The 53,075-nt window shown below is 33.8% G+C and overlaps 4 protein-coding genes and 1 long non-coding RNA gene across 6 annotated transcripts; 1 reads left to right on the top strand and 4 right to left on the bottom strand.

The window, feature by feature from the left end:
* Positions 1-5,310: 5,310 nt before the first annotated feature.
* LOC122582926 (RNA-binding protein PNO1-like) lies at positions 5,311-6,884 on the bottom strand. The gene is made up of 2 exons (XM_043755360.1): positions 6,778-6,884; positions 5,311-6,128 (listed from the first exon to the last, which is right to left on the bottom strand). Exon 2 carries the CDS (start codon positions 6,113-6,115, stop codon positions 5,462-5,464), a length of 654 nt encoding a protein of 217 aa, XP_043611295.1. The 5' UTR covers positions 6,116-6,128; positions 6,778-6,884; the 3' UTR covers positions 5,311-5,461.
* A 13,725-nt stretch (positions 6,885-20,609) lies between these two features.
* On the bottom strand, positions 20,610-25,138 carry LOC122585936 (protein ALTERED PHOSPHATE STARVATION RESPONSE 1-like). Its single transcript, XM_043758051.1, has 4 exons — positions 23,655-25,138; positions 23,288-23,451; positions 22,579-22,802; positions 20,610-21,951 (listed from the first exon to the last, which is right to left on the bottom strand). Exons 1-4 carry the CDS (start codon positions 24,901-24,903, stop codon positions 21,231-21,233), a joined length of 2,358 nt encoding a protein of 785 aa, XP_043613986.1. The 5' UTR covers positions 24,904-25,138; the 3' UTR covers positions 20,610-21,230.
* A 492-nt stretch (positions 25,139-25,630) lies between these two features.
* On the top strand, positions 25,631-27,969 carry LOC122585405. 2 transcript variants are annotated; one of them, XR_006321702.1, is made up of 4 exons: positions 25,631-25,986; positions 26,095-26,166; positions 27,215-27,455; positions 27,555-27,969. It is a non-coding gene; the product is annotated as an uncharacterized LOC122585405 (long non-coding RNA). The 2 variants fall into 2 exon arrangements; XR_006321701.1 differs by having other exon boundaries at positions 27,211-27,455.
* Positions 27,970-43,050: 15,081 nt separating this feature from the next.
* On the bottom strand, positions 43,051-47,494 carry LOC122610320 (protein HIGH CHLOROPHYLL FLUORESCENCE PHENOTYPE 244, chloroplastic). The gene is made up of 8 exons (XM_043783315.1): positions 47,235-47,494; positions 45,403-45,647; positions 45,182-45,280; positions 44,830-45,024; positions 44,159-44,251; positions 43,982-44,077; positions 43,732-43,872; positions 43,051-43,472 (listed from the first exon to the last, which is right to left on the bottom strand). The coding sequence occupies exons 1-8, from the start codon at positions 47,395-47,397 to the stop codon at positions 43,296-43,298; spliced, it is 1,209 nt and encodes a 402-aa protein (XP_043639250.1). The 5' UTR covers positions 47,398-47,494; the 3' UTR covers positions 43,051-43,295.
* Positions 47,495-49,337: 1,843 nt separating this feature from the next.
* Positions 49,338-51,293, bottom strand: LOC122602769 (O-fucosyltransferase 6-like). Its single transcript, XM_043775398.1, has 6 exons — positions 51,190-51,293; positions 50,854-51,037; positions 50,541-50,722; positions 50,357-50,459; positions 49,890-50,221; positions 49,338-49,800 (listed from the first exon to the last, which is right to left on the bottom strand). Exons 1-6 carry the CDS (start codon positions 51,291-51,293, stop codon positions 49,380-49,382), a joined length of 1,326 nt encoding a protein of 441 aa, XP_043631333.1. The 3' UTR covers positions 49,338-49,379.
* Between the last annotated feature and the right edge of the window lie 1,782 nt (positions 51,294-53,075).

Below are 53,075 nucleotides of genomic sequence, written 5' to 3'. Positions count from 1 at the left end.
AATAAGTCATTAGTTCAACTGTTTTATAGTATATATTATATTAAGTTTAAGATTATTCTTTAAAACATGTATGGATGGAGGATCACCTAATATTCCATGTTAAAACTTAAACGTAGTGTGTAAATAATTAAATCAACATAGCATTACGCCATTACTGGATTGTCGAAAATTACCAAAATCGATCATACCCAAATTGAATTAACAAACATGTTGGATCAGTTGGAAAATACTTAGGTTCAGAAAACATAGATTAGAAAATTACCGAGGTTAATATTTCGATCCCAACTACTTACAAAATGGTTTTTAAAGCAATCTTTCTAAAAATAAAACCACTAACATTTCATATTTAATAAAGTCAAAATTTCCTTAAATATGAAAGGCGCCTGATATCCGACCATATTTTTGGTAACCCGATCAGACTATTAATGACAGGGGCCCACTTTTATTCTACCAGATTTGTCATTACAGACAATGGGCCCACACTATTTTGGAGCGATATGGCCAAAATACCAAAAATTTGGATCGGGATAAACCATGCGATATGAAATCATGTATTTATGATTCATATAATAATGATAATTATCAAATTGAATTAGTGAACATTAAATGTATATGTAATTTTTGATAAAAAAAAATTCGTACTTTAAGTGCCCCAATGGTACTCCTTATCAACCTATTATATTTCAGAAAAACAAAACTGATGAACTGTTATTGTTGTCGATAAATGTTAGGATTCAATTATTAAAATGACCATATGCAATCAAGGAAAAAGAAATGGTTAAGCAGTAAGCACTTAAGCAAAGAATCTAGTATTTAATTAGTACGTAGCACATAATGATAGGAAAGGGAATAATGAATGCTGTCCTTTTTTTTTTTTTTTTCAATAATGCGGTGGAATTTGACATCACTTTTGACCATTTTCACTTTTTTGGGGTTTTGCTGCGAGTTCACGAAGTGCTCTGTTCGAGTTTTACAGTGACCGGAGGCTTCATGTGTAACATGTTTTTAGGATTTATCTGCAATTTAGCTTTTAAATTACCAATTTCGACACTTAGAAAAAATGTCATGTGTATACAAATTTACTCATTTTATATATCAGTTATACAGATCGACCATGGAATTTCGTTGTGTTCGTAGAATTCATTAACGCATAGCTTATGATTTCGAAATAATCATGGCCAATGACAATTGTTTAGAACAAAATATTAAATATCCATTGTTGTATAAAATGTTGTTAAGAAGTGAAAAAACTATCTATATCTATAATCTATAATCCTTTATATAGCAAAATGGATTGAGAAATTAAACATTTTTTCATTATTCCAAAAATACCCCTAATTATTTTTTCTAACACTTTTCACATTTTTCTTTTTTTTTAATCCTAACTTAATTATATGTGTATCCATCCTAAAACATATCTTAAATCCTAACCTTAAAACAAACCTCCTCCTTGAGCCTCCGCCCTCTTTCCCTAGCTCTGGCACCACCGCCATCAAACCGCCGTCGTTAACACTATAGCTGTCGCATCGCGCAAGCATACTTCTGGTTTTTAATATATATATTACTGTATTAGAGGGAACATGGATTGTGGATCGGGATCAGGGATCTACACACAAGCCACTTAGATGTCGCTGTAAGCCTGTAAGTATTTGATTGCTAAAAAGCTAACTCGTCTATCATTTTCTAGAAAGAAAAAAAAAAGACCTATTTTTAATAGCATGTATCATGTATAAATGGCGAATCGCCTAATATTCCATTTTATACGCTGTGTGTGAACAATTAAAGAAACTGTAAATAAACATAGTATTACATATTTTATTTGGGATTGAAAAACACCAAAATAGATCAGAATCCAGCATGAATGAGGTATTATTAAAATGACCATATGCAATCAAGAAAATAGGAAAAATGATTAAGCAAAGTATTTGTATTTTATTAGTAGCACATAATGAATGCGTGCTTCTTTTTATTTTTCTAATGCGGTGGAATTTAAGTGAAAATTCGTCATCACTTTTGACCATTTTCCCTTTATCGGGGTTTTGATGTGAGTTTTATAGAAAGACTTTTTCCTTTTTAAGGGTTTTGCTAAAAAACCCTTATTGCTGCACTTAACGTGTATAAAAAATTTATACCTTTTACATCAAAGTTCACCATTAGGGCTGTTGCCTTTAGCATTTTCCTAATTATTTTTATTTTTTAAAACGAACAAGGGCAGTTTAAGTGATTGTTTTTAAAAACTTATTACATTCATAGAAGATGATATTATATATATCAGATAGATGGAAAACCTCATAAAGAACTAATGTTTAGAAAACGGATCATACTTCATGAACTAATCTGCTTTCTCTAACTTAAACTGATAAATAAAGATACTTGTAATATAAATTGGATAATTGGTTAGCATAGTAGAATAGAGCATTTATTACCTTGACAGCCACTTCAGGCCTAACAATGGGATCACCCAAAGTTACGAGTACTTCTTAAGTATCAGGATGAAGTTCGTTAGAGAACAATAAGCTCTATGTGCTAAGCCTGGATTTCAGCTGTCTTGTTCCAGCAAACTTATTTGGCGTATTAACTTGTTGAATCAAAGTAATCCGGAGGATCCTGTTTATCAATTACTTATACGAAACATATTCGTAGGATGCTAAAGGTCAAACCATTATACAAAGTGGTGCAACTGGAGGGTCATGTGGTGCCTGTAACTCCTCAATCTCGGCCATTCTAGTTATTCTATCTAGCCGTTCTCGATGTACACTGACATCTGAAGCTTCTTTAGCTAGCTCAACTGTTTTTAACAAAAATTTAAAAGAACTTTCAGAATTCATTAAAAGAAAAAAACAAGGTGTACTTACCACATATTAAACTAGCAAGTGCTTTAACAACAGATCTTGTATCCACTGTCTTGACATCTAAAATCAGGTAAACACACAAGCCAAATATAATGCCAAATCAGTGTTAACCTTATATTTTGGGATTCTAAGAAATTGATTAGAAGTACTTGCAAAGTAAATTGCTTTAGAAGGTGACCAGCGCGCAACAGGTCAAAGTACCCTCTCTCAAACTTCTTTGAAATTCAAGCTGTTTTTATAGGTGAACAGCAAGGACATTATCATTATTAGAGATTCATACCAAAGTTGTTTAATTTGTTTTCAGGAGTAAAGATAAAAAAATGTCAACTACTTCAACACTTCAGTTTATGGGACCAAGAAAACTCTACAATACCAAAATCTCAGATGAAAGACGAAGTTGATGCAGAAAAGTCACAAATATGTCATAACTCATCACAGAATTCACACTGACTTCTGTTTTTTTATCTATAAAATTCAATAGAAAGCCTTACCTACAGTTCTTCCTTCGAGAACAACTGCAGCATGCCTATTAATGTCTTGCAGGAAAGATCTTTTGTAAGGCTCATACTGTGCTTCAAGTTCATCCTTGCTACTTTCGCTTGCTAGGCCATGACCCTATCAATTACATGAGAACAATTTTCAAATATACAAAAAAAACATACCTTTTAGATGTTTGTGTAACCGGTCAAGGTCAACAAATGGTTTTTGGTGCGGGTTGGATCAACTCAAAACACTTTTAAAATTCATATCCTGATGATCTTCATATTTCTCAATGATTCAGGGGATCTATGCATTATAAATACAATTTGGGGGACTTTCGACAATTCAACCAATTTGACCATTTCCTTTCTAGCCAAGTTCTTTGAATTTAATGGTTTGACACTTTGACCCGTTTGAGAAAATCAAACCATACATAAGTAAATGAGTCAAAATTACTACATAATCCTGAGGTACGTATATCATGCCCAACAAATTAGGATTACGCCTAAGCTATAATCATATATCAAAAATCAGTTTGATTACATGAACCTCATACAGGTCATGTAGCATCGCTGAATAAACCGTAGAAACGCACAATAAACACCTAACCAGGACTACCAAAAATGAACCTCTTTAAAAAATGTAGCATCCTAAACATCCAAGCTACCGGAATTTGCGTATAATCATCCCCTTCATCAGCTTCCATGTCCAAAGTCGGATCTACCTTCCTAATCTGTAAGCAAGAGATATCGAAACAAAACTGAGATTTTTCATTTGCCGTTTGATAGTTATACGATATAAATAAAAACTAGAGCACCTTCTGCGATATCACCACCAAAATGGCATCTTGCTTAAGAAAAAATGCTAGGTCCTCATCTTCAGACTTCAGCAGCCTCTGCAGCAGCAGCAACCATATTTTTGGTACTGTGGATATATTGTGCTTTCCAGTATATTGCTGGTTTTTCAGCAAAAACTTGAGAAAGGTTTCAAGTGAATAAAGAGTCCGATGAATCCAAAAAATCCAAAAAATAGATCCAGATTTCATGTTTATCTGAGAAGGAAAACTCTTAAAGCAACAAATGCATCTATATGCAAAAGCTAATTTATGCAATTGTATATATACAGAAATATAATCAAGATGAAGATACCTGGTGTATCATTTCAAGCATTAAGCTAAATGTCACTCTGTTTGACTGACCATCAGATGATGGTTTGGTATTGGGAGTCATGTCACTTTTTAACCCCAACCGTTGTTTTGCCTTTCTGCCAGGATTCACATTTAGCAGCTTCTAAACTCGAGTGGTAAACGTAAATTTTTCTGTTACATGTTTTCCAACTGTAAACAAAATCACCAACAACAAAAATTAGATGCTAAAGAACCAGTTTTAACTCAGTATTCATATACACCATGCATAAGTGTATAACACATATCATGCAGGCTCGGAAATTGAAAAGATGATTATGTTTCAACTCCTAGACATGAAACCATCTGACAAAGTCTAACCAACCTTTCATGTTGCCCAAAACTCGGTCTCTGACAACGGTTATGAGGTCAATGCATAGAAATTTACTAGCTAAATAAATAGTGGTGCTATAATCTCAAATAAACCACCAACAAAAGAGAGTGAAACAAATATTGATAATGAATGTTAAGAGACAAGAAAGGTACTTTAAAATGCAAACTTCAACTTATTGACTGGTAAAAGCAATTACTTCAGACCAATAAACCCTAACCACTCATAACTTGAATAACATGTAGCATTATGAACAAAGCTGCAAAGGCAAAAACTCTGACTGAAATTCCTGTCACTATCTTGGATATGGAACATCAACAATACCCAGATATTATTACAAAAAAGCTCTGGGGCAGAAACAAGGAACTATTAAACAATGGAGCAAACTAGTACATGAAAACTTCTTGTGTTCTTGAAAGCATATGAGAATGCAAACATAAATCAACTACTCAAGAACAGCTATATCCATATGAATAAATACATGATAATAAAACAGAAGTCAAAAAATCATAAATATAGTAGAGGTTTAATACATTAATTAAATTCAATAATCAAAACTCCCTAACAAACTCAAAACTGATCTCTTCCAATTCGAATTTATCAAAACAAAAGAACTCAAAACCTTTCAGCCAGTCTTGCCGTTACAGATCTGAGTTTAGAATACACCTTGCCAGCAGGGGAACCCAAGATAAGGCTGCACAAGGAATCTCTGGCAATCTTGATATTAGCAAACGATCCCAAAATGTGAATCTTTGTGTCTGCAATAACAATTCTGGTCTTGGTAGAATTCTCAATCGCAAACTTGGTTTTCCCTCCTTTTCCCGAGAGCCTTCCAATGGCTCGCGAAAGATGCTCTCCCCTGAGGGTCTTCACATCCTTGATCTCGAAAGAGTCAACATACAGTTCATCCATTCTCAGCAAGGCAACCGCATCCACCACATCAAAACCAAGCATGAATGCATGTACAAAATCAGCACATTTTTGGAGGTGACTGATATCGGGAGTGTCCCGTCTGGTCATCATTTCAACATTTCGGGTCTTGACATTCATCCGAATGTCGATGTTCATGTTATCGTATATGGGAGTGTATATATCCATCCATGCTTTCTTTAGTGGCGTATACCTATGTTTCGGAACAGAAACTTTACGAAACTGAACTTGCCCATCAGATATCTCATGAGCTGTCAAAGGCTTAAAGTTAGGCTTGACTATAACTTTGACTTCTTTACTAGGACCAGCCTCTTCAACTTCCATAGAAATGGATTGCATCTTCTTCTTGTATCTAAAAAGCAACAAGACACTTTATTACCATCTAAAAGATATGTAGGGTTGTGTTGAAACTAAAGAAAACCGGACAAACAAGCTATGATTTAAAACTTAACACAATGTATTTATAGTTGCCCACCACCACCACCATTGCTGGGAATTGTAGTACGGTACAACGGTTGCGCCATTTAGGGGGGCTTCCCCCCTTCGCGGTAGTCTACCTCGAGCCTCGAGGCATTTATAAAAGGGTTGGAAGCCGGACGCATAAATTTAAGTTTTCAAATTAACATTTCACTATATATGCAATCAAAATTTCTATACTTGTACATAAATCCTATTGTTGAATAGTCGAATGTATATAATATTTTTAATGGATTGGGAAATCTGAATTGTTCCGATAGATACTAATATCATATAATAAATAAATTAGGGGATAAAGCACTAGTTATCAATTTATCATCTACAACCCATGAAAATACAAAGAGAATTAAAGTATAAAGATGGCATGGAATTTCAAGTGTAAGCGAAGGCACAAGATTAGAAGAAGAAAAATATATACTATTATCATTATTATTATTATTATTATTATTATTATTATTATTCCATTCCAGTGATATACAATTTAATTTATAACTAAAATAAATATGAAAAGAGCGATTACTTACCAGAGATATAAACGAACAAGAAGAAGAAGGATGTAGTTGGTGCTTTATGTGTGACTTTGGGCGCGGCAGAAGGAAGTGAAGAATAGGGTTTTGATAAAAAAAAAATGGATCTTGTTATTTACCGATATACCCATTCAATTTCCCCCCTCTAAATTAAATAATCTATATGTATACTTCTATCTTAAGACTGAACAGAGTGTGCGAACCCCACATCGTCCCTCGCCCAAAATCGCCCTAAGTCGTCCAGAACACCGGCCCTGAGGGGCGAACCGGGGGTTCGCTGCTTCTCCTTTGACCGGGCCACAATTCCACACATCTCTCCCACTCTTCTAGGCACACAACGGCTTTTTTTCTTTTTCTGTACACTTCCTATATATATCAAACATCCTTCCATTTTATATATATATATGGTGAAAAGTCATTTTGAGAATTTTTTTTTTTTGCAAGAACTTTTGAAAAATTTTCAAATCAAGCCCAACCGATGATTATTCTTTATATGAAAATTGTTTTTTGATTGTTTTCTGAATAACTTATGTGTAATTTTGAAGTTTATATATATAGGGAAAAGGAAATATAAGGTTAAATTGATGCACAAAGATTCACGAAGCAACTCATGCACAATAATTTTCATGATGCACGGTGATTTTCATTAAAAAGAAGCTTATTAATTTATTTGTTTTACTTTAATACTTGTTTTATTTTACCTAAAACTTATATATATATATATAGTAAAAGATAAAATGAGAACTAAAAAATTGTCGATAACTGCGAGAACTAACTTTTAATTAAAAGGCATAAGGATAGAATGGTCAATTTATAAATGCAATTACATTAATTATCAAATAAATAATAACCCCCTAAATCGTTGCCCCAACCCTTGAATCACTCAAATTATCAACAAATGACTGTTATTAAAAAACTATCCCTTTTTATTTCCATGAAGATGAAGTCCACGATAGAACAAACATGATTTACTTTCATAATTATCATATTAAATTTAAAAATTAATTTATACAAATATTAATTCTAACACTTTTTTCTTGATAATTAGGCTAAAAGTTATACATAAAAATTAATTAATAAATTTCATCTAGTTAATCTTTATACAGTGGCTTTACATTTCTAAATCTACCTATTTACTTAAACAGGTTGGAATTAAACATCAACATGTAAACTAATTATCCTATATAGAGTAAATAAAAATGTATCATATACCACAATTCTACCTATCAGTTAATTAGTTCATAGTGATCATACTTATTGATGTTTTCAGTTGCTTACAAGTATAATTCAAAAAAATAAGATCCCATTAGAATGTACACATTTTTATATCCCATTACCAATTATGATAACTACAAACACATGTGCCCAGCACAAAACATAAACATGTATGCGAATAGTTTTACTACAGAAAACATGTGTACCCATTGCTATAATCATAATGAATTAAGAGATGTCCTAATTTCGAGTGTAGGGTGATTTTTCTTCGCTGCTTCCTTTTTTGATGCTTTTGTCTTCCCTGCCTCCTCTTGAACTTGTTCCATCAAACTATTATTGATATCGCTAACAAACGTTTTAGGCCTTTGTGACTTTGAGACCTCCCGCAACTTGTTTCCTTTTACTTTCCCTTCTCATATTTTCATCATTGATCTGCTTTCTTTCCTTTTAAGCTCGTTGCCTCTTTTTTGTTTGATTGATTGGCCTTCTTCCCGTTTAATTCCTTCATTAATATCTTCACCCAGCCGTAATTCTCATGTACCTGATCACATTGCCACACATATCAAGGGTTAAAAAATTCTCAAATATCCTGGTTAAAATGTGGCCATATGCATATGCAACATACCAAAGACAAACATAAAATGTGTCCATATGTATATACAACATACCAAAGGCAAACATGTGCTGGACATCATAATTTTTCAGGAATACATGTTATCACTTTACCTGAACACATATTTTATAATTTTTACTTGAACATGTGACCAGATTTATTAGGGTAAAAAAATAAAATTAAAAAAACCATATAACACATGTATCATTTCTCATAAACACATACCTGAACACATATTCTATACATTATACTAGAACATGTGACCAAATTTATTAGGTTAAAAAAATAAAGAAAACCGAAAAAAAATAATAATACTCAGAACACATGTTATCACTTTACATTCACATACCCGGACACATACTTTATAAATTTACTTAAATATGTGACTAGATTTATAAGGATACTAAAAAAAAACCTAATTCATAGATAGTTTATTGGATGTACCTTCGGACTGTCACCACCAACGAAAGATACAAGAACCCAATAAAAACCTAATAGAAATATAACACATATACGCCACCAATAAAAAAGAAAAAAAAAACAAGAATTAGGATTAAAACTAAGAGATGGCAATATCGACCCACTTACTTAGTAATAGGTCAACTTGGCTAATTTTTACATCTAATTATTAAGATAGTATTAGTTTCCATATTAGTTAGTTTACAAATTATTAGTTTCCATGTATTAGGTGAATAGACTCTATAAATACAACCTCTTGTAACCCTCATTAATCACAAATCAAATACAATAACCTATAAGTTTTTTCATGGTATCAGAGCCATAATCCGACCACCAAAAATTCCGGCCACAATTCCGGTCACCAAAACCCTAAATTTATATACAATTTGTCCTTCTTTAATTTTCCTCTTTAATCGTCGAATTAGATAACACCTCCACCACCATTAGCTTCGGAATAACAATCCGATAAACCCTACAAAATTTCTCAGCCGTCGGACTACCCACGCGCCTCCACGCGCCGCCACCATACCCGCCGGAATTTTCATTAATTCAGCAATTACTCCCAAATTCCGGCGACGATTCGTCCCTCACCGCCACCACTACTGTTATCCTTGAAGAATTCCGGTCAAAACCCACCAATTTGATTTTACATTCACCGCCGTTGACTGCCGTCGCCGGAACCCTATTTTTTCCGAAATTTTTTTTTTTCCAGAATTCAAACCTTTTTTTTTTAAAAAAAAAACATTACAAAAATCCCATGGCAATGCTTGCTTCCATTACTCAACAAGAGAAAACAACTCACAATTCTCACAAGTTTGCTTTCAAATGATCACCAACGAATTATGGATAATGGAAATCCATGCTTGATGCTTTCTTCACCACACATGGTCTTTTTGGGTACATAAATGGCACAATTCCATGTCCGTCTCCAACAATACAAGAAAAAGACAATGACAAAGACAAAGATGTTGCTTCCACTTCACAACCAAACCCGAATCATCCGATTTGGTTATCTAATGATGCCCATATACGCATGCTCATTATGTCTACTGTGTCTGAAGCATCATTCCAACATGTACAAGGAAATACTTCACGTGAACTATGGTTATCCCTTGCTCGCGCATATGCCCCACAAACCTCGTCTCGGGAATATACCCTTAAATCTCAACTTCTTCGACTTCAGATAAAGGAAGGTGAATCAACGTCTAATTATCTTACTCGAGCACAAGAGTATGCTGATGCCCTTGCAAATATTGGCGAACCAGTGAAAGACAAAGATCTTGTGATGCATGTTATTACAGGTCTTCCTGATGATTACAACAACTTGAAATCAACAATACTTGGTCGGCCAACCCCCTTGGCATTCTCCGAACTGCACGGGCTTCTCTTAGATCTTGACTACATGGTGAAGAAACCTGTGGCCGATTTAACACCCGCTCAAACTTTCTCGACTGCTACATTGCCACAATCTTCGAGCACTAGTGGAAATTCATCTTCGCTTCCCAGTGATACTATGGAGGCCCTTCAACAGCTAGTTGCTCGTCTTGGTTTTCAACTTCAGCCATCATCCAACCAATCGCCACAAGCTTTGTATACAAATAGGTCGAACAATAACCGAGGCAACAATCAAAACAACCGTAGAGGCCGCGGAAATTATCAGAATTCCCAAAATCGCGGTGGAGGTAATCGAAATCTATTTTCTTGGGCAACTAATCAAAACACTATATATGGTACTTGTAACAAGTGTGGAATTAGTCATCTCCCGTCACAATGCCCAAATCGGGACCCCTCTGCAATGCGTAATAGGCAGCCATATGCTAACTTTGCTCAAACGAACTATGCTGCTAATTCTCGCTCTCCTGCATCAACTTCATGGCTTCCTGACTCAGGTTCTAATTTCCATGTTACTCCTAATCTATCTAGTTTTGATACGTTTCAGCCGTACTTTGGAGATGACAATGTTCATGTTGGCAATGGTAACGGTCTTCCTATTTTACATATCGGCTCTTCAACGTTTTATCACCCAATAAAAGACTTTCTTTACGAGATATCCTTCATGTCCCTGAATTTAAACAAAATCTTCTTTCCGTTCAAAAGTTTTGCTTAGACAACAATGTGTTTTTTGAATTTCATGCAACTTTCTTTTCTGTAAAGGACAAAGTCACCCGTTCTACCCTCCTCACTGGTCCAAGTAATGGAGGTCTCTACTCATTTTGTCTACCGAGCTACCAACCTATCCAAAAATCTGTGTTCACCACTGTTCGAGTCTCTCCGGACGTGTGGCATCAAAGACCAGGTCACCCTCATTCAAAATTATTTTCTTCTATTTTATCAAGATTTAATTTACCGCTTTCTATTAATAGTTCTTTAAGTCATTGTACTGCTTGCTCTATTGGCAAGTCTTCCAAACTGCATTTACCATTATCTCGAAATAAAGCTTCAAATATTCTTGATCTTATTTATTCTGATGTTTGGGGTCCTTCACCCGTCCCTTCTTTTGATGGTCATTCTTATTTTTTGTTGTGTGTAGATGCCTTTTCACGTTACATGTGGTTCTTTCCCTTGAAACATAAATCTGATGTTTATCATATATTTACTCAATTTGTTGCTATGGCAGAACGTCAATTTAAAACAAAACTGAAATCAGTCCAAACCGATGGTGGGGGTGAATTTCGCAAATTGTCTCCTTTTTTCTCAAATCTTGGAATCATCCACAGATTCTCTTGTCCTCACACAAGTGAACAAAATGGCCTTGTTGAAAGACGACACCGACATGTCGTTAAAACTGGTCTCAATCTTCTTTCTCAATCCGGTATCCCATCTAAATTCTGGCATTTTGCTTTTGACACTGCAGTCTACCTTATCAATCGCATGCCCTCTTCAAACACATCACGCACCTCTCCCTTCGAGTTTTTGTTCAAACGGACACCCAATTACACTTTTCTTCGTGTTTTTGGTTGTCAATGTTTTCCCCACCTATGACCCTATAATCCACACAAAATGGATTTTCGGTCTACTCCTTGCACATTCTTGGGGTATAGCACCTCCCATCATGGGTATCGGTGTTTTGACCAAGAGTCTGAACGTCTCTATATTGCTCGTCATGTCCGCTTTAATGAACACTTCTTCCCGTTTTGTCAACCCACCTCGCCATCAACACCTACCTCCGAACCAGACGAATACTTCTCGTCTTATCCATCACCTCCACCTCCTACGATCAACCCAGTTTCCAATGAGTCAGCTGCAAATGTTGATTCACCTCCTTCACCTGAGCCCACAACTACGCTCGTTCCTCCTCTCCAACCAGTACAACATTCATCCGAACCCGCACAACTCGTCGATCCTATTCCCTCTTCTAGACCATCATCACCACCCCAACCTACTACACGCGCACGTCCTTCAAATCTTCGCCAAAATCCTCCTAAAACAAAAATTTTTGATCCATCCGCGAATCATACCTCCACATCTCTTTCCGAATATGAACCCGCTACCTTTGCTATTGCTAACAAGAACCCTCTATGGCGCAAAGCCATGGAGGATGAATATTCGGCTCTCATGAGAAACGGCACATGGTCATTAGTGCCACGTGTTCTAGGAAAAAATGTAGTTGATTGCAAGTGGGTATATAAAGTTAAACATGATCAACGGGGAATTATCACTCGCTATAAAGCGAGACTTGTTGCTAAGGGGTTTCACCAGCAGCCAGGCATTGACTATACTGACACCTTTAGCCCTGTTGTCAAAGCTACCACTATCCGGGTTGTTTTATCTATTGCTACAGCTAATCATTGGCCCTTGAGACAGTTAGATGTCCGGAATGCTTTCTTACATGGTGATCTTAAGGAAACAGTGTATCTACAACAACTGCTAGGTTTTGTTGACAAGTCAAAACATGATCATGCGTGTTTATTGCACAAATCATTGTACGGTCTAAAGCAAGCACCGAGAGCATGGTTTCATCGGCTCTCTCAGGCTCTTTATCGCATTGGTTTTAGGGGATCCAAAACCGATCCCTCGCTTTTTATCTATTGTGCTCGTGGTACAGTGCTATATATGCTAGTGTACGTTGCTGATATTATTTTGACAGGTAACAACCCTTTGATGCTTGATAGGGTTGTTCATCAGCTTAGCCGTGCCTTCGTGATTCAAGACATGGGGCATCTGTCCTATTTTCTGGGTGTGGAAATCACACGTACAGATTCAGATTTGTTTCTATCTCAATCCAAATATTTTACAGACCTCTTGGAACGTGCAAATTTGTCCAATGCCAAACCAGTTCCATCTCCACTTTCTATATCTGTCGTTTTGTCTAATGGTGATAGCACTGCTTTCTCAGATCCAGTAAAATACCAGAGTATTGTTGGGGGTCTCCAGTATGCTACTCATTCTAGGCCTGATATTGCATTTGCTGTGAACAAAGTTTGTCAATACATGCATTACCCGACTGAGAATCATTGGTCCGCTATTAAGCGTATTCTTCATTACTTACAAGGGACATCCAATTACGGATTACGCATCTCTAGCAACTCCTCAACTCAGTTACATGCTTATGCAGATGCCTCCTTCAATGATATTAATGCCTACTCTGATGCTGATTGGGCTGGTTGCCCAGATGACCGTCGATCCACGGGGGATTTGCTATATATCTAGGATCTAATCTTGTCTCTTGGTCTGCTAGAAAACAACGCATTGTATCTCGGTCATCCATAGAGGCTGAGGACAAGGCTATGGCTGACACTGCCGCCGAACTTACATGGCTTCAATCTCTACTTCATGAATTGCGCATTCCTATACAGACTACTCCAACATTGTGGTGTGACAATCTAGGCGCTACTTATTTGTCAGCTAATCCCGTCTTTCATGCACGCACAAAGCATGTGGAAATTGATTTTCATTTTGTACGAGAGAAGGTTGCTCAAGGAAATTTGTCAGTAAAGTTCATATCTTCACATGATCAGATTGCGGATGTTTTTACAAAGACCTTATATTCAGATCGGTTCATGTTGTTGCGATCCAAGCTAAGAGTCGCACAACGGCCTTAGCTTGAGGGGGCGTATTAAGATAGTATTAGTTTCCATATTAGTTAGTTTACAAATTATTAGTTTCCATGTATTAGGTTAATAGACTCTATAAATACAACCTCTTGTAACCCTCATTAATCACAAATCAAATACAATAACCTATAAGGTTTTTCACTAATAGGTCAGAATGCCAGATGGGTATAACAAGAAAAGTTGGCTAAAAAGGAAACGAGTAAAATATATCATATGTCGCCCGAAGACCATTTTTATTGCATACAACCTTCTAATCCATTTATCTGGATTGATGTTCATAATGTGAGTACATAGATTACATAATTCGATACACTGATATCCATGGAAAGTAAGATTATGGAATATGTATTTTGGGTCAACCCAACTGAACCCGTATTCCCTCCCCATCTGCCAACTTAACTAACAAACATCAATTAAGAACCATACTTTGTCAAAACTTAAAGTTTTATCTATGTGCTTATTACCCATATTTTGAGTAACAATAACTTCTTGTTTATCCTCATTACATGTAACCACAGAAGCTGTTTTCGCCTTCACATCATCATTGCTAAATTGCCTGAAAGACACACATTCGTATTAAAATTGACATTGATAACAATAATATGCTAGATGCTATACAAAAATATCCAAATTTTTGACCAAAGTTATAGTATGCCCTATATTAACATGTATTTATTTTCCATAATTTACACTTCTGAATCTGAATACAAAACCTTAGATTAGACCCGACATTCTCATTTATGTCGTTAGCATATAATAAAAAGCTACTCGAAATATACCTACAACGCAAAACGACTTGCACATTGACACCTTTATCTTTATCATCTTAATTTCTCAGGAACACATGTGATCACTATACCTGAACACGTACTTTATAATTTATACCTGAACATGTAACCAGATTTATTAGGGTAAAAAAATAAAATAAAAAAACTCATATAACACATGTTATCACTTCTCATAAACACGTACTAAAAAAAAAAATTAAATACACATGTTACCACTTTATATAAACAAATATCGATCACATATTTTATACGAGTAAATTTTACAAGAACATGTAAACATATTTATTAGGATATAAATATAAACAAAAACAGAAAAAATAGTTCATCGGAGTCACCGGTTAAATCAATTGACAAATTCATAGATAGTTTACTGGATTTATGTGTTAAACGATTTCATCATCCTTACTGTCATTCCTTCGGATTGTCACTACCAACAAAAGATACAAAAACCCAATAAGAACCTAATAGAAATATAACACATATCACCAATAAAAAGGTCTAATAAAAAGGAATAAAGGAACAAACAAGAATTAGGGTTAAAAATTACATTTCATTGATTTAGGGTTATTCCTCATAATATAGTATGAAAAACCAATAAATACTATCAATTGATCCCAGAATATTAGTCACGGACACATGCACCACGGATTTTTTGCTTTTTTTGTTGAATTTTTGTTGATTTTTGATATGTATAGAAACTTCATGGATTAGGTTTTAGAAGAAGAGATATTTCGAGCGTGCTTTCTTCATAGATTTGGTCTCTCTCTCTCTCTCTCTATATATATATATATAGAGAGAGAGAGTTTCCTTAATTTGAGAACCATTTTTTTTGTAAGAACCATGAGAACTCTTAACATATATGTTTGTTCAGATGTTTTTTTTGTTCATTCACATGTGAAATGATATAAAAATATATGTTGTAGAAGAAATTTTTTGAAGAAACCTTCAAAAGTAGCCTTTTTGTGAACTTGTGAATGAATTTGTTCACGTTTTCTGTTCATGTGACAAATGACTATAAATAAGGTTTTGAAAAAAAATTTCTTCTGCAACATATATTTTTATAACGTTTCACATGTGAATGAACAAAAAAAACATGTGATCCAATATAAAATTTAGGAGTTCTCAAAGTTCTTACAAAAAAATAGGTTCTCAAAATAAGGGCCCCCTATATATATATATATATATATATATATATATATTATGGATACGGATCCTCAATCACCCTCTTCATCCGATGGTTCAATCGACCTCGACGACGTGATTCTTAGTACCGTTGCTTTGACCGTTACTACTATGATTCAATCCGTGGAAGACGAGGAGGACCAAGCTTCACCTAGAAGAAGATCGGTTCTAGAATGTCGACGTGATGAGGCATATGCGCGTTTAGTTTGCTTTTATTTTGCCGAGCGACCCGTATTTGGCGCGAGGGATTTTAGAAGGCCATCTTTGGGAAAACAACAGGGCAAATCAAGTACAATACGTGTCAATGGAAGTCGATGACTACTTTAGCGATGATGATTAGTTGTTAGTTTTTTATTTTTAGTATTGTATGGAATAATTTTTATATTTATGTGTTGGATTTTATTTTTTATGTTTAGTATTTTTAATTTTAATGGTTAGTATTTTATTTTTCTATTCATAAAAATGTTATTATTTTTTAAATAATATGAAGATTACAAAAAATAAAAAAATCAAATCAAGTCAATCATTAAACCAATCATTGTAAGTGTCACATGACATAAGTCGTCTCCCTCCCTTTCTTCCCACTCCCTTTAGTTTATATATATATATATATATATCATTCCGGTAAAAGCACTCTTAAAATAAGAACGGTGAGAACACTTAAAAACATTATTTTGATGCAGTAAAGGTCCATAAAACTTACATATTGCATAACTGATTATCATTATTTAAGTGTTTAACAACGCATTGATCCGTCAAAATCGAAAAAATCACGTTTTTTTGTTGGATGCATCATTTTGATGAATATGCATCCAAGATGGATGCACAAAGCAAAAAACATGATTTTCTCGATTTTGACAAACCAATGTGTTGTTAAACACTTAAATAATGATAATTAGTTATACACTATGTTAGTTTTATGGACTTTTAATGCATCTAAATGTAGTTTTTAAGTGTTCTCACCGTGTTCTTAAATTAAGACTGTTCTTATTTGATTGTCCACCTATATATATATATATATATATATAGGGAGAAAGGGAATATAAGGTTGTCTGGCACCTAAGGTTAGGTGTGGGACCCCTCACATACTAATATTTTATTATTTTTTCTTTAATGAATAAATGCATGGGCTCCCATGATTTTTATGGATTAAAAAAATAATATGTGAGTGTTCCACACCTAAGCTTAAATACCCGACAGCCTTATATTCCCATCCCCCATATATGTGTGTGTGTGTGTGTGTGTGTGTGTGTTTTAGGTAAAATAAAACAAGTATTAAAGTAAAACAAATAAAACAATAGGTTTCACTTCACTGAAAATCACTGTGCATCATGAAAATCATCGTACATCTAATGCTTTGTGAATCTTCGTGCATCATTTTAACCATGATCTAAGGGTCAAGATGTTGTCCTATTTGTTTTACCTTAATACTTGTTTTACAATACCCAATCTCTATATATATGTATTTATTTATATCAATATCTATATATTTATTAAAAAAGTAGTTAACCGAGCATTTTAATATATATATATTTTATATATGTATTTATTTATATCTATATCTATATATTTATTAAAAAAGTAGCTAATCGAGCATTTTAAAGTTTTCCTCAATCCAAAGTTATGTTAAAACATTGTCACATAGGATTTCATTCATATATTTTTTGACAATATTTATATTATTTATATATAGATAAAAGAATAAATAAATTAAACATTAAATTAAATAAAAACTATACAATTTCCGTATATTATATTAATTCCATAGGCTCCATAAATTTTGCAAATATTTCAAATCCAATCTGGACGATTATTTACACAAATTCAAATAAACTAATACTAAATATAGAAGTTAAATATTTAATATGTGGATTGATTTATGGAAAAGATTTAGAAAATATAAACCTTCTTTTATATGATTCATATTTGGTAGATTTTTTCTACATAAAATTAAACTTATTAGTCCTTATAAGTTATAATGATACGGTTCTCTAGTGGTTTTTACTACAAATCAAAAGTACTTTTTTTTTAATACAATAATGAAATTACTCAATATAATTTATTTAGTTCATGCAAATAAGTTTTTTTTTTTTTTTTATCTTTTTCTTTTGATTTACATGAACTACAGTTCCCAGTTCAAGAATATTTTCATGCTTTATGAGATTTTGTTTTATTTTGTGTATGAATTACTTTATTTATACTTTATTTTTATTATTAGACGATGATGTCTTCTATTTTCTTTTTTTGTTTAGATAATAAGTTTATCATGTATCTGATGAATATGTACACAAGAGGTATTCAATGGGATACTTTTAAAATAACATTTGATTTTTTTCTATAATATTTTGAAAGAATGTGAATGTTCGGTTAACTACTCTTTTAATAAATATATAGATATAAATTAATTTTTATTGATTATGATTATCGATATTAATATTAAAAGCTTTGACAAATCAATTACACAGCCGCGCATCGTGCGGGTAAAAAAACTCTAATTTTATTATACATATATATACACACACACACAGAAGTTTGTTATTGTAAAATAAGTATTAAAGTAAAATAAATATGACAAAATTTTGATCTTTGGATCATGATAAAATTGATGCACGAAGATTCACGAGTCACAAGTATATGGAGGATTCATTTCTTCCGTCACTTCATATTTCAAAAAATCAAAAATATTCTGTCAAATTTCATTCCTTCAAATTCTAATTCCTTTGACAGATTTCATTCCTTCCAAAAACATTCTGTGAGCCAAACGTGCCCTTAGGTTTGGTGAATCTAACGAGAATCTGAACCATGAAATAAGTTTTCCAACAGACTAGCATAAGATAGGATAATAATTGTCATTGATATTTGATCGGATATGCCAAACAAGTATTTGTTTTAGATTACTGTTACTCCTTTCATTTTTAGTATGTAGACTAAACTAGTCGTCTCGCTAGGCCAAGCGGTTGCGACTTTCCTTTTTACTTAATTGTTTTTAGTAGTTTAAATAAGAAATCGTGACAACCCACAACCACTAGAATTACACATATTATTAGACTAGGTTTTGCAAGTGTCACTGTGAACTATCATGTACTTATCACTAGCTATACTACATTCGATCGGGTCCATTGTCTGTTAATTTGTGTTTAGTTTAAGGTAATTACTTGTACAACGTTTTATAGGGTTCAAAACCCACATAGGGGGTTTTCTCATATTTATTGAGTTTCCTCCTGAATTGGTGTATTAGCATATTATTGCCTAGTGAAGATATGATCGAGTGGTACCCTGATGGTACGATTCAGTGGTCCGTCAGTGGTCCAAATTTGTCGTTTAAAAAAAATTTTCAATTAAAAATCGTTTTTGTTTTTCTCATTTAGAAACATAACACATCACCTACTGCTAATAAGTTTGTTTCAAGATATCGATCTTTTAGATGTGTCCTGTCAACTATAATAACTGGCCGCAAGAAAGAAACAAACGAACGTATCTACAAAGAATAAATCATTTAGATGTAAAATATAGTTAAAGTAAAAAAATAGTTTGAAAAATTATGTTGGTTTACTAACCGTTGCACCAATGTCGATAAACAACAACTCAAAACGTCCATATCTATTTGTTTTGATATGAGTTACCAAACCTGGGTTTTTTTAGCTTGAAATTGTGACAATAGGCTGACAATTGGGCAAACGAATCTTCTGGTGACCCCCTCAACAATTCCAATGCATAACACTTGGCTCTTCAGGCTTGAAGAAATGAGATATTAATCTTGAACTGGCAATTCATGTCGATCATAATCTCATGACCCCTATATACTCTTTCTTTCACAAACATCAACTCAGCCAAAAATACATCCAACACCTTTTTGTTTGCCTGGTGGGGATAAAATTGTGTTCTTGAACAAGTATGTTGATCAATGAAAGTCTTACTTGAAACATTTCACAATTCTTTATCTTTTTTGCAATCATACGCCACGTACAGTTCTTATCATGTCTACAATTTGTTTCAAAACGATCTTTGGTCGACCTGTCAATAACTAGCTGATAGCCATCTTCCACACACTTCGTATACAAAACGATCTTCAAATCTTCCTTTGTATCAAAACAATCATTTTTCTTTATACGAATAATTTGTGTATAACAATTGATATAACCTATTTTATACGTATTTATTTTATGCGGTATCATTATTTTTATACTTGAATTGTGATATTTTACAAATTTATTATGCTTGATATGTGATTTATTGAATTATAAATGTATAAGATGAAATATGGCAAGAGTGGGTTCAATGAAAGATTATTTATGAAGAAATGAAGTAGAAAGAAAAAAGCAAGGGCCACAAAGGGCGTCAATCGAATGAACGTTTAGAAATTTTGGGCTTTGTTTAGACTCAAGAGTATTTAATTACGAGCATGCACTCCCAGGTTAATGTTTGTTTTCTTAATCTGAATTCTTCTATTACACTTGAAGTTTGAAGTTCGAACCCTTGTGATGACCATTGATGAAACATGTTTATCGCAACTCATCATTTAGAGCAGATTTCATCAAAACTTCATTAGTAAAACATATACAAAGGAATATCATTTAGCTTCTAACATCAAATGCTCTAATGACTAATAGTTCTACTCTACCAAAAGTCTAAAACACATCAATCTTTCATATCATCTCTAATGTGGAAGGATAATAAGAAAAGTCTCGTTATGTTAGAAACTGTATGACGAATTCTGATGTTAAAACATGCCCGGAGCGTCTTTTTACCCTTAAAAAGGGTGTATTATTGTGTAAAAAAGCCGCAAAAGGGATACGAGTACCTTTCATACTTTTTCTACGTATTCTACCATAAAGAGACTTTTCTCCCGAACCTCACTCCTCACTATATTACTGTTCTTCTATGCTAACCACATACACTTACAAAACTGTTGCTGCACCCATGGCTAATTTTGCTTCTAATCTGATCGACCAATGAGTCTCTCGTCTCGTGTCCTCTTGGTGGAACCCTGTCATCGCTTTACAACTAAATACCAATCAATTTGTTTTCAGAGTCACAAGATACAAACCTGGAATCTAATAAAGGTGGTTCCGGTTTCCATTCCTTGACTTCAATTTTCATTGAACCAAGATGTCCACAGCCATGAGAAACTATTTCTGGCTATTGAGCAAGCTTATCTTCTTGTATCCGTTGCAACAGTTCCTCGTAAGCTTTCAGTGACGTAGCAGTAAACCGTTCCATGGACTCAAAAACGCGTTGTAGACTTGTCTGCAGACTACCATTTTTACTAGTTTCACTCTGAAAAACTGCAGCATGCCCTAGTGACATCCCCTTGTCATCTCCTGATGCCACCACAATCACTTTATCCAATATTTGCAGCTCTTTATGGATCTTCTGTTCTTCTTTATCCAAATTTACTCCCATGTTTTTATCAACCACCATCCGTTGTCTCATTTCTACCTTATCACGTTCCCATAGATGAAGAATTGTCGTGGCAAAATCTCGCATTGAGTCCACCACTTCCTTGTCAGATATTCTTTGCATGGCTTGTGCCCATTGGTTACAGACTATGAATATAGGTGGTGCACCTATTCGCCCGGGAGAGAACGGGACCGGTCCATCAACAGTTTCTTCAGGCTCATACATAAGACACTTCAGAAGCCACTCATTTAATGCTCTCACAAAGCCCTTTTGAGCTCCAAACCAACAAGAAAAACGTATAGCCCAGTTAAGCAGTTCGTGCTCAAGTTGCAGTGTGGTTTCCAGACTTGCATCACTGGAATCTTTGTGAGATGCAATGGCATCAATACGCTTAGCGGCACTGATTGCCTCACACTGACTGTGGTGGCATTCCAACATCGATCTCCACATCACTGTTAACCTAAAAGAGAAAGGATTGTATGACAAATAATATAATTTAGCAAACTAAAGCATGAACTTTTACAGCAGCTAAACGATTTTTCTAAAGATTTGTCGTCATTTCTTTAACGCGGCAATTCTCACTTGCTTATAATTGGTTGACTTGGATTATTTCTTATCTCAAATCAAAAAACTTACCTAAAAAACAGAATGACTTGAAATGGGTCCACCTGGTTAAACTGGTCAAAAGTCCACAGTGAATTTTCCAGTCATACAACTTTAAATTGCTTTATTTAAAGATTCAAATGATTATCAGAAACAGATTAGCTTGGGTAAGCGTATTCAACAATAATCATTTAATCACTCATAGTCCATAATACTAAAAGAAAGCCTAAAAAATGGACAAAAAGTGGTAGCCGATCAGTTGCCCAGCCTTTTCAACCCGTTACCCAACCCACTCATCTAGCCACCGCCCACCTCTAGTTACTTTGCCTGAAGGTGTTAGTTTCAATCTTATAGAATGCTTAAATGAGCACATACAAATTGAAGTTGTACGAAGATACTCAAGGTTTGCACTTATATGAGGCAATACAAACCTACAAGTATATGACACAAGACGGTATAATTAACAGAATAAGGAGTAATATACCCTTCAATGAAGTCATTTAATTGTGGCCACAGTTCTTCATCCCTCAAACTGTTTATTTTCTCCGAGATCTTATCAACAACTTGAATTGCAATTCGTATTTTTGTGGAAAGACTTCTAACAAAAGTTCTTGTTGCATCAATTTTGTGTTGCTCGGCACCTTTCTCATCCAAGCGTGAAAGCCTTCGCTTCTTCTCTACATGCAGTAACCGCATTTTCTCCTCAATCTGTGCCACATAAAAAAACAATTTTACATTATCTAATTCTATTAATAATATCGTCTAAAGAGCAACACAGATTTCTTGTGTGCTCAACACAGATATATAGGAAACACGATTCCATGGGCCCAAACCATACCAACAGCATTCTTAGAGGCATAATATAGTGATTAATACAAATATCCTAAACAGTCCGTCTTTTGTAGCACAAGTTGAAGATCCCCATGAAAGTAGAGGTACAAAATCAAATTTTCATGAGATGCATATGAAGAGCATGGCTGTAATCTATTAGCACACAAAAAACTTTATAGGAATAAAAGGTAATCAACTAGAGTCAAAATGCTAGATGCCAGCAGAACATATGAACAAAATATACACAACAAACAAGTGCTTGAAAGGTAAAATCATCAAAACAACACTCAACAAATCATAATAATGAAATGGGAAATGATAATATATCACAGTATTTGACAGTTGAGCATTGGAATACATACCTTAACTTCATCAAATAATTTCTTCTCCCAGAGATACAGTTTATGTAGAGTTGACGAAAGATTCTTAGATTTGGTCGATAAATCTACATCCATATCTAAATTAGCAGGATCAGCCGATGATTGTGCTAAGGACGGCGTAAACACGTTCAACATCTTGGACGGAACTATTCAAACACAAATTACATAAATTAAAGTCAGCAACATTCAACTACAATTTGAACCGTAAAGGCACATAACTAATGCATTACTAAGTTTCTCAACCATCACATTTGCTTTTTCTTTCTCATATTCAAAAAACATAACTATAATCATCAAATAAAAAGACAACAATTCATTCCATGAACAATTTAATAATCAAGAATTCAACCTTGATAAGCGACGTGTTTGCGATTATGTGGGAGTTTCCCAACCTCAAGGATCTTAGCTAACTCATTCCCAAACTCAGATGCACGGCCAAATTGGCTACAAACTTCCTTCACCACATCCGAATCATCGTCAAACACCAACGACTTCTTTTGACTATCCACAACTTCTTGTTTATCCACCACATGAACCTCATACTCAACCGTTGAATCATTATTTTCTACATTCCCCACAACATTCGGTGTATCATCTTCACCCGTTTTTTCGTCATCCTTGGCATTACCCGAACTAGACTCACCATTATTATTCATATTACTCAAATCAACAAATTTCTCATATCCATGTACTTGTTTAACAACTACTTCTTCTAGTACCTCCTCATTATGTTCATTTGGATCAAATTCGACATCCTCCAAATCCGGAATCCCTTCTTCCTCCCTAACTTCTCTCAAATCCAAACTCGAAGGATAAAAACTCTCATAACTTTCAAAAGGATTCAAATAACCCCACCCCGAGCTCGGCTGCGGCGGTGGAGGCGGAGGCGGAGGAGCGTCCTTCTTCGTCGCCTCCGCCTCCGCCTGTACAGCCGAACCGAAATACTCACCATAATCACTAGAATAACTATAACTATTCTTACTATTATTATTATTAGTATTATTATTTATATAAAACGATGACGTGGAGGCCTCACCATGATATATAGGTTCCGAATTTATCGCTTTCTGTTGGTACACAACAGACGGCGTCGTTTCTTTTCGCATATAATTGATTCTATATCCATTATATTCCACGGGCGGATATCCGTATCCGTATCCTCCCGCGGGAGGATAAATATAATCAGGTTGGAAAAACGGACCAACCTGATTAATATTATCATTATTATTATTATAATGAATATGTGGTGTAATATCGCCGTGATCAGAATGTAGATGAAGTGATTCATTATCAGAATCAGAATCATCAGAAGAAGAATCAGTGTGAAACTGGATATGTGATGACGTGGAATTCGCACGTGAATGTTTAACTCCAGCGTGATGATGTGGTTTCTTAGGTGATGAAGGAGGGAGGGATGCGGCGTGAACAGCGAAAAAATTATGTAAAGAATTGCCAACTGATTTCAAGGAAAGAAAATAAGCAGAATGAGCTTCAGAAAGAATATAACGTTGGTGGATTGCTTCATCTAAATATTTGCATCTTTTTCTGCATAAATCTATTGCTTCTGAATCGTATTCTTTTGATCCCACACAACCCATTGTGAATGAAATTGACTGGAATGATTATTCAATCAGCAGAGCTTATTTTATATGAATGAATAAAATCAATAATTATAGTAATAATAATTAATAGGATTTTTTAGGGGGAATATAGAAAGAATTACTCCGTATTATATTGTTGAGGATTTGGAGAATAGAAAGAAAGATATGCGAGGAATCTTTGGTCAGGTGGGGGGGATAAGCAAAAGTAAGGTGAAAAGAGAGAAAAGACAGAGATAATGGGGGGGTGGGCACTGGGCTGGGCTGTAGGGTGGGGGTGTTTGTTACTGTGTGTCATTAAATAATGTGTGTGTGTGTGAAGAAAAGTGCGTATTTTTTTGTTTCATACTCATAGTGAGGCCATAATTTATGTGGGTTTATATCCAGTCCTTGTAGTAATAGTAAGTGTATATCCAGTCCCTGTAACTTTTGGTTAAACCGTGTAAATTTCCATTTTTTAAAATCTATTTCTAAGTTTACCCTTGTTAAAATTCTATAATTATATAGTATCCATAAAGAATAAGTGTTAAGCATTCATTTGCAAACTCTTTTTTTTGTGAAAACCAAAAAACTAATCCTAGCTATCCATCCATCATGATCTATGGTCTAGATTGAAAGTTGATCTCTACATACAATTTTAAACACGGAGGGGTATATCCGTCATTTTACCACTTGAACAAAACCCCCAAACACATTATGATTTCTCATTCTTTCCTGATCTGAAAATTTTGTAACCTAATATTCTCTCGCTCTCCCTCTTTCTCCGCCCTCCCTTTCTTCTCCGGCCGCCATCTATTATCCGGCCTACTTCGCGATTAATCATGTTTAATTGATTCTTATCTCCGAAAGCCGTTTCTTTTCACGCGAAATCCACCATTTCAATCAAATCAAAACCTAGGGTTTGCTATCAAAATTTTTAGAACCCTAAAAAATCAGCAGAAATTGAATCGAATTGAATGAATCCAAGTTAAGACGACGGTTACATCGGAAGCGAAGACAATAGAGCATAAGAAGATGAAGAAACCACTAATCATCTCCGTGATCGTTTTCGCCTTTCCACTATCTCTATTGCTCAATCTGAAGGTCTATATATATATATGTATATTATATTTCTATTTAGTTGAATACATTTCGTTTAATTTTTCGAATAAAGTAATTGATTACTAATTGTGTGTGTGTGTTTGGATACAGCTAAACATAATAACATGGAGATATCACAATCGGTTATCGTTTGCGTATCGGATTTAGCCTTCAAGTTTGCCGGTACTGCTTCCTTTCGATCTTTTATTCTCTTTCATTAATTTGACGTGTTACTTGCTGAAATGAGTTTGTATAATCTATCATTAGTTATGTGAAATGAAGTTTGTATTTATAGTTAGGAACAAAATTGTTTAGTGTTGTGATTGTAATAACTATATTGATTTGAGATTGATCGGTGATGGATTTAATCACAACTGTTAATGCTTATCGATCATTTCTTTGAAGATCGGAAGTAGTAATACATGAGCAGTATTTAGGGGTTATTGGTTTTGGAAGCTGCAAGAGAAATGAACATGTCAAATAATTGGACTTTGCTCGTTTTGTGGCACATATGTTGGTTGATTTGTAATGAGGTGTTGAAGAAAATGAAATGACTTATGAAAACTAAAAAAAAATATGTGCCAAGTTATCCGTTAAAGTTACTTAATTGTCTTCTTTCTGTAGCAGTACTGTTTTATAGCATTAGCCATTAGGAATGTAGTTTCAGTTCGACTTAAAAAGTATGAACAATTAATCACGGACATGGAGCAACCGTCATGAACACTCTCTGATAGTCTACTCATGACCAGAACTTGTTTCTAAATTTAGTTGTCAGTTTAATTACTGTGTGGCAACAACTACTAAATCATACAATAGTCGGTTTACTCTTTCTCTCAGAATTGTTAGCTTGTCGACTTGGCTGCTGGATATAAAACCTTTTTGTTGTTTTTTTGCTTTTGTATTGTACTCTCTGATGGGATCAACAGAACTCCAAGACTTTTATAATGATTTTAGTGTGTTATGATATCCCTGAATTATGTGTCTACTTTTCTCATCAGCTTAGGCCCGATGAGTTTGTATTCTTAAGTGATTAATATGTTAACCTGGGTAGACAATAATTGATGCATCGTGAGTTTTACCCTATTATGGTTTTCATATGAATGCATATGGTCTTGTGCTTGAGGATCAATTTCCTGCTATGTATATTTTGCGATTAAACCTGTAACTTTATTAGTTAAAGTTTTACTTAAGCTCATTAAAACCTTGTTTTGGTAATCTGTGATTAAGATAGCTGGATTGAATGATGTTTGAGAAATCCTGAAGCTGATGGTGTTTTCAAAAAATGTGTCGTCATCTGCATCTTTAACCAATTTATTACCAGGAATCCAGGATAATTTTAAATACAGGTGGTAAAATGTGTGGGTCAGTAACAGATAATTTCGATAGGCCTGACGCTGGTTGGGTTGGTTCCCTTTTCCCAAATATATTATATAACCACATCATGCTGGCCGAAAGTCTGTGAATAATTTCTGGTATGTCTATCAAATCTCTAGAGCCTTTAGTACATTTTTTGTTTAGTGGAACTCTAAATGCATATTTAGTTTGACTGGAATTACATTTTTTGTTTCCAGCACATAGGAACAAGCATTTGGCTGATTCGTTGAGGCTGTTTACATGCAATCTAAAAGTTTAAGAACCCCAGTCCGAGTAGAAGATTAAGAAAAGTTCTCACAAGGAAAACAGAGCTCCGCCTCCGGTACTTCTCATTGATACATAACATTAACAGGCAACAGCCATAGATCTCTACATTTTGGAATAGTGAATACTCTCTGCTTACATGAATTGCTCGTTCTGAGGCTTGACTTCTTGTTTTCAATGTAAATATGGAAGGCCTTTTAAAATTTCTCTAGTGAATTAGATATGGATTACAGTTTTATTGTGATTGTAATAACTATATTGCGAGGGTGATCGGTGATGGATTTGAAACATCTTGTGTATGGCCACTGTAATAACTATCGAATTGAAAACACAATGTGTTTTGGGTTTTAAGCATCTTGTGTATGGCCACTGTAATAACTATCGAATTGAAAACACAATGTGTTTTGGGTTTGAAGCATCTTGTGTATGGCCACTGTAATAACTATCGAATTGAAAACACAATGTGTTCTGAATTAGAAACACCTTGTGTATTGGGCCTTTGGCCCACTATACCTCCAACAAATATGTGTTTTGTACTTGAAACATCTTGTGTATGGCCATTTATGAATTATCGAAACAAAAACACAAAGTGTTCTGGTTAGAAACACCTTGTGTATAGTGATTGTAGGAACTACCGGAAACCAAAACACAATGTGTTTCTTATTAGACACACCTTGCGAATTGGGCCTTTGGCCAACTTTTGCATTTAATCTCCAACAAATATAAGATAATCTTCATCATATATGCAAAGACTATTGGGCCTTTGGCCCATGTATTTTAACATTTAGTATTTATGGTTTAGATCCTTCCCAGGTCTTTATATGGTATCTTAGGGTTTATGGTTTGAAGTTGTAGGGTTACGCTAACCCTACGGATTCAAACCCTAAAACCTAAGCGTACCGTATAGATCTGTCCCCCTAATGTAGCCTTTAGCATTCTAGGGTTTAGCATTTAGGGTTTAGATCTTTCCAATCGGTTTTTAATGGGTAGTGTAGGGTTTAGGGTTTAAAGCTGTGTTAGGCTAACCCTACGGCTTCAAACCATAAACCCTTAAGCGTACCGTGACTTCCGTCCCCCTAAAGATTGGCCGTTTTATGAATTCTCGAAACCAAAACACAATGTGTTTTCGATTTGAAGCATCTTGTGTTTGGCCATTTATGAATTCTCGAAACCAAAACACAATGTGTTTTGGACTTGAAGCATCTTGTGTTTGGCCATTTATGAATTCTCGAAACCAAAACACAATGTGTTTTGGACTTGAAGCATCTTGTGTTTGGCCATTTATGAATTCTCGAAACCAAAACACGATGTGTTTTGGACTTGAAGCATTTTGTGTTGGGCCATTGCAGGAACTACATGAACCGAAACACTATGTGTTTCGTATTAGAAACACCTTGCGTATTGGGCCTTTGGCCCATTGTAGCATTTTAATCTCCATCAAAATATGCAATCTTTATCAGATACGTAAAGACTATTGGGCCTTTGGCCCATATATGTTAGCCATTAAGGTTTAGATCTTTCCAATCGGCTTTTAATGGGTAGCTTAGGGTTTATGGTTTGAAGCTGTAGGGTTAGCCAGCTTCAAACCATAAACCCTTAAGCGTACCGTGACTTCCGTCCCCCTCCTGTAGCCTTTAGCATGCTAGGGTTTAGCCTTTAGGGTTTAGATCTTTTCAAATGGTTTTTAATAGGTAGCTTAGGGTTTAGGGTTTGAAGCTGTAGGGTTAGCCGCTAACGGGTACGGCTTCAAACCCTAAACCCTTAAGCGTACCGTGACTTCCGTCCCCCTCTTGTAGCCTTTAGCATGCTAGGGTTTAGCCTTTGGGGTTTAGATCTTTCCAATCGGTTTTTAATGGGTAGCTTAGGGTTTAGGGTTTGAAGCTATAGGGTTAGCCGTTAGGCTAACCCTACGGCTTCAAACCATAAACCCTTAAGCGTACCGTGACTTCCGTCCCCCTCTTGTAGCCTTTAGCATGTTAGGGTTTAGCCTTTGGGGTTTAGATCTTTCCAATTGGTTTTTAATGGGTAGCTTAGGGTTTAGGGTTTGAAGCGGCTAACCCTACGAATCGTACAAAATAGATCAAAGGAAGATGAAGATGACGGCGTGGAGATTGTTTGATGTTAATTTCCGACGGCGATGACGCCTTGTAGTTTGTCAAATAGGAATTTCCGGCGGTGGTTTTTTTCATCTAGGGTTTTCATCGCCGGAGAAAACGAGAAGGAAGGAGGAGCAGTGTGTGTTTTTGGGTTTATATATGGCGTGTAAATTTACCTTTTTGCCCCTCCGTGTTGTTTTTTTTTAAATGATCTTGGCCTTACATTAGATCTGATCCAATGGCTTACATTTGTTTTCTGGTTTTCACAAAAACCTTTATTTTCAAATGAATACAACTCAAGAATAAGTAATACAATTAAAACTTGTCAAAAAAATAGAAAAGGTAATTTAATTAACAATGTATCGACTTATACAATGTCCTACAGCCTCATGGGTTTTGCACGTTGGTCATGTCACAAAGTGATATCGTTAAAAGCATCTTATTGAATGTTATGTATCGTTTATTGATGAAATTATTTTGTTGCGTCAATTTTAGGTGGATTCTAATTTGTGTATATATATATATATATTCTTTTCACTATATAATATATATATATATATATGTGTGTGTGTGTAAGATAGAAGGAAAAATGAAGTGATTAGAAAATTTTTTTAAAGGTGTTTTAGTTTGAAACTATTGACGTGATGTGACGTTGATATGAAAAAAATTTAGATAGAACAACTTATCACGTTGTTATTAAAAGCATCTTAGAAGATGTATTGTAAAAGTATTTATTTGATGTTTTCTAAAGGTTAGTATCTTCCAAAATGTGATTAGCAAAAACACATTGAACATCTTTAAGTATTTTTGTTTTCGTGTACAATCTTTATTTTAAACTTTCGAACCGCACTTATACTTTAGAGTTAAGAAAACTATATATCTTTTTTTTAACTTCATTTTTACCCAAAAGGTAAAAGAACCCAATTTTTTTTTAATAGTGTTGAAAAGTAATAATGTATAGCTCATTGGATCATGATTATATATTGTCATAAGGTGTGGATATGATATGATATGATGATGTCCCTTTTTGAACCAATTATTATAGTACGAGTACTATTTTTATAAACTCCACATTATACATATGTAAAAAACAATGCATGTTTATTTATATTGAAGGTTTGATGTAGATGACTTATGACTAGCTACCGAACTTAATGATATTGTCACTTCTTTTTAGTTAAAGAGAGTTAGGTGTCGTCACATGTTTAGGTTTAGTGATTCTGAAAGCAGATGTACATGTTATATGCATATGCATGTACTATGTGTATACATACAACTATACATATGTGCAAGTGTTGTCAAGAAAAGTAAAAGGAAACGACATGATAAGGTAAAGATAGTTGTGATAGCTTTTTCTCTATTGGGTAGTAGATACAAATTAAGACCGATAACTGGAACAAAGTTATACCGATATGTGATAGTTCATTTTTAATCATATCAAATATAAAGTTATAAAACCGAAGCTTACCCCTAATATTTTATGGTGTGTTTGAGCGGATTATTAAGAAGTATTTTCTATTACAAGGTATTGGCAAGGAAATTCTTTAGCGTGAACTTGGTTAAGATAACATAGTCTAGGTCCTTCGTAGTGATATTTGATCTGCACATGTGAATTTTTTTTTTGAAAAAATAGGAGCTATAAAACAAGCATCTTTGATCTTGTTTACAAGGCATTGATCATGGTAGTGTAATGTTCATATGTGATTAGGATCGGCAACATATTTCGGTGATTCTTAACACTAATACGAGACAATCCCACACTTATCTTTATTTTCAAGAAAGGGCAATGAACACAACAATTCATTTAATGAAACCAAGGAAACTTTTCCCGTCATACTCTATACAACAACAAAACCCAATCTCTCCAAGCGGGGTATGGGAGAGGTGAGACATAAATAGTCTTGGTTCAATCCAGGGGTAGAGAGACTACTTCCATAAAAATCTCCAACCAAAAGAGTAAAAGCAAGGGGGTGAAAAGAGTTTAAAAACCATACATGTCGTCCATTAAGTGTAGAGAAAGGTACTAAACATGTCACCTAACATACCTTAGTAATATCCAACAATACATATAAAATAGAGACCCATTTAAACATATTAAACAATAGCATAAAAACATAAATAAAAGCTTGTGTGAGATGAAAGCAAACATGCATACATCTTTACATACATATATTATGTATGTTGTTAGTTTGTAAAAATGTATAAGGATTTGTAAAGATATGATGTGTCATCTCAAAGACGCCTAATAACGTTCTTAGCATTAGAGATATCCTTATTTTTTTCTTTTCTGGGTCATCATCGTGTGTTTTGTTTAATATTAAATAAAAATAACCAAAAGGTATATCCTCTTATTTAAGAAACCTAACACTTCAAAATTTCTTACTTCATTGAAAATGAACTAATTATACAAATCCACCTCCCTTTTCATTCCAATACGAGCAATAGTACCCGTTCAATGCGGCAGTAAAATGGTGGGGTGATAGGTCATAGGAGGTGATAAGTCATAGAGTGTGATAGCCAAATGCCTTAGTCGTACGTGCTCTGTAATCGGATTTAAAAATTCGTCGAAAGTATATCGAATGACATTTCTAATGAAAGAGCATGGAATTTTAAAAACACCCATACAATTTTTATAATTTGTCGATTTACGGTTTTTGAGATAAAAGATTTTAAATATATTAGAGGAATAAAATGATTTATAGGGGGGAGAAAAAAATAAGTGGTTGAGATTTGAGGAGAGCAAAAAAAATGAGTAGTTGAGATTTAAGGGTATTATAGGTATATTAAGTAGAGATGTTTAAATTAGTGAATAAAGAAGGAGGGTAATTTAGGTAGCTCAAATCATCTTTTGAGATTTTAAAAGAGGCCAAAATGCTTTATAAGATAGTATAGAAGTATAGATATACCCAAATAATGTTGGATTTGAAGTGTTCAATTCTAAAGGCAGTAAAAAAAAAACTAGAAAATACCCGTGCATAACTCGGGTTACATTTAATAAAGGTAATTTATAACTTATATTTCAATTGAAAGGGCCCGTTTTTTTCGTCACTTGTATTAAGTTATTAAATGTATAAATAATATATGTATGTATTAAGTAAAAAAATAGGCAATTGACAGTTATTTTTGTTTATTAAGTAAAAAAAGAAACATCAAATTAATTTAATTATTAAGTTCTTAACTATTAATTATTAAGTTCTTAATTATTTTGTTTATTTAGGTTATTATAGTAAGATTAAAATAGGTGGTGTGTTCAATGGTCTTTATTAAATATATTTTGGTTATTACCTTTTTTCTAAGCTGCCTTTTATTGCATGTTTCATACCCCTCCCCCATCTCGGAGCTTGTTTGGGACTGAAAATTTTGGTTGAACAATCTCCGTTGGTGGGATTTTTTTTTTTGTTTCAGATTTTCGTAAATGACACAATTTTTTGAACCCATTTGCAATCTTAAAAGTAATAGTCTTGAGATTACAAAAAAATTGATCGAATGGACATAAATAAATAAAAACTCAATTTACCGGTGACAATACCCGTGAGTTATTCGGGTTACGGTAATCAAAATAAATTTATAAGTCATTCACAAAAAAAAAAAAAAAGGAAATAGACCAAATCGTTTAACATAATACAAGGCCTTTCCCACATCTAAGAAACCATATTTCATTAGAGTTTGTAACTCTTGCAGAGAAAAATTCAATAAAAGGAAACATGAAATTGGCATAGGTTGAAAAATAAATAAATTCTTTTGATTGGTATCACTAGAGGAATTGATCTGAGACATTAGCAAAATCAATTCTTATGTTTGATAGAAAATCAAATAAATAAAATGTATTTTATTTCATTATATTCATTTTAATATAGATTAGAAACAATGTGCCTACAATGTAACTTTTCCCGCCATTTATCACAAGCAGGTCAGCCCATGTATTTAATACAAATATAGCCATACACAAAGCAATAAAGCAGTTCAACAAAGTAACAAACTCATATCTTGTGCAGCAAAGCCATATGCAAAAGAAGTAGTCACCATCGATCACGAAGATGGACCTTTCTCTTGAATGACATTATTAAATAGAAGACAACATCATCCAATAATTTCACATGAGCTCAATAATTTCACGAAACACACAAAAGATACCAACAGATTTGCGGTAACAAAGTAGCCACAAAAACTCTTTTAACCAGCTACATATATACATCAGTTGTAGTATTCGTTAAAAAAAATATTAAGACAACTCACTTTAAGTAAAAAAGATAACTTTTCATCTTAATTATTCCCGTGTCCACGATCTTTTGCTTCTCTGTTCTCACTTTATATATGTATAATCAATGTTTCATAAATGAAACTACCCTTTGGATTATGGTGACATGATGAGAGCATCCGATTTTTTGGTTGAAGGTCTGATACGTTGGTTGAAGATTGACATTTACATTTGATTTGTTGATTGAAGTTATTTTTTTTCAACTTAAGGTATTTTCAGAAAAGTGTAAAAGATATAATAAACATGTATGTGTTTATATAGTGCAAGGTTTGTGAAAATTATTGGGGGGAAATGGATAAATATGAAATTTAAAATCTCATAATTTTCTTATTATTTGTTGTAGCAATATGAAACGTGCGCATGTTAGGAGTAAAATTGGCAAGATTTATCGTTTTATAGTTAACAACATAAATGGTAGTATATATTTGTTTAAGAAAAATGACAGTAGATAAAGGATAAAGGATAAAATTTAATAAGCACATGGTTTATATCTACTAACAAACTTCAAGATAAACTCCACTTTAAAAGGTAGAGTTTATGTGGCTAGGATGACTTAATAATCTAATCGAATGGATCATATTAATAATAAAAGTAACGCACCGGTAACAATAAGTATATATAATATTTTAGTTGAACAAATATTTTTTGTACTAAAGGATATCTAATCTAGCAATTATGTGTATTAACCCATTATTTGAACATATGTGTATTATTGTGACTAAGTCTTGCTCTACACTTGGAGGCTTGTTGTACAATATATACTTGTGTTTAACTATGGGTAATGATCCATATATAGAAAATTTTTACCATACATATTACATAACATTAGTGTTGTAAAACTCGGTCAACTCGGCCGAGAACTCGAGATCGGAATCGGAATCAGGGGTTAAACGGGTTGAGTTGGCTGGAATCGGGTCAAAACTTAGTCAACGGCTTGGTCGCTTGATAAACTCGGTCAAACTCGCTTGAATCGGTCAAAAATCGGGTGGATCGGTCAAGAATCGGTCGGATCGGGTCAAAACTCGGGTCAACTTTGGTCAAAAAAAATTTTGTTTTGTTTTTTTTAAATAAAAAAGAATGTTAAAATGATTTAAGTTTATGATTCTAATGAATGAAATTTGAACTTTAAATTAAAGAATTATATTAAAGTTTTTAAACAATTATGTTTTAAGTTTGAAGTTTATTCAATATAATTTTTAAAAAATATAATTTTTCTATATAAAAACCTAATCCGAGTTCTCCCCGATTCCGATCCAAGTTTTTACAAACTCGTGACTCCCCCACTCACCGATTTGATCCCGAGTCATGAGTTTTCCAATCTTGGTTTTACATATATTATAATGTATGTATATATTTTTGGGTGTAAAATTCACTCCCATGTATAGTAACATGCAAGTCAATATGCTTTTTTTTCAAAAGTAAGAGACAATTAGATGAACACTAAATATCTAGGCCCCATTAAAGTGTTGATTTTTTTTTTTTAACATTAAAAAAAGAAATTTTATTGATATGAACTCTAAAGAAATTTCAAAAAAGAAATTTTTTTGAACATTAAAGTGTTGATTAGTTATACGATAACAAGTCAATAAAAGATTTCTTTAAATCTATTGGCCCCATTAAATGTTGAATATAATAGTGTTGGATAGGATATGATTGGAATAGTAATGCATAAAACGGGAATTTTGATCATTTGTTAAAAACATTTCAAATATACTCGTAAAATTTAATGTAAGTAAAATCTAAAATAAAATTGATAAAGTTTGGTTAGCACTTTCAGCCATGATAGCTTGTGGCTGACTTGGTAAAATGCCAATTTCAGATTATTTTACGAATAAGGATGTTCATATTATCCTTTTAATTTGTTGATGGAATATTTAAATACTGAAATTCTTACAATATTTTCATTTGTTAGGAATAATGTGACAGTAATATCATAGTTTCTAAAATATTTAAAACTTAAGAGATAATCAAATGTTTATTAATGTAATGTAGAACTATCGATAACATTATATCGGAGTATAACCTTATAAGGGGTCAAAAGTAGAAAAATATAGAGTATAAGGATGAAACCAGGAGTATTGTGGAATATATTTACTTTAAATATATGGTGAAGATTTGTTATGAGTCATTGACTCGTTTGGTGCTTGCGTCCGTGCGTTTAATTGTTGACATGGAACCGAACCAAACCAAACTCCAATCCTCAAATTTGACGACTGCTGACACTCTGCCAAACCCACTACATGTGTACTACATATCAATATAGGAGTCTTTTCGGGGATAGAAGTGTCAATTCAGAGCCACATTACCTTTAAATGACTTGTACTTTGACTGCAGTCAATATCATAACTTTCTTTCATATTTAATTGTCCATACTTTGTGTTTCATGTAACTTTTGAAGAGATATGGTAATAAAAAGAACCTGGTGTATGTCGACCAACATTTTTGATATTTTGATCATATCGCTTTAAAATAGTGTGGGCCTTTTGTCTGTAATGGTAAATCTGGTAGAGTAAAAGCGGCTCCCCTGTCATTAATAGTCTGGTCAGATTACTAAAAATATGGTCGAGATACCAAACACCATAAAAAGTGTATAATTTACTTTCCAAGACTACCAAGTTGGAGTACTTAGTGTTGTATAGTTTGGAGTGCTATAACTATAGATCATTGTACTCAGTTAATATGAAATAAATTATTTGTTAGTGTTAAAAAATAAAAAAACTGCCTAGTTAGATTAGGGTAGGTGTAAAAAGTAAAAACTGATTTGACCGTTAGAGTTGAGTTGTAGTATAACATGAGGATTTGTCTATTTTTTTCGAAAGACGCCAACGGATAAATGGCTAACACCTCCACACAGATATGCTTACGCCGGTTTGACTTTTTACACCTCATATGTTAGATGAGTATAACATTGCTAAGACACCCTCACCACATTTACATGTGACAAGATTTGCTCATTTGGTTTATTATACCAATTAATGGGGGTCTTAATTATGAGGATAATTTTTTCCAAAGGGTTGTCATTACGGAACAAAATTGTATTTTTTTTTTTTTATCAAAAGTCTACCTTTAAATTTTATGATAAAGATACAACTATTTTATGCACCGTAATAACGACATTATATATTGTGATTAACAAAACCCTTATTATTGTTAATTTGTTATCATCATCGATATGTTAATTCACATACATTTCCACGAAACCTCTTTTATTATTGGGGAAATGTTAGGTAAAGCATGCAGTACCTATCTTAGGTAAAGTAGGGGGAATTTAGTAAAACTCAGGGGGGGGGGCTATGTATGTTTATCAAATTCAAAGGTTTATATTGTAACTTTTTTAAAAGTGGCGGTACCTAAGCTTAGGTAAAGTCTGCATTACAGATCATTTTCTCTTTACTATTACCTCTAATTTGTCGATAACTTTATCCAGGTCTAAAAAATAGAGACACGGTACATTGGTAAACTCTCCATAAGGTTGCAGTTAAAATGCATTAAATAATAGTATACTTAGTATAAAATCTAGGGGTGAGACTTTTGACATAGAAGGTACAAAATTTATACGCACGTTAAATACAGCCTTAAAGGCTGCGTTTAACATCTCCTTAACTTTAATTATGGTCACTCACCTTCCAATAAAATCTCAACAATCAAATAAACCTCCAGCCCAATAAAATCTCCATGATCAACTTTAATTTACTATAAACAGTATCAGTTTAGAGAACCAAAATGTAATTTTCTCATGCATTATTAAATTAATAAAATAATGATATAAAGAAGTAATTGAAATGATAATTAGACTCAAAACGTAGGGTTAATAAACTTTCATATCGAATAAGATATGGGTGAAGATTCCCTCAAGTTACTTTAACTTGAGGGGTAAAGTTAAGAGGATCTCAACCATTGATTAAAAATTAAGGGTTAAGATTCAAAGTTTATTATCAAATCTTAACCCTTGATTTTTAATCGATGGTTGATATTCTCTTAACTTTACCCATCAAGTTAATACTAACTTGAGGTAATCCTCACCCATAAGATATATAGGTGACAACAAAGAAATTTAAATAAAAATTATCTAGTTGTATAACTTATTTTTACTTTTTTATTACTGTATAAAAATTATCCAACATTTATCATTTATAAATAGTTACAAAAAAATTAGTTATGAATTGACCAAATGATCTTAATGAACACCCTTATATGGAGATGGTTATTAGAAATTACTTAATTTTTTTCTTAATAAATTAATTTACATGTTAAATCTTTATATTACTAATTTACATTCTTTATCTTTTAAAATATTTCTACTATATCAACATATACTACTCGACATAGCTAGCACCACCGATAGTCATCGAAATTACCACCCGTCGCCGATACCATCAAAAGTTCAGAACGCTATCACAACCACCACCGTTACATTGTGAATATTGTGAGTTTCCTAATATAAATTATAGCCATTGCAACCAATTCCATTCTGAAAATATCATTCGAACCTCCAATCCAATGCCATTGTCGTACCTACTTATGAAGCTTTGTAACTTGTATCCGCCTTAACAAGTATGTGTGAAGTTGTAAAAAAAAAAAAATTCATTAGATCATCCAGTGGTTTGCTGTATTATTATTTTTTTACCTTGTCGTTTTTTATTATTACTTTACCCTATGGTGACTTTTTATATCATTAGAAACCCCTCTCTCAAACGGACATTAGTGTGGCTCCGTTAACCCTCTCACGTACATTGCACATGAGAGTAATTTCGTCTTTTTACCATCTAAAACACTCTTTTCTTCTTGCTGCTTTTCTTTTCTCGGTCAAATACCCTAAAATTAATACATATATACATCTATTTACTAATCCTTCAAAATCTGGAAAAAACATTATGCCAAAAAACATTAAAAATCTGGAAAAATAAAATAAAATTTCAGAGATAAACATCACCATCCCTCTTATATAAATCACACGTTCAAATAAAATATCTTACACCTCAAAATAACACACGCACACATAAACACACACACAAACAACATGGCAGATCCCCCACTGGCTTGAAATCCAACACCTCCACCACATGCGGAAAAGTTTTGAAATCCAACACCTCCACTAGTTTTGAAATCCAACCTCCACCAGTTTTGAAATCCAACACCTCCACCAGTTTTGAAATCCAACCTCATAGATCTAAGAAAGTAAGATCTCTCGCTCTATAGTATGTGTATATACAACTCCGACTATAACATGTTCTTGTTTGTATGTATATACAAGAGCAATTTAAAAATCATTACCAGAATCTTGAGATGCCGCCGGCAAGTGGAAGACGCCGGAGAAACCCATGACCATAACCCGCTACTGCTCGCTCGGGTCAATGAAGCGCAACATCATAAACCTCCGTCGTCATCACCATCGAATCGGGTCAATGATGTTCATGTTTGTATATATATATATCGATTGATTAATTGATTTTATATATATCATATGATGAAAATGATGATGATTGATCTTGTAACTGCATCTTTTGGGCTAAATCTAAGTATGTGAGTTTGGTGTAGATGATTATGGATTAGTGATAGGTGTAGAATATTAGAAAAGAAAAAAATATTAAATTTGAAAAAGAAAAGAAAGAACATCGAATCTGGAAAAGAAAATGAAAGAAGAATGAGAGGTTGTTTTAGATGGTAAAAAGATGAAATTACCCTCATGTGCAATGCACGTGAGAGGGTTAACGGATCCACACTAACGTCCGTTTGAGAAAGGGGTTTCTAATAATACAAAAAGTCACCACAAGGTGAAGTAATAATAAAAAAAACGACAGGGTAAAAAAATATAATACAACAAACCACAGAGTAATCTAATGAAATTTTTTCTTGTAAAAAACTATTTTTTTTTAAAAGGACAAATGTTAGATATTTTAATGATTCAAACTCAAGCAATTAAAGTTGAGAAAAAATTTACTTAATTAAAAAAAAAAGAGGGATCTATTCTATAATATGTGAACCCTATTATTTGAGGGATCTATTCTATAATATGTGAACCCTATTATTACCATGGTCTAAAGTTCGATGATTCATAATTATACTAGAACTACTTTTGTGATGAATCCGTCAGATCAGAGGATAAGTGACCTTTAATCTCACTTTCCCACAATGACCACAAAGGCACAAACTTTGAGAATATTAAATATATATATTTTTCTTGTCAATCTAACTTTTTTTTAGGTGAATTTCGTTAAAAATTTCGTATCTCGATTCGACAGCGGGTGGTCTAGCATATGTTGTTTTAACCGGGTCCACGCTAGAGAGTTCCCTCGAAGTAGATAGTGGCGAAGATTGAAAATTTTCAATGGGGGTCGGGATCTAATTTTTTCCCCCTAACGCTAAAATAGGGGTCGAAACCGAGTATATCAAAATTTTTATACACGAAAACAATATAGTCCCTACATCGCAAAAAAATTTTCAGGGGGTCGGGCGCCCCTCCTCGCCCCTTAAAAGCTGCGCCACTATGTCTATTTCAAATACCCAATGGGAGAAAACCTCTTACTAATCCGGCCGAAAAAATGACGATTAATAGGGGTAAACCTTGCCCTCTCAGACTTGAACCTAGGTATACCCAAGTCAAGCCCTCATAAAGGAACTTAATTCTTATATCCAATCAAAGATTTAAACACAAGACCTCATAAAAAGGATATGATTATTCAACCATTGAGCTAAACCTCAAAGAGTCAATCACTTTTTCTAATATAAGCATATCAACATATACAAATGCATATTACAAAATTTTTTATTTATCCGGAAGAGTTTTTGATAAGGTATAGAAAAAATGCTACTCTATTACATTTCACCTTTTTTATACCTCATGAAAAAACTTATAGAGTATGATTGTTGCTTTACATATGAAAAAACAGTCGATATGCGGTACGAATGAAATTTCAGCTTTAAAGTATTCAGATATAAAGAAACTCTTTGAATATCAAAAACTAATTATACCCTTGATTAATTCCGTAAAGACATTTAAAATTGATGGATGTCATGTGTTTTTCATGAGAGGATAAAGAATGAATATTCATTTTTTAGATAAACTTGGTTTAATCAAACTTCACTTATTAATCTTTTTCTTAAAGTTAAAACTAGACTAATGCTTTCGGAATGTTGTGGTGATGGTGGTAGCGTAGGTGGCGACAGTGGTGTTAACACCAACAGTGATTAATATAGGTTATTGATGTCAAAAAGATAATGTAATAATTATGTTGTAACTTAGTTTAATAATGATATTATAATTTTATTAGGTGAATATGTTTAAATTAAAAACTTTAAAAAAAAAACATTTTAAATACATCGAATCATATTTTGAGAAAGAGGGGGAAAGATTGTAGGAATAAAAATAAACGATAGTATATTATATATATTTTAAAAACCAATATGCAATGTACAACTCTTGAAGCTTAATGTGCAACCCCTTTTTAACTTTAAACAACTTTCATTTTACACCCTAAACTTGTAACATTTTCAATTTTAAGGCTTTAACATAACTTTGGTCTCTTTTCATTTGCACCCCCTAAAGTTTTTATCTCAAACTTTTGTCCCATATCAAAGTTTTCGTTTTTAAACTTTTGACACAAAACTTTTGGGTTCTCATAATTTTATCAAACAACTTTTACACATTTGCAGTTTTACCTTTAAACATTTGGTTTTGATGTTTTTTTTTTACCGTTCCGCTATATACAATGGTATTTAATATACAATAATTTAAATCATTGTGATGTTTTACGTTAATTTAACATTTAAAGTAAGACACTTTATTACATCACCGTCGTCATATTGTCATTATTTGCATTAACATAGTTATTTTATGTGTGCTTTTTTTTTCCCCTTTAATACATCTTACTATTCATACTGTTTTTATATGTTTTATTTTTTTTACTTATGTATATAGCAACGATTACAAGTTATGTTTGTTAATGACTTTATCATGTTTATATCCAACACTTTATCGTCTGAAAACCATGTCCCGAAACAAAGCGAAGGCAAATGTACTAGTTCTACCAATAAACTAAAAGCAATATTTCAACATCTCTTAACCAACATATAAATTGGTAAAACTAAAAACAAGATTTCAACATCTCTTAACCAACATATAAATTGGTTTAACGATTAAATGGACCTGATATAACTCTTTCCTTCTTCGCGGCTTCATCAAAGCATCGCCCACAGATGAGCCAATCACCAATTGGTGCCATCAACTCACGTCGTCAATTGTGAATGACGAAATCGTGGCAACGATCTAAGTTGAGGATGCTTGCTAGGCCTGGGAAAATTTACTTGCCTTATTTATCCCGTTGTCATTATTTGTTCTTTACAACATTGGTTTTTATGGTGCAACATTTTGTCTTTCATAAACGGGTAAATCGCTCAATATAAATTTCCTGTCACAACTTCAGTCAAATTTTAAATATCTTCCGATCTTAAGTTCACAGAAATACAATAAAAGACGCTTATATTACTGTAAGAAATAATTATCAAAATTAGAGAAATAAACGCCACAGTTTATATTCTTTAGCATTGTGTTGTTTGATATTTGACAAACAACACTTTATGCCTTCATCGATCACTCTTTCAGAAGTCTTTCCAGGTAACATGTATAATAAGATGCAAGCCTATCAAGGACACTATATCCTCCCAGAAAACTGAAACATGTAGCCTTGTTTATTACTTGACATTTTCTTGGAGATTTGATAAGGGTATGCCAAAAAACTGCAGTCCCACAATGGTAGTCTTGTGGTAGAGGATATACAGCATAAAAGCTAAGGCCAATAATTCAAATCTCATCCCATGTCTCTAGTCTCTTCGATCATAGTGCATCCTGTTAGCTATGGGACCGGTAAGTTAGAGACCGATAATGGGTCTTCGGTTATCCATATTTACCAGACATCCACAAGACATACTTAGTCTTGACGGGCCTGAGAGATATGATAACAATGGGCCAACATGGATGAGCTTATGCTTATTTAAGGATTTGCAATCTGTTTGGGAATAAATGACTAAATATATGGTGACCTGTAGAAATAAAGTCATAATAAGCAGTAGCAGAACTTTTGGATGCCATATGGTCTTTCGCATTTTACATAAAAGATAGTTTTCATGACATGGTATCTGTGACATGCTCTGTCTTGAGAAAGGTGATTCACTGCTCTTGGCCTAATCCGAATATATGGAACAAGAAAATTACAATTTACAAAAAATTGAACCTCTTTTGTGGTTGGTTACAAAGTAATTTGTGGTCTTTGAATAACACAACTCCATGTACAAACACAAAGATTATTACTTACCTTCCCATTTTAGATGTAAAAGTCACTTTGCTTGGATTGGGCCTTGAGGTCCTTTAATTTCTTTAATATGTTTGTAAAGTAATCCTGCAAATATTTCTCCAACGTAAGAATATCTTTCTGATCCACACCAAGAAGCTGATATGTCTCGTTCATTGGTACCGAAAATACGGTATCACTTGTGAGAATCTGCAAGACAAACATGATAAAAAACATTGCAAATTACAACTAATAAGAAGATCTTAAATGCATAATCTTATAATAAAACTTGGTTATTTGTAGGTAGAGATGTTCAAAATGCAACTGAGTGAAATCACACAAGTGAATTAGAAGCAGAAATGAAATTTGTGGCCTTATAGGACGTGGGTTTAAATCTTGGAGATGTGAATACTGATACATATAGAGCATTGGGGCCAAAGATGTCCTCCAATGTGACAGTGTTACTCACCTCTGAAAATGCCAATCTGTCAGCAACGTCATTTGTCCACTCAAAACAGCGTGTTAGCTGCCGAGTAAATTTCAAAACAGAGACTGGCACAGTAGTTACATTTGCATCTTGTCCAGCTAGCCTTTCACACAATGTAATCACCTAGTGACAACGAGAGCATCAGCATTAAAATTTTTAGATGTCTGCAAACTAATCTGGTGCTTGTACATCAAACTGAACCATCTACACAAAACAAATAGAAGTTCTTTACCTCTTGTGTTGTCCATGCTCGAGGTCCAGCAAATGTAAGAAGTTTTCCGTTAATCTTTTCATTCCGTATTGCAATAAATGTTAATCGAGCTATATCCTGGAAAAAGGTCACCAGTTAGTTCAAACAATTCTTTCCGTGCAGGCGGCTTAGATAAGATTAAGGATCATGTCAAACTACCTGGGTGTCCATATAAGCTATTCTTGTTGGAGCATCTGTTCCCCATACAGATTTTTCTTCTAATATGGGCACAGCATACTGCCCAATGAGCCCCTGCAAGGAGGATTATATCACAAAATACAATCACCTTCCGTTCTATGTCATAGAGCCAATCAACAACAATAAAATAAACACTAATATACCAGGCAAACTTATACATGTAATGATGGATACTTTAATACTATTCTCAGATTTATTCGATGTTAATTTATTTAGTATATGTTTCTCATTAAGTCAATATATTAAACTAAAAGAAAAATGATAAATGTGACAGTATTCCAAGGGTCTAAAAACTAAAAGAAAAATTCAAAGATAGAATAGAAGATTACTTAGCACGAGCACAAGGATCAGCCTGAAAAGGAGCATTAGCCAACCAAATAAACTATTAGTTATCAGCTGGCCTTTGTAGCTCAATGCTAGTTTCAAGGCTTTTTCTAGTTAAAGACTCTACTTGTAAAACCTTAGTTTTGGAACAATTGATATTTGAATTTGTTGCGTGGTGACATAATCATTTAGTTGCCCTATGGAAGAAAAATCGACATTTATAAAATAGAGCTCTGAAATGATAAACTATAGTAACGAAAGGTATAAGATCATAAGAATCATGTTTGCAATTTACTTGTGCAACGTACCTGCATGAAACCACATAACCGAATGACAACATGATTTATGCCAGTGTCCTGGAGAAACTTCTCAGTACAATACTTGATCTCCATCAATGGAACTTCTGGATGCTTGTCACAATTATGAATTGAAAAAAATACATACTTTTGGATTCCCATTGCTTTAGCACACTGAATAAGAGCAACCTTTCCTTCCCAATCTACCTAAAATGAAAGAGTAGATTAAGTAGAGCTGAGATATACATCAAAAATTGGTGATGTCATAATCAAATATGATGCACCTAAAACAAAAAAAATCTTAGACTAGTTTTAAAAGAATTCCACCAGTCGTGTAACGTAGAGCGCAAGATTTTATGCTTACGGTTTTTATGGGCTCCTCTGGGCGACCTGTGGCACAATCAATGATAGTATGAACTCCAACCAGAGTAGCTGGAATTGTTTCAGGTTTTGTTAGGTCTCCCTACACATAAAACAGTTATAAATCTACAGATTAGTAACATATCACATATATATAATATTATAAAATAACTAAAAATAGAACTCATTATAGCAGATACATACAAATAAATAATAGAGGCTTACATTCACAACGGTTGCACCCCAGTCACGGAGAAAATCAGCAGGAGCAGGTCTAGGTCTCACAAGGCATCGCACATCATATCCCTCGTCAAGTGCCCGCCTCACCACCTGCCTTCCTAACGTTCCAGTAGCTCCAATAACCATTATACTGGTTGGTCTAACTGGGGTTCCTGGTGCCAAATTTGCTGCTGCTACTGGTGTTGTCCCAGCAGTACATGTAATCAGTGGCTTTACAGACCCTCCAACTCCTACAGTTTCCAACAGTAAAAAAACACAAATTTGACCAGCTCCAAGAAATTAAGTAAAAAGAAAAACACAAATTTGAACCATCTTATAAACCATCTCCAAAGTGGCTTAGTGGTAAGGCATCCTAGTCTCAGAGAAGACCAGGGATTCGAACCTCAATAGGTATATGAGCAGGAAAAAGTCTAGTAAAAGACCATGGGAATGCCAGTTATGACACATACATTAAAAAAAAGGCTCGACTTTCTCCGCACAGTCTGAAAAATCGAACATGGAGCTCTCTTTGTTTTTCTCTGTTTTTGAAGTTTTGAACCATCATATATTATGATAAAGTTTAGAAAAACACCTAACATGTATGGTGGATCATGTTTGGTATATAAATTATGTGTCTGCAAATCGTCTTAAATGTTGCTCCCAGGTGTGTGGATGAGTTGGTTGAGGACTTGAGGCCTTGAGGGTGCAGTCTCAAAGTAGGACCTCCTAACAAGATAATTAAGTGGGGTGTTCAGTCCTTGTAGTTGACATCCCTGTATGGCCTTGATCACTCATTTAGCTCAATTTACCTCTCACACGTTGTGCTAGAATGTTGGCTCACTCCAACTCCACATCAACTTGGCATGTAGGTTAGATAAAGACAACATGTATCTATCTATCTAGTTATGCAAGTGGAATTAAGTGGGTGTAATTGGAATATATTCTTGTGGCTACATTCATGAAAGACTCTCACATGTTAGGCAAATTGATCTCAAGTAGTAAGCTTAGTTCGATGGAACCCATCCTTGGATTATCCTACATAGGGGAGAGCTTTAAGGAAGAGTTCAGACACACCGGGCATGTTTGGTAAGAGCTTTTTAGAAGCCTTTTGGGAGCTTTAACTTTTAATTTTGAACAATAAGATCCTAGTATGTTAAAAGCTTTGTTTGGATGCAACTACCTTGAGCTTTCATTTTGAGAAAAAAACTCCAAAATAAAACGCTCAGAACCTTTTAGTTTATATGGAGCTTTTCAATCTTAAAATTACAAAGACTAAAAGCTCTAGCTGGCAGCATTGCATAAACGCTACAGCCAGCCTCAACTAAAAGCTACAGTTACAAGCAACAACTATCAGCTACAACTACTTTGACCAAACATACCCACCATTACCAACAATAATCCTCTCTTCTTCTATTTCTTCTTCTTGTATCTTTTTCATTTTCTTTTCATCCTTAAGTTCAGCATATAGAGTATACACATTTTTTCTTATAAATGTATTGGGAGATGATACTAGTAGCATGAGTTTTTATTGAGCTACTTCTTCACCTATCAAATAAACTTTGGTTCAACCTTTTCGACGTATACTTGTTCGTCGTATCACCGCTTTATTACTAGTTTCTTTTAAGTCACCGTTTTCCGTTTTGCAACTATATATACTATTGGGGGTATAACATAGGTGTCCCTTCTCCTTTATATGCATTTGTTATAATTTTTTTTATGTATTAGTTTAATCCAAATTTAACCGGCCACTATTAACAGCTTGCTATGTTAGTATATAATATAATAAAATACCAAAAAGAAGGAGAATAAGAGAAACATAATGTGAAATCAATATATACCTCCAACGGAAGAAGAACGAGAGAGAGCGGAAAGAAGGCGGTCAGGAGCGAAAGCGCGGCTCCACGTAAGCGAATTGCCAGTGATCTGATGGGCGGTCCGAGTGACACCGGGTGAATGAGTTTGATGAGGAGATAGACGTGAATGAAGTGTAGTGGAAGCCATATCTATATCTATCTATTATTATAATTATAATCTGTATGTATGTATTGTTTGTGTGAGACAGAGAATAATAAGAGAAAGAATGGGGGGACAAATGGACAATGAGATGAGAGTGATTCCACGTCGTTTGTTTTCCTTTTCATATCTCATTATCCGATCTTTCATTCAACAACTGGATTACTTACGATTTTCACCTTTTTCTGTATATATCTGTCGTTGCTAACGTGCGCATGCAGGATTTATTTCCTTTCTTAGCCCATTTCATTCTTCGGCCCAATTGTGTTGCGTCAACCCAGTATTGTTCTTTTTTTTTGCCTAGTATTTTTGTTCCTTTATTCTTTTGTCGGATGGTTTTCCATGTAGCCATTTCCCACAAGTACACGTCTTTGCATCCAGATCGAAAAGCCCATTCAGCTTATGATCTATAACTTCAAACAATGTGTTTGAACATGGTTCAACTCTCCATGATGTTGACTTCACAAGTTCACAACATGTTTGCGATTTTGCAAAAAAAAAAGAAAAAATCAAAGCCAAGATATTGAGATTTTGCAAAGTCTTGTTGCGATTTTCAGAATGTCGTATTGATTTTGCAAAATCTCGTAGAAATTTTCAGAATGTCGTAGCGATTTTGCAAATCTCGGAGCGATTTTGACATATTATTGCGATTTATATGACTTTTTGAGATAATTCAAAAAAGCTTGGCTATTTTGGTACAATCACAACGAAATTTCTTTGGCTCAATTTTGTTACGCCGACCCTTTATTTTTGTTCCTTTTCTATGGCCCAGTATTTTTATTCCTTTCTTCTTTTGTAAGTACGATTTTTTTAATCATGTATGTTTTAATTTTTAAATGAGGTATATTTATTGACATTTTCGACTCCCTTACAACAAGCAAATCAATTGGTTATTGCTTTTACCTCTTGAGACAGAGGTAAGTGTTTGATATTCACTCATTGCAAAACTGGATATCTTTTTTTATTGCGATTTTGAAGATCTCGTAGCGATTTTGACAGATTATTGCGATTTATATGATTATTTTGAGATAATTAAAAAAAAACTAGGCAATTTTGGTACAATTGCAACGAAATTTGGCTATTGTCATGATTTTCTCAATTTATTATTTCTTTCTTCGTCCAATTTTGTTACGTCGACCCATTATTTTTGTTCCTTTTCTATGGCCCAGTATTTTTATTCCTTTCTTCTTTTATAAGTACGATTTTTTTAATCATGTATGTTTTAACTTTTAAATGAGGTATATTTATTGACATTTTCAACTCCCTTACAACAAGCAAATCAATTGGTTACTGCTTTTACCTCTTGAGACAGAGGTAAATGTTTGATATTCACTCAAGACTCGATATCTTTTTTTGTTTTTACCTTAGGTAAATTCGGAAAGCAACTTTGTACCTGAAGTATGAGCAAGTCTTATTACATTTTCAACCTCCCTTATATATATACCATCGTAAACGATATTCTGACCCATAACCTGTGAAAAAAGATAATGGGTATTGCTTACTATATTTTCAAATTCCTTACCTATCCACCCTCATCTTTGTGATTCAAACCTATAGATATCTATGAAGATATAACACACTTAGTCTACTAGATCATCTTGCTGGTGGGTTAATCTTTTTTCTTAAGAAAAATATATTTAAAACATCGTGAGATTAATCACACAAACAATGAATATTGAGTAACTAAACACACAAACTATATATATAGTCACTAGTTGGTATTCGCTTTTTATTTCGTTGTCTTCTTAAAAATATACAAAACGACATAGTCAAGGTTCTATAAGAAGATTATAAAAAACAACAATAAATAGATACAACCATGAAAATCATTTCAATCAACTTATATATATACAGAATTTTTGATCTACAATTTTCCAAAAATGCTCTATGAAAAACACAACCACACCCAAGAAAGAAAAATGGTGATGGCTAAAAGTATAAAAAAATAAGAAGATATACTTGAAGTATAATTAATCAGAAAAAATCTCTTCAAGCTCATGACTATCAGGATTCACAATATGACCCAAATCTGGTTCATCTCTGGTAGCCAACCTTTGAACCTGAGGGGTATTTCCGGTCTCAACGTCATCATCTTCAGAACCATCTTGTTCTTCATCGATTGCATCATTCGTCTCATTTGTTTCAGGGTCGGGGTTTGAACGTATCACAGACTTGGATATTGCATCAGAGTTTTCACATATGCAAGCTACAGGGTTTTCATGGAATTCTCCTCTCCCTGGTTTGATCTCATTCGGTTGGCCCATGAACCCGATTTGATAGCCTTGGGTTGTATTTGCAAATTCCTCCCATGTCATGTTATTCCGATCCATAAACAAACTTGAAAGCTTTTTAGCGTTGGGTCGGATTGTTGGTTTATGCCCAAAATACCTCCTAAATCCATCAAAACAAGTAAAAAATAAAAATAAATGATTGTTTCAAAAGATTATTTAGACTAATGTTTGTTAGTATTGTATTAGTACCTTCTCCCGGCTAACATTTTGGCCATGTTACCATTGTTGTTTGTGACAAAAACATCGCTCTCTTCGCATACGATGAAATCTAGAGCGGCCATACGCGAGGAATAAGATAAAAATGGTGTCATTTCTTCTTTACTTGTGATTGTGTCCTTAGAGTGAATGTTTGGAAACAAAGCTTTCAATGGCGCTAAGGTATCTTCACCTCCATAAACTTCACCCGATGCAACATAGATGTGAACATCGCTCTCGTATCCTAATGCTCGTAACATAAGCCCAACTTCCTCGGGAGTCAATGGACATCTCCCTTGCCTTCGTTCCCTATCTGGGTTCCTTTTCTACATTGACAAAACGAATCCAATTCTATGTCAATGAACATGTCCCTTTTTTTTTTTTCCTGACTCGTCCTGGGCCTATAAATCCTCAGGGTCATCCCTGTTCAACCCGAGTAAAGTTTGTGAATGAAGACTTACATGTAAAGTTTTCCACCTTCTTCTAATATGTTGTAATTCTTGTCTTTCCTCGTCTCCACCACCATAATAGCATCCGGAGAATGCAAGCATATCGGATTCAAATCTACATATTCAAGAATTTAGTAACAAGAAAACATTTTTTAAAGATCGATTAAACTTAATTTATGACATAATCGATGTCTACCTCAAGTGCAAAGCAATGAAATGCTTGCTTTTCTTCCTCATTCGTTCAACTAACGTTTTCCCCATTTCAAGAATCGGTGCAGTAAACTTCAAAGCATGATAATTAGCTCGACATCTCAACTTTTGGAGATTCGTAGCCAACCTATTCGATAACCTGTAATCGAACTTGGTAAGCATAACCGCCTGCAACACAACGCTTAACTTGTTTACATCGTGAACCACACTCATACAAAAATAAAAGTAATACTTTGAATATACACAACATATTTTAGCCATATACTGATACATATGTAATTAAGTAGATAAAAATGTACCTTTTTCTTGTTAAGAAGCGGTACCATACGCGACTCGTAGCATCCTTGGTTACATTTACGGGGTACTCGGGTTCTATACGGAATTACGACTTTCCCATTGATCTCGGGGAGTTCTTTTATAATCTTAACGTCTTTTGAAAGATATGATATAAACCAGTCAACATCAAATATTTCAGAAAAATTGCTGCATAAAAATGGACCCCATCAGAACAAAATCTACCTAGGGAACCGTTCCAAACTAAAAATTTCCTACATTTTATTATAAAAACTAAAAAACAATAATACTAGTAAAGCCAAAAATAAGTAATGTGATACGAAATAATTAATTGTGCAAACCTTTGGTCCTTCCAGTATGATTTTTGGTCTAAATTTGGTACAACTAGTGTTGCATTTAGTATATAAGCCGCCACAACGGCATCCGTTATCTGAATTTTCACCATTGCGATTAGTGTCTTGAGATGAACATGTTATAAAATTGCCGTACCACGATAAAATGACATAACGTACCCCTGTCCGTTGTTGGTTTAAACCACCACTCGTAGCGATGAGTAAAAATCGATGGGGGTTGGTTTTTGCTTCGGCCTCTACAATAATCAAATAATTTTTGTTATTATTATTATACATAAATTAACACATCAAAGTATCGAACTATATGAAAATTTCACATTAAATTTAGAATAAATTAAATCCAAAAACGGAAAGATATGCTCCTATGTATTGTATATCTATATCTGTGATAGTTTGATCTATATATATTTTTTTCTTTTAACGGCTATATCTTCTAGGTAAGAGATTGAATTTCTATTAAGTGGGCTAGATAACAAATATTGGATAAAGTATATTTAATGCCACTAATAAAATAAAGGAAAAATCCGTACCTATAAAATTTTGACTTTTATTAGAGCAACCGTAATAGAATTGCGAATGACTTGACTGCCATAGATTCCGGTGAACGCCCACTTCTATTCTTGACTGCTTCAAAATTTATAACAAATTAAAATAACAAGTCAAATGAAATATAAAATATATCTTGTGAGATAAATTATATACAAATTGTATAAAAAAACAATCTAATTGCAAATTAAAAAATGAACAACAGAACAAATCTATTACCGGAACAAGAAAAGCTGTCGGCTTTCCAGCATTTGACCTCACCTCGATTTCATGATCAAACTTTAAATCAACAAAAAAAACATAAATAACAATATTAATAACTACATTTGATTGAACAAAAATGATTAATTAAGAAAAGGCTTTATGTGATTGCGTTTTGAAAAGAATATCTGATTGTGACTATCACAAAAAGGTGATATGATCATTTTGTGTTTTTAATTGGACAAAACATAAATTTAAAAGCAGATTGAGACATACTTTTTCAAAACACACAGTTTATAACTTTAAAAATGCAAAATATGTTATGAAAACGCAATCTCAAACATTTTAATTCAAAACAAGATTTTTATGATTTGTTTACCAAGCTTCTTCGGTTGTTGATTGGAGGCGACAAGAAAGACATGGCAGCAAAAAGGAAAAGACTACAACCCGCGATGGCGGATAAGAATGGGAGGAGATGGTGGATGTGGACGCGACGACGATGGCAAAGATGTAATATTCCAATACCAATGTATATAGCCTTGTTGTGATGGTGGTGGTGGTGTGTTTTTTTCTTCATGGTGTTTATTTATGCAACAAAGAGTGAAGGAATTGTTTTATAACACATGATGTTTTAAGATTGTATTGGGAATGGGACAATATCAGCAACAACAAAAAGAGTGTTGGTAATTTTAATGTATGTGTTTTTAAGTGTTGGTCTGTGCAGGATTTTTTTGATTCTTGCTACAAATGAAAAGTATTTGGTTTTGAGTGAAAGTGGGCCCAGGGGGTTCCGGCCTTTAACCTCGATGGAATCGCAAGTAAGAGATCTTAGTTGGATTTTAATGTGGGTGTGTGTGTGTGTGTGAATAATTTTTTTTTAAAAAAAATTGCCTAGACAACCATGATGTGTAAGCTATTTCACACTTTATATGCTTCTGAGTTTTAACGATTAACATGTGATATAGTTATAAACTAGAGTTTAGATGCATTTCCAACATTATACACGAGACTTACAATATTATCAATATTAAATATTCATACATTTAAGTCATAAAATGTTATAATTTTAAAGTTGAATATATACCTAAAATCTAGCTATTCAATTCAAATGTTAAGGATATTATAAA

This window comes from Erigeron canadensis, chromosome 1 (assembly GCF_010389155.1).
Source record: "Erigeron canadensis isolate Cc75 chromosome 1, C_canadensis_v1, whole genome shotgun sequence".
Taxonomy (NCBI): domain Eukaryota; kingdom Viridiplantae; phylum Streptophyta; class Magnoliopsida; order Asterales; family Asteraceae; genus Erigeron; species Erigeron canadensis.
Note: the sequence above shows the minus strand (reverse complement) of the source record. Positions and strands in the feature narration are given on the sequence as shown.

What these genes read in the sequence shown, in the direction of transcription:
- LOC122610320 (XM_043783315.1), bottom strand. Translation starts at nt 47,397, where the DNA reads ATGGCTTCCACTACACTTCATTCACGTCTATCTCCTCATCAAACTCAT. An exon ending in TCGTTCTTCTTCCGTTGGAG is followed by an intron (nt 45,648 to 47,234) that starts GTATATATTGAT and finishes TGGAAACTGTAG; the next exon opens with GAGTTGGAGGGTCTGTAAAG. An exon ending in TAGCTTATATGGACACCCAG is followed by an intron (nt 44,078 to 44,158) that starts GTAGTTTGACAT and finishes ACCTTTTTCCAG; the next exon opens with GATATAGCTCGATTAACATT.
- LOC122582926 (XM_043755360.1), bottom strand. Translation starts at nt 6,115, where the DNA reads ATGCAATCCATTTCTATGGAAGTTGAAGAGGCTGGTCCTAGTAAAGAA.
- LOC122585936 (XM_043758051.1), bottom strand. Translation starts at nt 24,903, where the DNA reads ATGGGTTGTGTGGGATCAAAAGAATACGATTCAGAAGCAATAGATTTA. An exon ending in AATTATTTGATGAAGTTAAG is followed by an intron (nt 22,803 to 23,287) that starts GTATGTATTCCA and finishes TATGTGGCACAG; the next exon opens with ATTGAGGAGAAAATGCGGTT. An exon ending in TTAAATGACTTCATTGAAGG is followed by an intron (nt 21,952 to 22,578) that starts GTATATTACTCC and finishes TTTCTCTTTTAG; the next exon opens with GTTAACAGTGATGTGGAGAT.
- LOC122602769 (XM_043775398.1), bottom strand. Translation starts at nt 51,293, where the DNA reads ATGGTGAAAATTCAGATAACGGATGCCGTTGTGGCGGCTTATATACTA. An exon ending in TCATACTGGAAGGACCAAAG is followed by an intron (nt 51,038 to 51,189) that starts GTTTGCACAATT and finishes ATTTTTATGCAG; the next exon opens with CAATTTTTCTGAAATATTTG. An exon ending in TTCATTGCTTTGCACTTGAG is followed by an intron (nt 50,460 to 50,540) that starts GTAGACATCGAT and finishes TTGAATATGTAG; the next exon opens with ATTTGAATCCGATATGCTTG.